The sequence below is a fragment of the Aegilops tauschii genome, chromosome 3 (genome assembly GCF_002575655.3).
Source record: "Aegilops tauschii subsp. strangulata cultivar AL8/78 chromosome 3, Aet v6.0, whole genome shotgun sequence".
NCBI classification, from domain to species: Eukaryota; Viridiplantae; Streptophyta; class Magnoliopsida; order Poales; family Poaceae; genus Aegilops; species Aegilops tauschii.
In genome coordinates, this window is record NC_053037.3 from 19,882,117 (window position 1) to 19,953,476 (window position 71,360).

At 48.8% G+C, this 71,360-nt stretch overlaps 3 protein-coding genes and 4 pseudogenes across 4 annotated transcripts; all 7 read left to right on the forward strand.

Moving 5' to 3' along the window:
- Positions 1-11,786, forward strand: part of LOC109780279 (LEAF RUST 10 DISEASE-RESISTANCE LOCUS RECEPTOR-LIKE PROTEIN KINASE-like 2.1) — an 82,990-nt pseudogene extending 71,204 nt beyond the window's left edge.
- A 6,253-nt stretch (positions 11,787-18,039) lies between these two features.
- On the forward strand, positions 18,040-25,575 carry LOC109768895 (LEAF RUST 10 DISEASE-RESISTANCE LOCUS RECEPTOR-LIKE PROTEIN KINASE-like 2.5; annotated as a pseudogene).
- On the forward strand, positions 18,233-19,110 carry LOC141042624 (uncharacterized). Its single transcript, XM_073511472.1, has 2 exons — positions 18,233-18,875; positions 19,064-19,110. Exons 1-2 carry the CDS (start codon positions 18,233-18,235, stop codon positions 19,108-19,110), a joined length of 690 nt encoding a protein of 229 aa, XP_073367573.1.
- LOC123493463 (LEAF RUST 10 DISEASE-RESISTANCE LOCUS RECEPTOR-LIKE PROTEIN KINASE-like 1.2) lies at positions 21,043-23,463 on the forward strand (annotated as a pseudogene).
- A 6,513-nt stretch (positions 25,576-32,088) lies between the features above and the next one.
- LOC141042625 (uncharacterized) lies at positions 32,089-32,520 on the forward strand. The gene has a single exon (XM_073511473.1). The coding sequence runs from the start codon at positions 32,089-32,091 to the stop codon at positions 32,518-32,520; it is 432 nt and encodes a 143-aa protein (XP_073367574.1).
- Positions 32,521-41,544: 9,024 nt separating this feature from the next.
- LOC109768900 (LEAF RUST 10 DISEASE-RESISTANCE LOCUS RECEPTOR-LIKE PROTEIN KINASE-like 2.1) lies at positions 41,545-57,935 on the forward strand. Of its 2 annotated transcripts, none has more exons than XM_020327633.3 (4): positions 41,545-43,046; positions 55,437-55,472; positions 55,795-56,860; positions 56,954-57,935. In XM_020327633.3, the coding sequence occupies exons 1-4, from the start codon at positions 42,338-42,340 to the stop codon at positions 57,057-57,059; spliced, it is 1,917 nt and encodes a 638-aa protein (XP_020183222.1). In that variant the 5' UTR covers positions 41,545-42,337; the 3' UTR covers positions 57,060-57,935. The 2 variants fall into 2 exon arrangements, with proteins under 2 accessions (XP_020183222.1, XP_040259212.1); XM_040403278.3 differs by lacking the exon at positions 41,545-43,046 and adding an exon at positions 45,675-47,250.
- On the forward strand, positions 48,100-49,452 carry LOC123497796 (LEAF RUST 10 DISEASE-RESISTANCE LOCUS RECEPTOR-LIKE PROTEIN KINASE-like 1.2; annotated as a pseudogene).
- Positions 57,936-71,360: the final 13,425 nt, after the last annotated feature.

Consider the following 71,360-nt stretch of genomic DNA (forward strand, 5'->3'; position numbering starts at 1 on the left):
ACCCGTCGGGCGCTACGGTTCTAGCTATACTAGCGATGCTATATGTATGATAGTATTCGAGGTGTATTAGTGATAATATTCGACGATGTACGGACGCATGGAGATGATGTAGTTTTGCCTATAATTGAATGCATCCTAATTTGAATACTACTTTATTTTGTGATTTGATTTTGCTTATTGAATGCTCAAAGTGGAAAACTACTCCTACTTTGAATGCTAAAATTGGAGAGCACTATGCAAGGCGTATGCATATGATTAGTTGATAGCTTATAGGGTTTTTGTTTTCGCAGAAATCTAGGAGCCCCCGCCCCCTCCATCATACCCGCCGTCGTCCCCGTCACCGCCCCCTCCGACATCGAGGTGAGACCAGCCAAATCCTCTCTTAGAAAGATAATTAAACGATATTTCGGGTTGCCTTTAAGTTTGTCGAGTCTCCACCATATATGAGAGGACGAAGAATCCCGACTGTTGTCGGGGGGGTAGCTTCTCCTTCGTTCCCGTGTGCTAGACAATTTGGTGTAATGCACTCGAGAACGAAAGGAGGAGCTACCATCACCGACGGTCGCAAATGTCAAAGAGGAATCAGTGAGGGAGAGTTCCACCATATATATATGAGAGGACGAAGAATCCCGACTGTTGTCGTGGGGGTCGCTTCTCCTTTGTTCCCGTGTGCTAGACATTTTGGTGTAATGCACCCGGGGACAAATGGAGGAGCGACCATCACCAACGGTCGAATGTATACACCATGTGAGCTGAGAGCTTTCAAGAAAAGACTCGACAAACGATAGTCAACCCGTGATGAATAATATTTGAATTGTAGACGTTTAATATTTGAATTGTGAACATAGGAAATGTCGTACATATATTTAATTGTAGACGTTTAATATTTGAATTGTGAACATAGGAAATGTCGTTTTCGGATGAAAGTCTCCTGGGGGAGTGCGACTGGTGCCACGCCGTCCGAGGTCAGTGCGACAGGCCTCACCTGGACGAAGATCGGCGCTTCAGTATTAAGCTGGAGGAGACCTTCGATGTTGAAACGGTACGCAACGACGACAAGTGTTATTTTTTCGTAATTAAGCACGACTTCAACTATTTCAACATATACTTTTCATCTTTTACAATTCGACTAGCTTATCCCATGCCATGCAAGACGCTACGTCTTGGAGAGGATGGGTTTTGAAGACCATGAAAGTATGGAAACAAAGAAAATTCACCTAAGGACCCATCATGATATAGATTTTGAAGTAAATCTGTATAATTCTGAGAGCGTAACCCTTTTTGGTTGCAAAAATTGGGAAGCATTTTGCAAGATGTATGGTTTTGATGAGGGTATGCTTGTCACCATGGATCTTGGTGATCCTGACATCGAGCAAGACAATATGGACATTTGGGTCCTTGTTGATACGCCTCCAATTATACCGCTATGTGAGTTTCTCAAACATAGTTATTAGCTAATTTATATTGTTCATTTCAAAATAGTTGACAGCTTATTTTCATTGACAGCTTATTTTGATTGTTGAAACAATGTGCGGAACATGGTAGACAGAACCTACTACACCGATGGCTCTGAGTTAACTTATAAGGAGAAAACTCATCTGGTCGGATTTTGTACTGATCTTGAGAATTACAATATCTATTGTAAAACTCCTCCACATTATGGTCAATACGTGCCACTAGTGCACGTGTTGAACTACGGTAACTACTATGGAGATACCCTAGTAAGATTTCTTACTATTACGACATGCGTGCATCTTTTGCATACTCCTAAAACTAGTACATCATTGCTAACTATGAAGTTATTACTATGTTTTTCAACAGATAATCCCATAGGATTGTGTGACTCATTTGATGTATCAGAATGGTAGGCTTGATGTTTTGAACATACAACCAGGTTATCCTACGAATCTCAACTGTCCATACCGGATTTCTAAAAGAAGTGGAGACATGCAAATCAAGGAATGGAAAAAATGTATGGACAGTCGTAAGGAGGTTCTTGGAAGCAAAAGGAAGCGAAGCGCAAGAATTGGAGACAGGATAATCTCCATTCTCCATAATGGAGAGTCAGGGTCTATATTGTTTTATGCTATTTTACCTTAAAGAGGGTATTAAGTAGGGTTGGTTCGATGACTATGAGGATGATGATCGTATGACTTGTCATTAATAACGAGTAGAAGTTGTACGATGATGATTAGTAGGACTTGTTATTATATGTGATGATGCATGATGCGCGCATGAAAAGTTATTATATATCAGCGGGTGAAATGAACATGGATTGGCTTGAAGTGAAGGCAACATGCATGTGGTGCATGTCGAAAGTAGTACAATCCAAACTTGATCAAGTTAGGAGTAGTATTACTTTCCTCGTAAGTCAATAGTGAATTTGGTTGCATCCAAGGCGGATAAATTCAATAATGAGGGCCGCCCGCAGATGATAGCAATTCGTCTTCACTAAGAGCTAACGACTAGAAATCTAGCAAATAGGACGCTTGGTCAATTGAATTAGTAAGTTATCCTGGTCTAGAGGGTGTTCTTCCTCCCCACTCTAGAGGCTAAACCAGTTAGAAAAGCGTCCCCCTGGAGTTTCGCAGAAAGCGGTAATCAATCGCCGCGTGGTGGAACGCTTGTTGGAGAAGGGTAAGCGCCTCCATATCGTAGGGGTGGGTAGGCCAATAGAAGACTAGGGAACTTAGCCTAGCCACTCAGTTCTGCCCAGAGCCAAGTCTATTTAGTGTCAGCGAACACATACCACTATCTATATATAGGTTTTTCTTTTTTGTAGAGGTTGTCGCTTAGGTCCTTTGTCCTTCCTAACGCTAGTCTAGTCTCCGATTAAAGGATTGATACGGGCGTGCTTCCTTGCAGAGGGTTGTTTTAGACACCTACCCACCAGAAACTTCGCTTTGCCACCCAGGTATAACCAAAGCCTTGGCTTAAATTGCCAAATCGCGAGACCAGACCCCATGAAGCTTCTAAGTCTAATGTTGATTTGCAAGAATCAAATTTACCAAAGGGAAGAACGCTGAGAAATCTACTTCAAAGAGAGGGAAAGAGTGCTAGTCCGAAAGAACAAGCAAGGGATGAGCGCACGGGAGCGAAATCCATTGCGCCCACGCGCATACCTAATTCATGATGAGCCCACCAACTTCCTGGCGAGATGCCTACGGTTAAAAACAACCAACATGTCAAGATCCAAATTCGAATTGGTTCCTGGTCCTGGTCAGAGACCACCGTGTTCGCGCCGGCTCGGTCATTGATAGGCCGGCCTTCTCCTTATTCATTGGATAGGGCACGGGGGAAAGTCAAGTCAAGCACTAGTTAGTTGGGGTGGGACCCAATGAAAAATTCCATTCAAAGGAATGTTGTAGAGTTTTTTCCACTATATTGGCGCATCTAACCGTCAGTCTGAACTCCCAGGATCAGTCCATCAGTAAGAAAAAGCTTCCGTTTCCGAGGTAAAAATTCCATGGATTGATCTCATCACTCACATCCAACAACTAGTGAAAGATGTAATGATGAAGCTATAGGAGAAGAAAAAGCGTTGGTTTTGATTGTTAATCTTGAGTTGTCATCTTTTGAAAGAGAGTAACTTGCTGGATGGAGAGCAGCTAGGAGAATAAACCCCTTAGCGCCCCGGGACGGGGGTGGGGGACGGCCCTACGCAGACAGCAGCAGCACGGGCTCTACGAAGTCCGAATCGAATCTTTCGGTTGGCTTTCCCGTGAATAAGAATTGTTGGGCGCGGCGAAGCGAGCGCTTCTAGCTGTTTCGCTTGCTTCTTTCTTATTGTGGCGGCTATTATGGCCGATGGAAAAGTCAGATGAAAGGCTAGGAGTGTAAACCACGTATGAGCGTGGCGCAGAAAGCGAAATGTTTTGCAGCGAGTCAAGCGTAATACGATCAAAAGGAAATGGGGTCGATGCTAAAACTCAAACAGTTCCCCAGAGGGGGCCCCGGGTTGAAAGAGCGAGCTACATTCTTTCATAGAAGACAGAAAATAAGAGCACTGATGCTTTCTTACTTCATCTTAATATAGGGATTATAGCATTGGAATTATGGAATTTGAATGGATTCAGAGATCTGGTAACCTCCGACATTTTTGACAACACGCTTCCCGAGGAAAATCAAAGAAGAAGAAAGCCCTGGTATTCTCTACTTGAATTCAGGAAGATTCAGATACCGAAAGCAATAGGAATGGGAAAGCGGAGCGGGCGTAAGCATCTGGATAATCTGGAATGCGACGTGGCATACCCGAAAGCCCTAAGAAATGCATGGGAAAGAAGGAGGATTGATAGGTTTAAGCATTCAGGGCTGGTCGCTCTTATGGATACCTGTGAGCTAGAGTCGGGAATCGAAAAGGAGACAACGGAAGCCGTACAGATCTAGTTGGGAATGCTGTTCATGCAGTGGAGAGCGTAAATGACCGGCCATATTCTAGGAGCCCAAGTTATGCTATTGAAAATTCATTCCTCAAGGATAAGGGTAAAGGTGACGTTTTAGCTCTTCGTTCCGCTCTTGGTTTACAGGCTTTGTTAACCGGACCGGAAAAGGGGGCATTTTCTGGGGATTTGTGATCTTTTAATAGAAAGAAAAAGCCTTCTCTCAGACTTAAAGGTAAATGAAAGCGGGATTTTTTTTCTCTCCTCTAAGCTAGCAGCAAGTCAATAGATAGGCCCGTCCCTTCTTGGGCAACCCTGAAAGTATCTTCTTGTACGGACTGAAACAAGACATTATTGGCCCACCATTAATTAGAAGATTTAGCTTGTATGAATCGCTATTGGTTTGATACGAATAATGACAATCGTTTCAGTATGTTAAGGATACAGATGTATCCACAATTCATTTAGAGTTACTTAATAGTCTATTTCTTATACCATATCTCTATCCCGTGAAATTCTCGAGCCAGCCCGGAATGTCCGTTCGGAATAGGAAGCAAGCCCAACCACGGACTTGGGCCTCTCGGGGAGGACCGAGTCAGTTGTTGGTTTGTCAGCTAGATCCGACTTGATCTAAAAATTCTTTTTTAGGATTTCCTTTGTAAAAAGAGTTTATTAAATCCAAATTCTGAAAAAAAAAACCCAAAAAACCCAACTCTGCCTTACGTAAAGTTGCCAGAGTACGATTAACCAAATTCGGGATGGATTGGTGTGGTTCCTCTACGCCTAGGACACCAGAATATCGAACCATGAACGAGGAAAGGCATGAGATAAATATTGGCTAGAGCAGTTTCTTTTCTCGTCCCCTCGCCCCGGCATAGCGCTTCGCTTCCGTCGAAAGATTTCATCCCTCGCTCGGTCGTTAAGGTGGGGTGAAAACTGCAATTAATGCTCTATCTCCGTCATAGAATATGGGATACTCACTTTCAATGGCCTCGCATCCCCAAAGCCTCAGACTGGCCTGCCCTTCCAATCGGGGTTATAACGGGTCCGGTATCAGCAACACCGGCCAATCGAACCCCACCTTCATGGTTGTATTCTAATTAGCTGGAAATGTATGACCTAAGCTTCTCAACAGGCATTCACTCAACAGAGCACTTAATGAGTTTTCTAATGGCTTGAAAGACTACTATGTTTCTTTTAAGCTTAGTTGCAAAAGAAAAGCAAAGGGGAATGCGGGTCCAGGAAATCGCAGTCCAAAATCCCTATATATGATATACGATAGATTCCTTCAAGAGAATTTCTTCATCTTCCAAAGTATGTGAGTGAGGTAAAAAATCCATGGGGCCAGGCCGCCCTCTTTTCTTTTCCGCACCAAGCCTTCTTGTAAAATCGGGTGTATAGCTCAGTTGGTAGAGCATTGGGCTTTTAACCTAATGGTCTAAACCTGAGAGCTTCCTTCTCTTCTCCCAAAGCCAACTCCGGATTTTCCTCCTTCCGGCAAAGTCAGAGTGATGCTATCTCTCCTCTCCCCGGCCCTCCGGGATGAAGAATGTCCAACCATAGAAATCCCACCATCGCTGGAAAAAAGTGGGCTGGATAGCCGTCCGGGCCAGGGGCCTTTCAGGGTACATCTTAACCTCTTTACTTTTTGGTTTTTATTCGGCTGTTTCAGCATAGGTTGCATTTCAAAACAAAAGAAAAGAGCAAGTTCCCACAGGCGAAGAGCTGCTTCTCTACCGCTGAGTTATATCCCTTCCCCGTCCCATCGAGAAAGAGAATTAACGAATCCTAAGGCAAAGGGGCGAGAAACTCAAGGCCACTCTTCCTTCGGGCTTTCTTTCCGCACTATTATGGATAGTCAAATAATGGGAAAAATTGGCCTTTATTTTCGTATTGAACTCCGCTAGGAAGAAAAAGTTAGACCATAGCCTTGTCGCGGTTAGGATCCCAAGAACCAGGAGCGCCAGCACCGGTTCCTTGATCTTCCTACTAGAGGCATGGTCATGGCTTTCATTCATTCATTTCATTCTTTGTTCTGTTGTGGAACGGGTCTAATTATCGCTGGCTCACAGGCTCCTTCGAAGCAAACATTCGCTGCGCCCCTCGCATTCAAGCTCTTGCTTTGTCCTGCGGCCTGCCCTCTAAGCAAAAGCAAGATCAAGACAAGAGTGAAAAGCAGTCAGAATATTAATAATCTAAAAAGGCCTTCCTTGGTTGTGCCATTTCTTCCTGCCGCACCCCAATTCTTTCCCCGCAGTTGAAAATTGATATGAGATCTTGAACCCAGGGGGCTCCTATGTTCTGGGCAGAGGCATTGATGCGGGCTATTAGAATAAGGTGGTAAGGTCCAGGCATCTTCAAACCCCAGTGGTTGCCGCAAGGAATGACGTCATAGCTCCTGCAAAAGTAATAACAATCAAAGCCGTAGGTGACTTCTTTCTAAGCCTCACATAATTTGAATTTCTCTGACATTCCATGTTTCCGAAACGGATCCTATAAAATATTTCACGGGATGAATGACTAGCGCTCAAGAACAAGCAAGGGATGAGCGCACGGGAGCGGCGTTGCTTGTTGCTTTATTATCACATTAGAGAAGCGGAACCTCCAAGCTCAGACATCTCGAACTCAGGGTTCAACAATGCACACTAACGGGATTAAAATCTACGCCCAGCGGGGCAGCTGTCCTTGTCCTCGGTTCCATAACGGCAGTAGTGGAAATACCTGTTTCGGTTCCGGGAATCAGATCGGTTCCTTCCTCTGCTAAGGCTTTGGTTTCATCGTATTGACTACGAAAGGTATGGTGTAGGTTCCCACTTCGACTAGACCCCGCTACTACCTCGTATCCAAATACCTGCGATCTAGCTCATTCTTTTTTAAGCCCTGCAAGCCTAATAGAACCTTGTTTCCTGGGCCAAGTCAGCCTACGCCAAGCACCCAATCACGGGATCGGAATCACACTCTAGATCATACCTTTCACGAAAGAAAAGGACAGGCAGCCGCTGCTAAACCAAGATCTCCACCTCTTGACTCCGTCAATCAATCTTACCTTATAGGGCACAAATAGTGACGTGGGTCTTGAATGCCGTTTTGTATTCGTCTGCTTCATGTAATCTTATCTGATGGTAACCAGCTCTCAGATCCAGCTTAGTAAACCAAACAGCACAAGATAACTCATCCAACAATTCTTCAACTACAGGCATTGGGTATTTTATTAGACGAATCCATCTTATTTCCTTATTTCTCTGTTTTGGTAGCAGGAGAAGTAGTTTGTTCAGCCCGGACTTCAAAGTAGTCTCCCCCGTTGACCTTCTTTTTTAGATAGAATCCTCAATGAGTGGAAAGGACTCCCAAACTTGCTCCATGGCTGGTCGAGTGGATGATTAGACACAGGCGGAGTATTCAAGTTGTCCCTACTTCAAGTTGTCCCTACTAACTAACGGGTCTAATAATCGCTGGCTCACAGGCTCCTTCGAAGCAAACATTCGCTGCGCCCCTCGCATTCAAGCTCTTGCTTTGTCCTGCGGCCTGCCCTCTAAGCAAAAGCGCCTTTCCTTTTGACGGCTCATATCCCTAGACACCGGCCCCCGATACCAATACTAGAGATTTGACTAAAAGATCAGTTACAAGAGCACAATGCTTTTTGTGGCTTCCTGCTCGGCAGAGAAGCCTTTGGATTTAGCGGGTAGCGATTTGGCTGCTCTCCTCTAATTAAACCAAGGAATTCCCTATTACTCCTAATGGAAACTCAGGGGAAATCTTGCATACTCAATCTACGCAATTCTCTGTCTTCGTTCGTGATCATCTTAGGCGAAAGGATAGGTATAAATTTTGTGGAGGGGCGGCTGTGAAAGGGCGATTCCCCCTTTTCCATTGAAGTAGGGAAGGGGGTGATTGATCTTTTTTTGAATCAGGGATTCGAACCCTCGGTAAACAAAAGTCTACATAGCAGTTCCAATGCTACGCCTTGAACCGCTCGGCCATCTACAACCCAAATGGAAACCAAGCCTTTCGTGGTTCAAAAACGCGGAATCTTGTCTCAATCATCATTTGTCAGGACTTTTCGGGGTAAGTTCTTTGGCTTGGACAGACGGCCTACTTATAGCCCTATTTATACCCTTTCTCGGGGACTTCAACGGGCCTTACAAGCTCAATAAATTGCAATTCTTCACCTTTTCCTCAGATAGTGGGAATGCATTTTCTTACTTGATTGACATTGACAGATATGTGTACCACACCGTTGCCCTCTCAAATAGGGGCCTACTTTATTTTTTGTGGAACGCGTTTAAAGGAAGATTCCTTTAAGAAAACAGGCCTTGTTACTCAATCAAGAAACAAGATCGGACGGATTCCGGTTCGTCTCCATTTTAGTGACTCTCTTCCTCAAGCAAGGCAGCCGATAAGTCATCGAAGGGTTTGTTTGAATAATGGCCATAAAATTGGACGGAAAACTACTAAAAAGATCACAAGAAACCCAGCTCAAAGTGAATGGAGAGAGAACCCCTGCGCCTTGGAAGACTCATATAGAAATACAGGTTTTGCTTCCGCATAAGAAAGGTCGCTACAAAGCTGGCTCACAACAGTTCTCTCCTCTAGAGTGTAAAATCATGGATGGAGCTTGATGCAGCAGCCACTAGATTCCTACCTTTAGTGCTTGCCACCGCAGCCTATCCGTGGTCGGGAAGGCAGGGGTATTAAAAGTGAAACTTGGCTTGCGTGTGCGCGCACACAAAGGAGACCCGAACTGTTCGGCAGATTCCCACGCGTTACGCACCCGTTCGCCACTTTGTTCTCAACTATTCCGATTCCAGCAAACGGAGGCCGTTAGGTCAAAGCCGTAGCGCGCGCCCTGTAGTTTTGAAGCAGGGCGAGACAACTTTAGCTAGGAGCCTCTTGTCCTTCTGCCCAGCTCCCCGAAAACGCAAATAAAGAAGAGCTTTTTGTTTCCAAGCGGAACTCGAATGGGCTGCTAGCAGATTTGTCGGGGATGGCAAGTTAACACCGTGGGTAGGCTTGCCTTTCACTCGCTCTGGCACATTTTGGCGGAACGTCAACGTTATATATAGTGGAATTCTAGAGGTAAGTTAATGTTTTCAAAAATCCAAATGGAAAAGGATTTGCAAAAATATGCAGATTAGAAGCTAGCATTCCGGTGCCACCTTTGTTCAATCGAGTCCATGTTCTCTATTTCCCAAAACCCATTCGTTCACCGACCCGTGGACCAGAGGTTTAAAGCTTGGGGTTCCGCCAATTTATCACTACTGTAGTTTAGTGTCACTTGCTCTTGTTTGCTGCAGACCTCTATTTTCTTTCCATCAATTAAGAAGCTAAATGAACAGGGTGCTCGAGCCTTTGTTTCGGGCAAGCCCAATTACAAACAAAAGAGAAGGTCGGTCCCGTACTCAAACCAAATCAGAAGGGCGGTACTCACTCGGATGGAAGAATCCCAGGTCGGTCCCATACCCGAACAAAGGCTAGACCGAAGGTCCCGTCCCACGGGTTAGGTGCTTAGCTGAAGGTGGAAGGCGAAGCCAAGGCATGAGCAAGGGTTGAAAGACAATATAGAAGAATTCCATCTCCCCTATTTGTTCCATTCTCCATGAACAATCCTTTGTGGGATTGGATTAGTTTGCTCGTTGAAATTCCATAAAGCGCGAACCAACATCCGTGATACGAAAACCAAAATAAGAATGAGGGGCAGCACTATGGAAGAATGAAGTATTTGCATCTCCCTCAAGTAACCACTGACAAACTGACTGACAATGTGGACTGCATGAGCAATGTCAGGCCGAGTCACAGTGAGGTACACAAGGCTGCCTACAAGATGATGATAGCGAGTGGTATCCCTCAAGAGGAGTACCATCACTAGGGCGCAATTGGAGATGGAGCTCCATGAAAAACTCTATTTCGCTATGGGCCAAAACTAGTGTTTTTTCGGATTTCTAGTCTAGTTTAAGTGCAGGGCTAGAGAGTTCTCTTTCAGTATTCTTAGCTGACTGTCCGCTTGCTTGACTCAAACAAATAGCTTTTGTTTCCACAAGGCAGATCCCATTCCTCGAATGCAAAGGACAAGAAAGACATGCACCACATGTTGCCTTCACTTCAATCTAAGCCATGTTTAGGCATAGCAGTACGTAGCGTTGGTAAACCAAGCACGGAGATATAAGAGAGGACACTTCTCTCTAATAGCTACCTAATAACAACCTAAATTAACCCCCAAAACCCCTAAATCAGCCCCTTTCAAAAAAACCCTCAGCTCCAGCTAGATACTGACGCGTGGATGCCTATTGGTCCCGGTTGGTGTCACCAACCGGGACCAAAGGCCCCCCTGCCTGGGCTGGCCGCAGCGGCCACGTGGAGGCCCATCTGTCCCGGTTCGTGTAAGAACCGGGACTAAAGGGTTAGGGCATTAGTAACGACTCTTTAGGCCGCAGCGGCCACGTGGAGGCCCATCTGTCCCGGTTCATGTAAGAACCGGGACTAAAGGGTTAGGGCATTAGTAACGACTCTTTAGTCCCGGTTCAAAAACCGGGACAAAAGGCCCTTACCAACCGGGACAATAGGCCCTTTTTCTACTAGTGTTAATTGGCTTGTGGTGCATACAGATATTACCTGCATATCGCCCTACTATAACCAAGGTTCTAGAAATGTTTGAGAAAAGTTCAGATGACATGGACATGCCACCAAAGCAAAACTTCTCTGGGTTGATGTAAGATATTTATCCATGCATCTTTGTTTCATTAATTTTCATTCAAGTTACTATATCGGATGATTTATTTCAGTAACTTGACATACGTGATTATCTCTCTTTTTCAGTGAAAATTCAGCTCACAATTATAATGTACAAAGTGCAAGTTCTACCAGATGTGAGGAGATTTCATTGTAAATTCAAAAATACTACAACGATTGCCAACTCTTTGAGAACGCGACCTGTACCAAAGATAAACAAGCGCAGTGGAGTTCGGCATTGTATCATAAAACACACATAATTGCTAATGCATAATTGCTTCGAAATTCCTTGGTTTCAGTCAACCATCTCAGACTTCAAATTTGCTTTCGGATACCACCACTTTCCTTCTTTTGCTTATAGAAGTTAGAGAGAAGGGCAATATGGTGGGGATCTAAGGTGGAAATTACAATTTAAGTAGCCTGTGCAACAGACCCTTATTCCAGGCATGCGTAAACTAGAGTAAGTTAGCACTATCTGGAACAATGTGTAGCTTGCTATTCTGGTTATAAACAGAACTTGGATAAATGTATTACTGAAGTTCATTATTAAATAACTTGACCTACAAGTTCACGTGTTGTTCCAGTGAAGATTCGGCACACAACATGAGCGTGCAAGGTGCATGTTCTACCATTTCAGAAGATTTGAGCCTTATGAATTCAAAATTTGTTCAATGGACTTGATTCAGAAATTAAACAAAGCAACATCATATTCAAGTTGTATCATAAAACATATTTCATATATGTACATATGGGTGGCTCTACCTTGAACAAACTGAGTCGGATAGATGTTTCCAGAGTTTCCATTAAATCAAACATGCTGCCCAAGTTAGAAAAACATTACTTCGTCATATGATGTTATACCCGTGTTCATCATAGATAGGAGTAGTGATGGCCAACTTGCATTGCTGATTCTCTTGCACATACTGGTTAGTTCTGTCAAAGAATTAATATTAGCTTCCTTTCAGAAGTATAGTATGGCACTGAGCAGAAGAGAAACATAAATAGGGGGAAATAGGTGATAGTACTAAATGATGTTACGACTTCCGAAAATTAGCCATGGTTCTAACACTGGTCACCCCATTACCAGTTCACATTGGTGTTAGCCAGGACCTTTCCAGATTACTGTATTTTATACGAATCAAAAATTCAAAACAGGTGTTTGAGGAATTGGGTGCTCAAGTTTCAACTGCAAGGAAACCTATTATTTTATCTTTTGGGAACAACGAGGCTTCCAGATTGCTGATTTCCTCCAAAATTCAGTAAGTTGCCATTCAGGCTAGAGAAGAACTAGCTAAAATTCAGATCCCCGAAGTGTCCTTGCCAGTGTACCCACTAAATATTACCTATAACCTATTCAATTCAGCAGATCCGCACCAAGAAGAAGTCCATAGTAATAATCGTAGCAGTTGAAGGGGCATGCTTACTTGGTACTAGGAGCTGCTCTTCACCACCACCGTCATTTCCTCGTCACTGCCTCGTTGGCCACAACTCAAGCCATGTCGCGATTGCTCTTTGATTTCCTTGTTGGCGGCGGCACTCTCCATGGGATCACGCGGCGGGAGACTATCGCGGAGATTCTAGAAGACTGGTGACTCTTGGTTGTGCGGGTCACGATGGCGACAGCAGTACGCAGCGGCGCTGGCACGGGAGCGGCCACGGGAGATGGCGCCGGTGAAAGGAAGCATACCAGCCGCCGGTGGCGTAATGTTGGCTGGATTGGGCTCTGGGCTTTATCGCTCACTCGCGGGCACAAACAGCTTGATGCTCCAACCTGGGCCGTAATGCAGTACCCCGAGATGCGGAAGATGAGAAAAAAAAAACAAATTGAACCTCAGGAGATGAGAAATGATCTCACCCCGCTGGAGCCGTGGTGGTATGTACCTGCCCGATCGCTCACGGCATCTCAGACAGAGACTATTCACCGTCCTTCTGAAAAGTCCTATGGAAAGTGAGCATTTTATGAGGAATTTTTTAGCTTGATGTGCACACCCACTCATAATTTTCTCCCCTTGCCCCGTCAAATGGTGTAGTCAGCGAACTCGTATGCATAGACGTGCGACGACCGCCAAAGGGCTCCGTTGCCTCATATACTCTCATGCAACCATTCTTAGCCATAGTTTGTCTTCCGTATCTCCTCCACAGCCCATGATCATCTACTTCAGTTTGCTTCCCATCTACTATATCATCTATTCAGTTTGCTAGCAATAGATATCAAAGCTAATTCTCCGATGGCTAGTACTAGCTGTTGGTTCTTGTTCTTCGCCTCGGTTTGGTGGCTGCCACCGATGCTGGCCGGAGCTGAGGAGCAGCAAGGCGAAGGCTGCTCAGCCAAGAGGTGCGGCAACATCACCATCTCCGACCCATTCTGGCTCGCTGACCAGGAGGCGGCAAGATCGTGTGGTTCCCAGGACTACGAGGTCACTTGCCATAACAACAGATTTCCAGGTCTACGGAGCTCTGTACCTGGGAGCTCCGGCTTTGCAATCATCGACATCTCTTACGAGGAGAAGAGTTTGCGCGTGGTTGATCGAGGCCATCTGGAATTACTGCAAGCTTCCGAGGGCTGCCAAGGGATGATATTAAACACCTCCGTCAAACTGGCCGAACCTTTTAGGATCGACCCTGGCAACCTGAACCTCATCTTGTACAACTGCACGGAGGAGGCAGCGGTGGCGGCTGCGGCACGCCGGGACAGAGAGCTGATGCAGACGAGCCTGAGGTGTGGGAACAAGAGCAAGATGTTTGTCCGCACGGGAGTGCGTTACGACGTGACCGGGAACTACGGCCGCTACGCTTTGGAGGGCTGCGACGCTGTGGTCACTCCGGTGCTTGGCTCATCGTCGGGCCAGACGAACGCGTCCGACTACGAGCAGCTCATCAACGATGGCTTTCTCTTGTCATGGGATCCGCTCCCTCTCGCAGCACCTGCACGTAAGTTCTCACGCCAAAATCAGTCATCTTCCTTCTCTCCTCATCGCCCCTTATTATTTGCTTTCAGGTGTTGAACTAATTATCCATGATTAATTACTGGAACTCATGATTTGCATTACTTGAGGAACTTATTATGTCAAGAAAGCTCAAATGCGGAATCCTGAAACAGAAATTTCGTACCATGGCATTGCTGCATGCAGAGCACACTATCCTTGGGTCCATGTCGCTGCTGTCTTTACAGCTGCCGAGCACACTTTGCACACAGTTGGCGGTCACATGGCACCGCACCATCTCATTAGTCAAGACTTATCCCACGGGTTCTGTAGAACTAATTATTTTCTTTTGAAAAATCATCGCTCAGCCAGTCAATTCCTTCGGACTCTGGCTGTCCCCCACCTCCATCTATTTGAGGAGTCAATTGCAAGAAACTACCACATTTGCGGCTAGGTTTGCAGAAAACCACCAAGTCACTAATGTGTTGCAAAAAATACCGTAAAATCTCTAATCTTATTGTAAAAAGCACTGATCGGGTGATTTGGTCCCTTTGATCGCTTTCTGACAAGTGAGGCCCGGCTGTCAAGAGCTGACTTGGCAAACTAATGTCATACACACCCCTGGATTTAAAAGTAAAAAGCAATCAACCCCCTTGCTCTCAATCCCCCTGCTCTCGATCCCGCTGGCTACCGTCACCGCCGCCGTGCCTTGCTCCAACCTGACGATGTCGCCGTCGATGTCCTGAGCCGCCGTGCCCAGATATGGCTTCGTCTGCGCGCAGCCGCCGCGGCGACATCCTCAGTAGAGAAGGATAGCAGCGGCACCCTCAGCTCCATGGCGGCGGGAGTGCTCGGCCCCGCGGCTGCTCGACGCCGTGCAAGCAGCGGCAGCAGCTCGACACCGCTCCTCCCTGGCTCGACGCCGTGCCCGAAGCAGCAGCTCAGAGCAGTTGGGGACGTCGTGCGGTGCACCACCATCAGGGGCTGGGCGACGGGGCTCCATGACGACATCCTCCTCCTCCTCGTGGCGTCCCCTCCCGTGCCCACCGAGGCGTCCCCGCTCCTTTCCCCCGCCATGGCCCCCTCCTCCGCGCACTCGTCGGCGCCGTCTCGTCCCTGCACTCCGCCACCGCGCCTGCCCCCGCCCCTGCCGCCGACAAGGAAAGAGACAACGACGATGTTGATTACAGCAGGAAGAAGGGCTAGGCCCTAGCAGGTTAGGGCAGCACCGACGGGTTAGGTGAGGTGGCCGGAGCCGGAGTCGGCGCCGGAGGAAGGTCAGTCGCGCAGGGGAGATGTGAGATGGGTCACGAGCTCAAGGGAGGGGGGGATGGGTGGGGGGTCTGATTGCTTTTTTATTTTTGATCCAGGGATGTGTATGTTATTTTTTTTGCCATGTCAGCACCTTACAATTGGGCCCCAGTTGTCAGAAAGCGATCAAAGGGACCAAATCACCCGATCAGTGCTTTTTGCAATAAGATTAGAGATTTTACGGTGTTTTTTGCAACGGATTAGTGACTTGGTGGTTTTCTGCAAACCTAGCCGTAAATGTGGTAGTTTCTTGCAATTGACTCTCTATTTGAGATTTTTTACGCTACATCATACTGCCGAATTTAAGGGGTAGTATTAAGCAGATCCAACGGTTAATATGGTTCAACGCTGAATTCAGATTGAGGGCAGCTTGGTAATTTCATATTAGGCTGCCCCACGACCTCGCCGCCTCCTATTTCACGGTCGTCGCTAGCCCCCACTGCGTCTCCTCGGCTCTGCCCCCGCCCTGCCCCCAAGCTCATGTTCATCGAGTTTGATGTTCAGGTCTACACACATGCAGCCGTTGCATCCACTCACGATTCAGCAGGAGAGATTAGTATTCCCAGACGGACGGGCCTCTGTAGCCAGGTGGGGTGAGAACACCGAGCTGGTCTACTTACACGTCGGCGCTGGCGCTTGACTGGTGGGAGTCGCGGCTCGACGTCGTCTTGGTCGACCCGCCTTGCTCCTGCGACGCGGCGCCACCCGACGGCATGGCAGAAATGTGACGGAAAACATCAAGTGCCCATCTTGGATCCTGCCCTCGCGGAGCTCTGCTCACCGCTACCGGCCAGCTTGTAATCACACTGTGAGTTGATGCAATAAAGAAAATCACAGGGACGATATGTGCTTGTGACCATCAACAAACGTCTCGCGTGCGTTTATGTGTTCTTGTTGCATACGATGCGTGATGTCATTGTGTATCCGGCCGGCGGCGAGTTTGCGAGCGAGGTTAGCTTTTTTACATCGATGTGCCGGGGCACATTCCAGCTTGGGGAACGAATCTAAGGCCGCCAGCTTCCTTTGTCCATAAGCATTGAAGAACCCAAAATGCCCTTAATCAGTAAATATACTACCCAAAACCAGGTGTAGTATTGATTCATTTGGACCCTTCAAACCATAGAAATGAACGGCCCAAATTGACTTGATGTACTGTAAAAGGTCTAATCTATTTCTCATTGCATATATATCAACCACCCAATTCATCACCAAATCTCCAACGTTTCCAGATGTACCCAACCAGTGGCGGAGACAAGCCTAGGGCAACTAGGGCTATAGCCCTAGGCTTAGTACCAAGATCCCCTGTAATTTCTTTCTACAAAGTTCTCAAAATTTCAAGAAATTGTCGTCCAAGCTTGCTCACCCCTAGGCGTAACTGGCTGCTAGTTTCGCCACTGTACCCAACCAGCTTGTTGCTGCTCCTATCTGTATGTTTGGCTTGCATCGCAGACATTAGTTCAGGCGTGCAAGCACAAGCAGCCTGCCAGCCTGAGCGATGCCGCAACCTGACCGTCTCATCCCCGTTCGGCATCGTCTCGGGGTTGGAGGAGAACAGGTGCGCCCAACTTGGGTTCCAGGTCCACTACATCGACGGTGTCCCATACCTCGGGTACTAAGAGGCTGAGTTCGGGTTCCAGATCCTCGACATCTTCTACAACAACGGTTCCTTGCTCGTCTGGGACGTCCACAAGCTCAGGGACTTCAATCTCTCTGGCGAGACAGGGTGTCATGTCCCGAAGGCCAACACGGCCACCAAAATTGGGCATCCGTTCTCAGTAAGCAACTTGAATCAGAACCCCATCTTCTACAACTGCACCAGGGCGCCGGCGGCCTGAGCGGGGCTGGTGGACACGGTGTGACGGAACAACACGTTTGTCCATGCGGGAGGGCGTTATAACGCGTCGGGCGTGATAGACGGCAGCTACGCTTTGGAGGGATGCAGCACCAACGCCGTGCCGGTGCTGGGGGGTGTCTGGAGAGGCGAACCCCAGCGACTACGAGGAGCTCATCAGCGATGGCTTCCTCCTGACATGGCAGCCGCCAAACTACCGTAGTGGTAAGCTCGCTCACCCTCGTTAGTCGTCAAATACTTCTCGGGAGCAACTAGGCGACGGGCAGTAGATAAGTTCCAAGGATTGGACGCATCGACGCGACTATTTTGCACACTTAGATGATCAAAATCGCCTGCCGTTGGCGTAGAATCCCCAGTTTCAAACAAGCTGGAGCACAGTATAAGATTTAATTAGAAATGACAATACATTTAAAATGAGATATGGATTCGCCCAACGAAAAGGTGAGAGATGTGAGACTTGTGACCGTCTGTGCACCGTCCTGGATTGGGCGGGCACTACCTGCGTCTCTAGCATTAGCCAGTCCTGCAGCGGAGTTCACGTGCCTCTGCACTGCAGTTCGCGTGCCTCTGCTAGTCTCAACCAAGCTGGAAACGATTAGTGATAAATGGATCCCTCCAAAGAAGAAAAGTGAGAGATGCCAGACCTGTCACCGTCTGTCATTGCTAGTGGCAAAATGGCACGATCCTTCCGATCTGTGAACTCCACACAAAAATATTTGACCAATGAAGATTTTCAAATCATGAGAAAGTAAAAGACAATGATACTTTGACCGTGGACGGTTGCGGCAATTGTTAGGCCGCGTGGGACTAGTATTTTTTTGTCTCAAGTCTTCCCTTGCCCCGTCAATTGGGATACTCAGAGAATACGCATGTTGGACGTACTATGACTGGCAAGGACTCCACTAAGCCAGTATATACTACTGTATATAGTATCACTCATTCTAAAGCACAGTATTCTCTCTTGTATCGTATTGTATCTCGCCACAACCCCCCTTCTTTTTTTTTGCTGCACCAAATTTCAAGCTTATTCTCTGATGGCTATGGCCTGCTGGCTCTTAGTTTTCGTCTGGGTTTGGTGGTTGCCATTCATGTTCGCCCGGGCTAAGGAGCTGCAATGGGAAGGCTGCTCGGCCAAGAGGTGCGGCAACCTCACCATCTCCGACCCATCCTGGCTCACTGACCTGGAGACAGGAAGATCGTGTGGTTCCTTGGATTTCGAGGTCAATTGCAATAACAGTATGCCAGTTCTCCAGAGCTCTGGATCCACTGGATTAAGTGGCTTCGCAATCAAGGACATCTTGTACGAAGAACGCAGTTTGCGTGTCGTTGATCTGTACAAAGAGGAAGACTTTGACGTCTCTAACGGCTGCAATCTCCCGAGATGGAACACCTCCCGCAAACTAGGACACCCGTTTAAGGTCAATCCCATCAACTTGAACCTCATCTTCTACAACTGCACGAAGACGGTGGCGCTTGTGGAGGCGAGATGCGTGAACACGAGCAACGCGTTTGTCCGCGCAGGAGTGCGCTCCGACATGACGGGGGGCTATGCCGGCTACGCTTTGGACGGCTGTGATGCTATTGTCGTGCCGGTTCCAGGCTCGTCGGGTGAAGGGAAGGCAAGTAACTACAAGCGTGTCATCAGCGATGGCTTCCTCCTGACATGGGATCCACCCCCTGCACGTAAGTTCTTCAGCCACCAAATCATCTTTTTTATGAAGTTCGTAACTAAGCTACTAGGACGCACAGTGCTAATTAATTTGCTGGATTTGCCGCATAATGGAACAAATCAATCAACCATGTTATTACTAATACTACTCACTAACCGAGGATAAGGCTGAAGTTGATCACGTGGCGGATGTTTGCCGCAGCCGGCCAGCCGTGGCGGATGTTGGCTCTTCTCGTTCTCTCGCGCTGATATTTATTTAGGCGGCTAGATGCATTCACCGTTGCAGATTTTTACAGTGAAAAGTTAAAACACACTTTATACTGTCGAAGATGTACCACGAAGGAAGTTTACCAGTCTGCTTTCTGTTCGAGGCCGATTCACGCGTGTACGGACTACACACACTGTTACCAGTCAAGTAGACCCAACTAACTCAACCATGGTCAACAAGTGCGTGCACCAGCTAGCAGTGATGGACACGATGAGCCTGATCGAGACGGGGCACAGAGGATGGAATTAGCGTGTGTGTTGACGATCGTTGCCCAGCCACAAAGCAGTCAAATGTTCCTGCAAACACAACTCGCTCACTGACTTGCCCTCTCCTCATATACATGTGCAGTTTCATGGACTCGGTGCCAAAAAATTGTTGACCAAAGTCCTGCTGGATGTTCCCATGGCTTGGGCCTCGCCTCTTCCTATCCTTTGTCATCATCTCCACGATGCCGACACTATTGCTTGCCGCAGATTGCGAACCCAAGCGATGCGGCAACGTGAGCATCTCAGCCCCGTTCGGGGTCGTCTCGGGTTCTGAGGAGAACAGGTGCGCCCAGCTCGGGTTCCAGGTCCACTGCTCCGACGGAGTCCCCTACCTCGGCTACTACGAGGCCGAGCACGGGCTACAGATCCTGGACATCTTCTACATCAACGGTTCCTTGCTAGTCTCTGACGTCCACAAACTCAGAGGCTTCAACCTCTCTGACAAGAATGGCTGCCATGTCCCGAAGGCAAACACGGCCGCCAAAATCGGGCATCCGTTCTCAATAAGCCCAGAATCAGAACCTCGTCTTCTACAACTGCACCAGGGCGCCGGTGGCTCGAGCAGGGCTGGTGGACACGGTGTGCCAGAACAACACGTTTGTCCGCGCGGGAGGGCGTTATAACGTGTCGGGCATGATAGACGGAGGCTACGCTTTGGAGGGATGCAGCGCCACCGTTGTGCCTGTGTTGGGGGCGTCTATGGAGATGAACGCCAGCGACTACGAGGAACTCATCAGCGATGGCTTCCTCCTGACATGGCAGCCGCCGAGTGCCGGTAGCGGTAAGCTCACTCACCCTCGCCACTCGTCAAATACTTCTTAGCAGCAAATAGGCGCCGGACAGTACTACCTCCGTACCAGTGCATAAGTCAGGTTACGAAAACCAAATAATCTTAAAACAATTAGGCGCGGTGCATTAACTTCCATCTCGTTTCTTGTTTCCTCACATGAATAAAGGAATCAACCAACAAAAAACGTGTGGCGTATATGTTTTTAATGACTTGAGACTACTCCCTCCGTCTTTAAAAGAATGTACTTCCCTTTGTTGGAAAGTCAAATTTTTTATGGTTGACCATATTTATGCAATAATTGACCAACATTTATGCCATCAAATTAGTATCATTAGATTCATGATAAAATATATTATGATCATATACATATTTGGTGTCACAAGCATTGATATATTTTTGCACGAACTCGGTCAAACTTTAGATAGTTTGACCCTCCAACAAAGTTAAAAGTACACTCTTTCAAGGACGGAGGGAGTATCTATAGCATGACGTGCAGTGGTCAGTTCATTGCATGCAATGATATTAATTAGCAAATAAATATAAAGTTCTCTCGTTTTTCCCTGCCTTGGTCCCGATGCATAACATAAGATAAGGTAGTACATAAATGCCCACGATTGGATGCTTCGACTCGACAATTTTGACCACTTATTAGATGATCAAAATAGTCTACAATAGGCGTATAGTCCCGAGTTTCAAACAAAGCTAGAGCAGAGCTGAAGATTTGATTAGGAATGACAATTACATTAAAAATGACTAGTGAGATATGGATTCCTCTAACGAAAAGATGAGAGATGTGAGACCTATCACCGTGTGTCATTGCGAGTGGCAATATGGCTCCGTATGTGCACCGTCCTGGATTGGGCAGGCACTGGCAATGGGGACTGCCCCACCTGCGTCTCTAGCAGCAGCCAGTGCCGGTACAGCAACGCGACCTTGGAGTTCACGTGCCTCTACCCCGATGGCATGCTGCGGTCACATATGCCGGTATGCCTCCAAATTAATTTCCATTATCCTAATAGATTCCACGACATCGAAATATAATGAAAAATGTGATAGTTATCTTCAAAGATCAATAGTACACCTGGTCAATCTTTAGTCCACGGGAGCAGTCACATCGCGTCTAACCCCCTGTGGCTGAGAGACTCTTATACCTCATTTTCGTTCGGCTGGACAATTTACTCTTTTGAAAACTCCATCTGCTGCTGAATAATCAACCTGCTGATTTACACAAAAAATTTGCTCACTTAGATGATCGAAATCCCCTGGCGCTCAAGTCCCTAGTTTCAACCAAGCTGGTGTATCACTTGAAAACATGGTTTGAAATGATATGCATTTAAAATGATAAGCGATAAATGAATTCACTTGGCTGCATGCATTTTTCCGATGCAGAGGCCAGGGGCAAGCTTCCTTTTCCAAAAATAAAATAAAAAATGGATTCCTGCAAAGAAGAGAAGTGAGAGATGCCAGATCTGTCGCCGTCTGTCATTGCTAGTGGCAAAATGGCACGATCCTTCCGACTGTGCACTCCACACACAAATATTCGACCAATCAAGATTTTGAAGTCATGAGAAAGTAAAAGATAATGATACTTTGACCGTGGAAGGTCTAGCAATTGCTAGGCCGTGTTTGACGGTGGAAGGTCCAGAAATTGTTGACCGACTCCTTATTACCTTCTCACAACTCATTTAATTTGCAAGAGCAAGCACCCTGCAAAAAAAAAAAGGGTTGCAAGAGCAAGCAGATGGATCAGTTTCATGTCTCTGCAGCTGCCTGTTCTGCTCAGCCATGCTTCTGCTCACTCCTCTCTGGCGCCACCATAAGCTCCCAAAAGACCACAACACCCTCGTTAGCCTCAACATCCTGCAAGCCGGCGGCGTGCGGTGGCCTCCGCATCGCGTACCCGTTATTGCTGGGCGGCACGCACCCGCCGCAGTGCGCCTACCGGGCCTTTCGGGTCACCTGCGACACCACTGGTAAGGCCTTCCTCGAGAACTAAGTACCGGATCCTGGACATCTCCTACGAGGAAAGATCGTTCCGAGTCACCAACGACGTCGAGCTCTCAAACGGCACCTGCGACATCGAGCTCCGAGTGAATGGCTCCTCCGACCTTGGCCTCGTGCCATTCAACATCAGCCCCACCAACCAGGAGCTCTTCTTCCTCCACGACTGCACCGACCTGCAGGCGCGGCCGCCGCTGCCTATGTGGGCGACAGTGAACTGGACGAATGATGGAACCAATGTGTCAACCACATTTAACTCATTTGCGTAGCTCGCCGGAGGGTTTAAGCCCGACAACGAATGGGCACTGGGGCAGGGAACTGCACGGTGTCGCTGATGTTAGTGCTGGGGTACCCGGGGGCGGCCGGGGCAAACTACCAGCGGCTGATGAAGGGTGGGTTTCTTCTTAATTACACGGCCGGCGACTGTGCAGCGTGCGAGGAGAGCGGTGGCGTTGCCGGATTAACACCGACTACGATATCTTCGAGTGCCACTTTGCCAATGTGGTGTCGAAGATCAGCTGTGGTGAGCTTCACACGTATCGTAGTCGTTACTCGTATCATAGTGGTTTGTAGCAAAAGAGAACACATCATGTGTCTAACTGCTATTTACTTCCTCCGTCCCAAAATAACTGACGTGGTTTTAGTTCAAATACACTATGAAAACTGTTTTGTACGATTTCAACAGAATGCATGGCACTGGTTTAGTTTTGTACCCTAAGTACTCTTCTGTTTTGGTGCAGTGAGGATCATGCTCGTATGACGGACATTTGCAGAAAATAATAATAAAGCACTCACACGTTCCTGCTTGAATGTTGCAATGTTCTTTTAATATTGAATATTGATATGTAATGATTATCTCTTCTTTCCGAAAAAAGACCAATGTAGTACTATTGGGTGACACCGTTTTTACTCATAAATGTTAGGTTATATTCCAGGTAGCAAGAAGCGATGGCACAAGATTATGCTAATAGGTATGCTAATTTTTGGCCATTTATGTATCAGTAGCTCTCTAATAGTGATTATCTATAATAAATAGGAACTTGTAAAGTTATCTGTCTTTAGTCATTGAAAATTGATTGGAAAATAAAAATTTGAAACAAGCAGCTCTAAGCTTGTGCATAATAACGAGGCCGATCAATTTATGGTATTTAGCTTGTTGGTAGTTTCGCCACCATGTACTCTTGCATAAAGAGAAATTTAAACTATTAATAGCCTGGAAATCATTATGACTGTATTATAACTTCTGGTTTACAGAAAGAAAATAACATATGCTTCCATCTCAGGTATGACATCAGCAGCTGCAACCTTTCTCTTTGCATGTCTTTATGTACTGATGTGGTGTAGAAAGGGGAAGAGGTTATGGTTTCTCCTTTTCGAGAAGACTAGCAGCAACACTGAAAAGAATTACGAGGCCATGATAGCGTCATATGGATCCCTAGCTCCGAAAAGATACATGTACTCAGAGATAATGAAGATAACGTCTTCTCACAATGACCAGCTTGGAAAAGGAGGTTATGGTGTCGTTTTCAAAGGAAGACTACATGATGGTCGTCTGGTTGCTGTGAAATTCTTGCATGACTGCAAAGGAAACGGGGATGAGTTTGTGAATGAAGTTATGAGCATTGGAAGGACCTCTCATGTTAATGTTGTTAGTCTATTTGGGTTTTGTTTGGAGGGATCAAAACGTGCTCTCATATATGAGTACATGCCCAACGGTTCCTTGGATAAGTACATTTATTCAGAGAAGCCCAAAGAAATTTTAGGATGGGAGAGGCTCTATGCAATAGCAATCGGGATTGCTCGTGGCCTCGAATACTTGCACCATAGTTGTAATACACGTATCGTCCATTTCGATATCAAGCCCCAAAATATCCTTCTAGACAAAGATTTTAGCCCGAAGATTGCTGATTTTGGTCTAGCTAAATTGTGTCATACAAAGGAGAGCAAGCTTTCAATGACTGGAGCTAGAGGAACAATTGGATTTATCGCTCCAGAAGTTCACTATCGAACCTTCGGGGTGGTTTCGACAAAGTCGGATGTTTATAGTTATGGAATGATGCTGCTGGAGATGGTTGGAGGTAGGAGAAACGTAAAATCAATTGTTGCAAAATCCAGTGAAAAGTATTTTCCAGATTGGATTTATGACCACTTTGCGCAAGATGAGGGATTACAAGCATGTGAAGTTACAAGAGAAATTGAGGAGATCGCGAGAAAGATGATCATAATAGGCTTGTGGTGCATACAAGTGTTACCTATCTATCGACCTACTATAACAAAAGTTCTAGAAATGTTTGAGAGAAGGTTAGATGATCTGGACATGCCGCCGAAGCAGAACTTCTATGAACTACTGTAAGATATTTCTCCCATATCTTTATTCCTTTGTTTTCCTATGTGATTAGTTTGTGCAATCATAACTTGACTACCCGCTTATCTCTCATTACAGTGAAAGCTCAGCTCAGAATTTGGATGTAAAAAGTTCAAGTTCTACCAAACCTGAAGAGATCAGTCTTGTGAATTAAAAAATCCTGCAACAATCGCCAACTCTTTGAGCAGATAGGCCTTGTGAATCAAAGAACCTACATTCATTGCCAACACTGTGAGAAGGTGGCCTGTACTACTGTACATTCAGAAACTGAATTCGGCATTGTACTTGTAGTAGAATATACTAGATGAAACCCCGTGCGTTGCTGCGGGACATTTCGAATTTGCCCTAAAGTCAACATTGGGTCGTGATTGCAATAAAGTAGACAACATGCTCCTATATTAGTGGAAGCATGGGAGACATAAGAACTCAAACAACATATGTATGAAATCTCACACATGAATTGTTTTCGTGTGGAAATTTTTATATCCAACAAATGACTCGGAGGGAAACACTAATTAGGTCGTCGGTCTAACCCATACCTCCAGAGAAACTACTCAAGGATCATTTGACTTACCTCAAGATAACTCAACAGTTTCATTTTGTATGTTGGATTGCACATTGTGAATACTTGTGAACTTTATTTCCTACAACATAATAGTAATTTTCTGCAAAACAATGTTGACAGAACGATGCAAGGAGTGAATACCTTATATTGCAACTTAGGTTATCCTCCATATCAAAAGTAAGATTCAATCTAAGAGAGGCTGGAAAGAAACATAATTGCTCAAGTGAAACATCATTGGATATTACTGGACACTCGAAATAAAACTTACAACATAATTGAAGATGATCTCTCAAAACAATTTAAATAACGTAAGCCCGGGCATCTCAGATCTCATGTGCATTCAGTGCAACACTGCCACCATAATAATTTCTCCCATTTAAAATGTTGATCTTTCCAAATGGTGATGCTTTGTTGCACAAAGTGATAAAAAAAAAAGTTCAGCTAGGGGTGAAAATTCCATACCAGAGTAACAATGGACTTAGAAACCCAATATCTTGGCCTCAGTTAACTGAGATATCTCGAACTGGTGCAGAGCATGAGAACTTCCATCTTCACTTATAACCTTGAATAAATAATGAAAAAACAGAGGCTATTTTGATGCATACAAAATATCCATGGAGATGCATTTTCCTATTTGACCTTCCATCTTAGCAGGCATGAAAGAATCACACCATTTTTTTTTGTAATTAATGAACCACAACTCGAAACAGTTACACAAAGCAGAAAGAAATTACGATGCAAAAACAAATGTGTGAACTCTAGAGTAGACACACATCACGGCGCATGTAACGCAGCAGGTCATGCGCATGCGGTGAACATCGACAACAGCAGGGCACGGCGCCACGGGCAGCACGGCCAGCAGCAACAACAGGGCATGACCGGGAGCAGCAGCGCACGGCCACCACAACCACATGCTCGTACATGGCCAAGCAGCAGTAGGAAACGGCCAGCCACGTCCGCATGCACGGCCAGCACCAGCAGTAGGGCACGCCCATCTCGTCGTCGGCGCCCGCGCAAGCCGCCCAGCTCGTCGCAACATCCGCGCCGCTGGCGCTCGCGCATGTCGTCCACCTTGCCGCTGGCGCTCGCGCATGTCGCGGGCGGTAATGGTTGGCCCGGTCCTCTCGGTCGTCTAAAATCCATTTACCGGCGGACATGACCAACGGTAATGGTTGGCCCGGTCCTCTCGGTCGTCTAAAATCCATTTACCGGCGGACATGACCGACGGTAATGGTTGGCCCGGTCCTCTCGGTCGTCTAAAATCCATTTACCGGCGGACATGACCGACGGTAATGGTTGGCCCGGTCCTCTCGGTCGTCTAAAATCCATTTACCGGCGGACATGACCGACGGTAATGGTTGGCCCGGTCCTCTGGGTCGTCTAAAATCCATTTACCGGCGGACATGACCGACGGTAATGGTTGGCCCGGTCCTCTGGGTCGTCTAAAATCCATTTACCGGCGGACATGACCGACGGTGTCCACCCTAGGCGGAAGAACGGAGCCATGTCGAGGCAGCTACACCCAGCATATACATTGACGACCATGTGGACGGTAACGTCGGACAATTAGATAGCTTTTACCTCCAGAGCCTCGGATAACAGATCCGATGAGGAAATAAGAGAAAAATCTGATTGAAGATCAAATGTACTCTATTGAATAGAACAACATAAATTGTTGGAGAAGCTTACACTTGTATGATGAACCTCGGATGAATGACACGAATACGAATATGCTCCTCCTACTCATAAACCTCGAACATAGAGCATGTGACGGATCTGTTCATTTTCATTCTCAGAGATGTTGAAAAACTGAAAGCAATCAGGCAACAAAATTTCTCTCAGAATTTTGTACGAACATACTGGAATATTTAGGAATGAGCAGAGAGAGGGAGAGAGAAAGAGAGAGGGAGAGAGAAAGAGAGAGGAAGAAGACTCAACATGAGGAAGAAGAGAAGATTGAAGATGACAGGGCAGCCGGAGAAAATGTTTGTTCATGTGCAATGAGGAGATATAATGCGAGGGCTGGCCATGGATGGATATCTGTAGGTAGTGGAAAAGCTGATCTTGTTATGTGGAAAGAGAAAGGTTGTTCGGCTCTTACTGTTGGAAACGGAACCACTAATGGCTGTTACTCTTGGCTGACCCTTGAGGCTGTTCGTTTCTGCTTGCGCATGCATTCAAGGAAGCTGCTGATGTGGCATGTACGCCGAGATGGAGTAGCTGCATGTTGTGATAAATCAATGTAGTGGGGATCATCTACTTTAAATAATGACGTGGCACATCGCTGATGTGGATAGTGCGCATGCTGAGAGAATAGGGGAAAGTGGGAAACAACTTCTTAAGAATGGTAGATTCCATGTATGCATGACCTAGAGTCAAGAGCAACCGCATGATAGCTTCCTCAGTTACCGACCACAGAAGGAATACGATTTATTCTGATGTGTTTTGTGTTTCAACTGCTAAAAGGCATCGGATGTAGACATCTACCAAGACCTTTTTGGCTGTAAATTTTTCCCAAAACTTAATACTCGCGATTTGGGCTCGAACTACAGCCGAGTGAATTGTAGAAAACATCGACATTGAAGCACAGTCTTGCAGAAATCACAAGTCTACAGTTTTGTGCCCAAAAACACTAATTCCCGGGCTAATTTTTTGCAAAAAAACACTAGTCGATGATTTTGGCCATTTTAATGATGAATATGACAGGTGGGCCCCGCATTTGCTTGCATGGCGTAACGGTTCGTGATAGACGACGTTAGACGGGGGATATATAGATATACGAAACGGTCCCTGTAATTTTACCAAGAGGCCCTTCAATAAAAAAATAAAAAAGCAATCAAGTCCGGGATCTTGTCGCCGGCGAGCAGAACAGCAGTACGCCAGCCATGGTCTTGTCGCCGGCGAGGGGAGGAGGGTGGAGCGGGTGCTGTCGGGATCTGGATGGTCGCGGCCCTGCAGGCCACCAGGTCCGACGCAGCGCTTCGGGACAGCCTAGCCCCTTGCGAACTCGGGAGGAGCAGCAGCCGCACCAGCCGTGCATGGGCAGTAGCGGCGCCGGCGCTGGCCCTGTGGGCATCCGGCGGGTCAGCTCCGAGTGATGGAGGCCTACGTGCGTAGGGGCAGCAGCGGCGTCGGCCGCGACGGGCACGAGCAGCAGCCGCGTCGGCCGCGCGGCGGCCCCGGCCATGCGGGCATGCTGCTGGTCAGCCCGGAGCTCGAAGTGGTGGAGGCCGAGGTGCGCACGAGCAGCAACCACGCCGGGCCGGCGCCAGCACGAGCAGCAGACGTGCCGGCCGCGCACGGGCGCGAGCTGCACCGGCGCCGGTCATGCGGGCTTGCGGCGGGTCAGCTCGAAGCTCGGAGCGGTGGAGGGCTTGGGGAGGCGGCTCGGCGAGGGAGGGGCGGCGCCGGCGGGGGGCAGACGGCGCCGGGAGGGAGGGGCAGCTCCAGGAGGACACGGCGGAGGCGGCCCCTGTGCCCAGGGCTGTTTTTTTATTTTTTGAAGAAGGGAGGTAGTTTTTGGTAAAAGAAAATCAGTAACAACGTCCAGCATGAACAGTTATGCCACATCATTATTTGTGGGCCCTACCTGTCATAATCGTCATCAAATGAGCCAAATCCGGCAACTAGTGTTTTTTGTAAAAAATTAGCCTCAGAATTAGTGATTTTTGGCACAAACCAGTAGAAGTGTGGTTCCTACAACCCTAGCCTTCAATGTCGATGTTTTCTGCAATTCACTCATTACAGCCCCTAAATTTCAATATTCCGATGTATATCCATCTAAACATTGTTACAATATATGTCGATTCATATATTCATAGCAAGCAGATTAAACGTTGAAGAGGAAAGCACATACTTACTTGGTCCTCTCCGTAGATTGTAAGTAGCGCCGTGCTTTTTCTTGCAGCGCACACAACCTATCCGGCTACCACCGCCCAACTCGGCGAGCGTATTCCTCTCTCCATCCGCCGGCGAGCTGAGGGTTTGCACCGCTTCTCAAGCAACATCGCTTCAATGGCCCCTAGTTTGCTGTTGTAGCCACCTTTGATGCTGAGTGGGTCAGTGGTGGAGGACTAGGCTAGCGGTTGGTTGGCGATTCGCCCGTTCGCCGTTCACGCAATAGGAGACGTCAGGGTGAAAGGGCAGGCTCTTCACGGCGCGGGTCACGACAGCAGTCGCACGCCGCAGCTGCGCCGACAAGCGGACGAGCACAGTCGGGGATGACGCGAGGATCGATAGGGGGCACATACTGCCGGCCAGTGGCGGCGCAAGTTCCTGCTAGACCAAACAGACTCATCGGATGAAGTAATAAATGGGGAATGATTTCTGACAACGACATGGCAAGTTGCGTACGACTCAGGAAGCAACCTGGTGGCAGTCTGTTTTCGCAGCTCAATTCTGCCTTTTCCTCTATTGTTTTTTGGAAGATCATTTTCCTCTCCAATTTTGATAATTTTTCCTTTCAAAAAGAAAGGTTCAACCGCCAAAACTCTGGTCTGCAGATGCACAAATGCATGCCATAAAACTTGATGCAAAGTAACGATAGTAGAATCATGAGATGGATAACGATACTAGAATCATGTCAAGATATGAAATAAACACCTACAACTATATATGTTGCCCTCTATAAGCCTCCTTCAAAATAGATAATAGTGGTTTTATTATCTTGTCCAGCTTGAGACGACGGGATACCAATTTCATCCGTGACAACGAGGTCCAACCAATGGACGTTGGGACAACTGTACAAAGACAACTCGTCCAATGAGTTAAGAATGCAAGTTTACCGCTACATGTCTGGCTAGAAAAAACAAGATCACAAATTTGTCACCCCCGCCATGAAGTGGTGTTCTAGTTACCATATTTGCGATGTGTCTTCCAAAGGCGAGTCACCTTGTACTCTAACAACTCAAGCCTAGATCAAAGATCAGACTCAATTGGTAATCCTCCACTTCACGAGAGAAGCCTCCACTCATCAATAGAAGGAAAGGGGCCGTGATCCACTGATCCAGATGTTATTATGGGCAGACCATTGACATGACTATAGACAAGAGTGCTTGAGCCTCGTCGACGCATCAGCACTACACGACCACTCATGTCTGATCGAGCCAACTAGTTGACCGCTTCACAAGGAGGGAATGGTGCCACAAGAAGTTATGATGGGTTGTCTCCCGCCTTAAACCGCCGCCACGTCGTCAGGAAGATCATCATGCCACACATCTACTAGTTGTCTCCAAAAGAGCTTGAGTCAGACATGCCTAGGCCACACAACAAAATTGCATTATAACACACCACAGTGCGTGCATGTCGAGTCGGGCAATGCGATCCAGCATCGAGGTAGAGGTTGCCGCCACACCTCCCTGCCCGGGGCCTCGTCAGCCTGCAGCGCCAGTTGCCCGTGTGTGGGAGTCCGCTGTGACTATCCAGACACCAAGGCCTCCATCGCTGTCATAACAAGGAAGCTATGCCTTTCAGTGCTAACAAGAGGAGGAGGCAACTGGCTGCGGCATGGATCGCCACCCGACTCGCCCTAGAGCAATGCGGCCATTCAAGGCCGGCCGTTAGGTGGTGTTTAATTAGATGGGATGCGTGACAAAACAAATGTTACCGAACCTCTCCAATTTTGATTGAAGTCAATCGTAACGACCCACCTACAATTGCAATTCTCGATCTCCGGGCAAAGCTTCCTGCTGCACCCCGGGACGGCGGCGGCGGTGCCAGCCGTGGTGACCTGCGCGCCCAAGGCGTGCACGTCACCATCGACTAGTTCGGCGGCCTAGCAAGAGCCAGACCGTACTTCGTGGTGACGGGAGCATACATGCATCTGCCCGGCAGTTCACGGCACTAAGACTGAGACTATTCAAGACCATTCCACAATATCGACATGTCTGAAATGTCCTGCACCCACTAACTAATAATTTTGTCCAGTGCCTTTCCTCGCCCCGTCAATTGGTAATCAAGAAATTCGAATGCATGGACGTATGACGACTGCCAATGACTCCATTGCTCCGTCCATATAGTACCATTCATTCTTGACTGCCAATGAAGATCACCAATTCCGTCTGACCCTTTGTTTGTTGCTGCAACAAATTTACAAGGCTTATTCTCCTATGGCTACGGGCTGCTGGTTCTTGGCCTTCTTCTGGGTCTGGTCGCTGCTACTGGTGCTTATTCTGGCGGCTGAGGAGCAGCAAGTGGATGGCTGCTCGGCGAACAGCTGCGGCAATCTCACCATCTCCTACCCATTCTGGCTCCCCGACATGGAGACTACAAGATCGTGTGGTCCCTTGGATTTTGAACTCAGTTGCATCGACGGCAGTGCTCTAGTTCTACGGAGCTCTGGATTCAACGGCTTTACAATTCAAGATGGCAATGGGGCCCCGAAACCCGTGTCCCCGCGGGTTTTTACCCTATTAGGGGACGGGGATGGGCGTCTTTTCATCCCCGCGGGGCTGTTGTTGGGCACATTATACAACCCGACACGTTTCGTGGGTTTGCACCCGTTTCGGTAGTCCCCGAACCCGAAACCCGGCAAACCCGGCAAAATACATTTTTTTACCAAGCACTGATCCGGTGCGGCCCAACCCAAAGCTACCGAGCCTGAGCGACCGGGTCCCCCACCCCCAATGTCGAAGGCCAAATCATCTTTGTTGCTGAAATGTGGTATCATGCTGCTCAAATACACTCTATATAGCTGTTGAACCATCTACTATTGTTTTTTGTTGAAATTTGCTCAAGTTATGCTGCTGAAATGTGCTTGTGTTTGTTGCTGAAATGTTATTCTTTGTCGCCACTATGTTTGTTTAAATATTTTCATTTTCTCATGGGTTCCCCGATGGGTTTAGGGACGGGTGGAAAACTAGCCCCTCACACGGTGATGGGGATGGGGACGGGTTTACGATTTTCTCGTGGGGATGGGTTTGGGAAGGCAAACTCCGATGGGTTTCGTCCCCGTTGCCATCTTGATTTACAATCATGGACATCTCCTACGAGGAACGCAGTATGCATGTCGTTGATGTACAGATAGAAGAAGACTTGAACGTCTCGAAGAGCTGCCATTTCCCGAGATGGAACACCTCCGCAAAACTGGCACCTCCGTTTAAGGTCAACCCAGCCAACCTGAACCTCATCTTCTATAACTGCACCAAGACGATGGCGCATCAGGGCCGGGCGCTGGCGGAGATGAGATGTGTGAACACAAGTAACACGTTTGTTCGCTCGGGAGTGCCTTACGATGCAATCGGGGACTACACCGGCTATGCTTTGGAGGGCTGTGATGCTATCGTCATGCCCGTGATGGGCTCGTCTGGTGAGGCGAACGGGAGCGACTACGAGTGGCTCATCAGCGATGGCTTCATCTTGACATGGGATCTCCTTCCTCTCCCCTACTCCTGCACCTGCACGTAAGTTCACCTGCCAAATTATCTTTAAACAATGCTTTGCAGTAAAGTTCAATCGTCAAAAAATCCTCTTGACATGGGAGAGTAGAGGACACCTGCTGGTGGTAATATCACTCGTCAAATTGTTTTTCTTTTCTATCAAACTTACTTATCGTTTTGAGAAGAGCGTCTTTAATGAGCAACTTCTATAAGCTTCTTAGCTTTAGGAGTCAAATCATGATCTTCTTTTTCTTCTCCCTCATCCCCTCTCTTTGCTTTCAAGCGTTGAATTGTTGTCCACGGTATAGCTCAATCAGGACTAATTACAGCCCCCCTCGCATGCACTGGGAGTACCTATGTAACTCTGATACTCTTAAAAGAAAGGACACCAATTTAGGTGCCTTTTGTTGTTTCGAGTTTGAGATCAGGAATGCGCTTCCCTCTTGGATCTATCATGTGTCTGCGAGTTTCCAAAGAACATGTTCTAGATTTAATCCACAGCACTATAATGTACCGATGGCCGCTGGGTGTGCTTGTCCTGCCTAAAAGAAGTCATGGCATACAAATAAACTGCCATTGGCAAAATAATAAATTTTTCATGTCCGCGATACATACATACCATCCACGGTCTAAAAAAACTTGAAGTTTTCTCGTGTGGCTAATAAACTAATGGCAAAAAATAGAGAAAAAAACATAGTGCAAGCAGGCATGGCAAAAACAATGGTATGGCAGAAGTTTTGGTACAAAGAAATTTGAAAATATTAATGTGACATTGAACAAATCACATGACATATTCAATGACATGATGGTGAAAAAAATATGGACCAGTAGTTTAGCATGGCAACAAACTTCCAAAAATGCCATCGCAAAACACTTGGCATTACACTTTTTAAAGTTCATGATAATTATACTTTTATTGGAAGCAATACGGATTCTACATGCCAAAAAATATGTTATATTCATGGCAAATTCTAGTTTTTGTGGATACTATGCCAAAATTGCCATGATCCATTATAAAAATTCCATGGTAGATAGAATGGAATAAAAATTGCCATGCTACAATAACTAAATTTCCATGATGTGTGAAGTAGATTTGCCATGATGTGAGAACAAAAATAGTCATGAGAGAATAAATATTTTTAAACAATTTGAATTTTTTTTTTGAAAGATGCCATATAGTCATGAAGGCCATGCCGCCGGAGGCCACCAACATGGGGTAGAAGAAGATAAGATGAGGGGAACGAGTATGTGGGTGACAGGATGAGGGGAGGCGTTCAGGAGGAATCGTGAAAGATCCAAAAGCTGACGAGGCAAAAAACATGCTCCGTGATTCGTGCAGAGATCTAACGTCCCAAAAAGCATTCGGGCCGATATCTTGAAAAACTGGTCGTTCGGGTGTTATCGTTTCCGAAAAAATAACTATGGGCGGTCACATCATTGGTCCCCTGGATATCTTAGAAATGTTGATTACTCGACCAGTCAAAGTCTTTTGAAGAACAGTCAAAGTCTTTTCGTCCTCCCACGACGTGTGGATTTACTAGCACTGCCCATATAGGCTACCATTCATTCTCTGACTAGTGTTCTCTCTTAGATCAATCTCCCCACAGCCTTACACCTACAGATTCCAATTCCTACGCCGCTATGCATGGCTGGTTCATGATCTTTGTCTGGGCCTGGTGTCTACCGCTGATGCTTGCGGTAACGGCGGCTGACGAGCAGCAAGGGAGTGGCTGCTCGGTCAGGTGCGGCAACGTCGCCGTCTCCGACCCATTTTGGCTCACTGATTAGGAGACGGGAAGATCATGTGGTTCGCCTGGACCCCCGGACTTCGAGCTGACATGCTTGAACAATGGTTATCCTGTTCTACGGAGCTTTGTGCCCTTCATGCCCGGCTTTTCAATCTCCAACATCTCGTACGGAGAACGCAGCTTACACGTCGTTGATTTGGAACACATGCCTGCCGATCTGGAACTATTGCACGACGCCTCCAACATATGCCTGCCGATCTGGAACACATGCCTGTCGTACGTTTCGGATTGACCCCATCAACCAGAACGTCATCTTCTATAACTGCACGGAGGAGGCCGCGGCGGCGGCTACGGCACGCCGGGAAAAAGAGCTGGTGCATGAGACGAATATGAGGTGCGTGAATGCGAGCAATGCGTTTGTTCGCGCGGGGGTGCGTTAGAGCATCTCTAATAGGCGCACAAAAATTTTGCGCCCTAAATAATTTTAGCGCGCCACTGTAGCACAAATTTGCAGTCTTTGATAGCGTTTTTCAATGCGCGTCCAACCCTTTTTTGTGCGCGCACTGTTTTACAGCTTCTGTTGGAGCTGTCCGGCACCCAAAAACTCAGATTTTTGCACGCGTCCCAGTTTTTGAGCGCCTGTTGAAGATGCTCTTACGACACCATCGGGAACTACTCTGGCTATGCTTTGGAGGGCTGCAATTCTATCGTCGTGCCGATGCATGGCTCGTCCGCAGGCGAGACATTCACAAATCCGACCGACTACGAGCAGCTCATCAAAGATGGCTTCCTCTTGACATGGGATCCGCCACAACCTCTCACGACGCATGTACCTGCAGGTAAGTTCACCCACCGAATCATCTCTTAATCTAAGTTGGTAGCTAAGCTAGGACGTGTGGTGCCTTTATTTGGATAGCTCGTACCGAACCAAGCAAACCAATCATGTCACTCCCTTGTTACTGGTAATAGCTAAAACCAACAGGTGCACATGATTTGCATTAGTAGTACTAACAAGCTATCATGTCAAGAAACTTGAATTACCAATTCTTAGACCTAAAACGCTGAAAGAGAAATATAGGACAGGAACCTACCACAGCGCTGCTGTCTGCGAGCACACACGTTCAGATCCTTGGGTGGTGTTTGGTTCTCTAGTCCTAAGACTTTTTCTAGTCCTAGGATTTTTTGAAAAAGACTCTCAAGAAGGTGCTTCTAAGGACTTTTAGCAAAAATCCTAAAAAAGTCCCACCCTGTTTGGTTTGTTAGGGACTTTTTTTAGTCCCAACATAAAAAAGTCCCTGGAACCAAACACCCCCTTAGTCCACGGTCCGCAACTACATCACCTCCTTGGTCAAGCCTGCCCCTTTGGGTTCTGCTGAACTGGTTTATTTTCCTTTGAAAAATCGTTGCTGAACCAGTCGATTCCTTTGGACTTCGTCTCCAACGGTCTGACCGTCGTGGTTTGGTGGCTGCCGCTGATGCTCGTGGCGGCTGAGAGCAGCAAGGAGAAGGCGGCATGGGCTCTCCCAAGACATGCGGGAACCTGACCACCTTCGTCCCATTATGGCTCGCTGACACGGAGACGGGAAGACCATGTGGTTCCTCAGACCTTGAGGTCGCTGACTCTAGCAACACTCCAGTTCTATGCAGCTCTATAACCTCGGGTTTTGGCTTTGCTATCATCGATATCTCTTACGAGGAACTCAGCTTGCGAGTCGTTGATAGAGGCAAGCTGAACTTACTCTAGGCCTCCAAAAACTGCTGCTCATGATTTGCATTAGTAAAATTATTATCAGAAAAATCTCTTTAATGAAATGATATTTAGAAATTATTTTGAGATCGTAAAAAATGTTTCATATAATTTCTAAAATTGTTGGTATGGTTTGGGGAGGTTTGTTGTGTATAGCTAAAAATGGTTGATACAATCACAGAAATAGTTTTTGATGGCTTCCACCTGACATGGCAACTGCTATCTGTTAGTGGTAAGCGCACTCGTCAGATTGCTTTCTCTAATCAAACTTACTTATGGCTTGATAAGAGCATCTTCAATGGGCAACTTCTATAAGCTAGTTCTAAAAATCAGCACCTTCTTTCTCACCCCTTCTCTTTGCTTTGAAGTGTTGACCTAATTATCCACGGTAATAGCTCAACTACGACTAACTAAATGTCTACTGGCACTCGTGATTCGAAAAGCTTTACTACTAACAAGTTAGCATGCAAGAAACTAGAAATACCAATTCTTAAAAGCAAAATGCTGAGAGAAATATAGAACAGGGAAGTACCATGGCACCGCTCTGCAAGCACAGATAGTCCATCTTTAGTCCACAATCGGCAGTCACATCGCATCACCCTCAATGGTCTAAGACTTGTCCCTTGGGTTCCACTGAACTGTTATTCTTCTTATGAAAAATCATTTCTTAACCAGTCAATTCCGTCAGACTCTACTTGCCCTCCCTCCACTGTATTTGTCTTTGCATACATCGCCCAAACAATTCAGTCACCATATCTTATCTCCTACCATTCCGATGTACATCGTCCACGCAATTCAGTCACCATATCTATATTGTACCGTTCCAATGTCCCAATTAGCTTGCCGTTGCCGCTGTTCCAAATTTGTTGCCTTACAGTTCACATACTTTAGTTTTGTAGGCCGATAAAGATCCTAGAGGAAGATGTAAATTCCCAGCCCCAAAATATACAGCAAAGAGCCCGTCGAGGGGTGAACGGAATTGACTGGTTTATATATGTTGTGGAAAAAAAGAATGAAAAACTATAGAAAGACCGACATGAGTTATATTCCACACAAAACGACAAAGTTTTCAACAAGTAATGAATTCCCTTTTTCCACTGTCAAGCTTTAGTCTACTGGCCGCAGTTACATCGCATCGCACTCCCTTTGGCTGAGAGACTCCTCTTATACCTCCCTTTCACTCTGCTAGCTGGACGACTTGTTTTCTCTTCTCAAAGTTCCATCTTCCGCTGAATAATCAAAATCCCTCAAAGTCCTTTGTTTCCCCTCCTCGCGTCCATTTACGAAACTACTCCTTTCCCGATATTTATGCCCGCTCTGTGCACGACGTGCAAATCCAGCGGCTAGTGCCCTTCTACATGCATGTCTGGCTGGATTCAATCTCCGTCTGTGAATTGTGCAAAAAAAAATCAAGTGTACAGCATGATTCCTCCGTTTATTCGTATTGGTATATCATCTACGCAATTCATCGCCAGATCTCAGATGTCTCCAACCAGTTTGTTGCTACCTCTATGTGTATGTTTCGTTTGCATCGCAGCAATTAGACCAGGCATGCAAGCACAAGCATACTGCGAGCCTAAGCAATGTGGCAACCTGACTGTCTCATCCCCGTTTGGCATCTCCTCGGGGTCGCATGAGAGCAGGTGCCAAGAGCTTGATTTCTAGGTCCACTGCACCGATGGCATCCCATACCTCAGGTACTACGAGCCTGGGTTAAGGCTTCAAATCCTCAATCAGGGTTAAAAATTTCAACGAAATTTCAGTGAAATTTCACATATTTCAGTGGGGTCGGAAATATGTTTGACCCCGAACCCAGTGCGATTTTGGGGATCCAATTGTGGTCCTAAATTTTCAGAATCGAGATGCATAAAGTGTATACCCATCTAAAAATGGTGATGATATTTGCCAATTTGTAGCACCCAGATTGATTAACAATCGAAAAGAGAGGCGCATAGAGGATACTTACTTGGTCCTCTCAAGCAAATAGCGCCCCGCTTTGGCTTCACGCACGAACAAACCTCGCCGGTGACCACCGCTATTCCAATTTTGACTCTCCTCTGGCGAACCGAGGGCTTCTCGGGCAACATCACTTTCGCCAAGGGCGCATGCTAGTGACTCTTTTCTGCGTGGGTCAGGACGGCAGTCGCACGCTGCTGGGAATCGGGGTCATTGCCGGTCGGATGTTGGGCTAGTCTTCCCCAAGGCCCGAGTCCTCTAAAGCCTAGTAGAAAAACTCAAGCCCATCATCGAAGGCCGCAAGTAACATGGCCTGCAGCGTGCGACCCAGGAGGCATCAACCATTGCCTCAGAAAAAAGGAGGCATCAACCATGTAGCCCAGTTTGTTTTGACAGCCCAGTCCTACCCATCACTTTCCTTTCCCTGTTTTCTCTGGTTGGAAGATCCTTTTCCTCACCCATTTTGATTGAAGCCGCGCACTCACCTTCAGTCCTCGAATCATATGGAAGAACTGGGCACCACCGAAGGTCAAATTTTTTTTGCTTGGTTGGACCTTCAAGATAGAATTTGTACTGCCGACAAACTTGCCAAACAAGGATGGGGAAATTGTGATTTATGCCAGCTTTGCAAACGAGAGCCCAAGCCAGGCCACATATCTTCTGGAAGTGTCGGTACACCATTAGACTATGAGCATGGTGGTTGCGAAACTTGGTCCCGTACATGTGGATAAATCTTCATGGCACTTGGCGGGATCCGTTGAAGAGTGGTGGGATAGTACAACCAGCATGGATATTCCATCACGCAAGGCCATGGCCTCTCTCATCATGCTTGTCTTTTGGGCAATTTGAAATGAAAGGAATGCCCATGTCTTCCGACACAAGATTGCGCCGCCCCGATCATCCTCAACATCATATTTGCGGAGGCGAGGCTGTGGGTTGCCGGGATGCAAAGAAACTATGGGAAATTATATTGTCGTGCGGTGTTGTATGGGAGGTTTGTAAGATTCTATTCTCCTCTTAATTAATATATGAGGCAAATCTTATGCCTCCACTTAAGAAGAGAGCCGGGGGGGGGGGGGGGGGGGGGGGGGAGGGGGGGAGGGTAATGCACGCACGCACGAACGAAATCAAATCAGCTCAATCTAGGATGATCATGCTCCAATAATAATACCCAAATAATGACTCGAAGCAATGACGTTTTTTACAGCTTAGAGCATCTCCAGCCGTTGGCCCCCCAGAGGGCGCCTAAAATCGCCGCCTGGGGGTGAGCCGGCGTAAAAAGTGGGCCTGGTGGCGAGTTGGTCCTCAGCTGCCGGCCCCAGGGCCGCCCCCAGGCGCGTTCAAAAAATAAAAGTATATATCAAATTTTGGCAAAGTTCGGCGAAGTTCGGCTAAACACAACAAATTTCGGCCAACTTGGGCATGTATTTCGACAAAATTCGCAGATTTTCATTACATAGCAAATATATAAACTAATCTAAAAAAGAAACTGGCTGAACGCCGAGTAGTCGCCGTCGTCGCCGCCATCCTCACCGCCGTCGCCATCGTCGGCCTTCTCCTCCTTGACGCGGGCGCCCCTGCTGGACCCGGCGTCGCCATGGCGGACTGGTGGCGGCGGCGGCGCGTCGTCGTCGTCGCTGTCGTCGATGACGACGACTCCTCCTTCGTCGCGGCCCTGTCAGCGCTCCGCGAAGCGCCACTGGGCGGCGCACTGGCGCTCCCTCGCCATCTTCAGGGAGTCCTGGCGTGCCCATTCAAGGGTCGCGTCGTCGTCGAGCTCGACCTCGCCGTGCTCCGTCTTCATGGCGGGGAGAACCGGCTCCGCCTTCAACGGCATGAGCCCCGGCTCCGTCTTTGGCTTGACGAAGAAGCGCGGAGGAGGAGTCGACGAGGAGGCGCGCCGGCCGCCCTCGTTGATGACGATGCCGGCGCGGCGAGTGCGCCGGCCGAGCGGCATCTCCGTCGCGGGCTCGGCCTTGACGCCGAGCAGGGCCGGAGTGCCGGAGGAGTGCGAGGAAGAGCGCGAGGAGGGGGAAGAAGAGGAGGAGCCGAACCTCCTTGGCGCCCCCCAGCCTTGCCATTGATTCCCCGCGGGAACCATGGCGTTGGGGGAAGACGAGGCGCGGTGTCGCTGACGCGGCTGGCCCGCGGCTTTTCGCGCCAAAACCGCTCACCCCGGCGCCCCCGGGCGCCCCCAACGCGCCGGGTTCGGCCTGGGTCCGCCGGCGCTGATTTACCGAAAAAGGGTTTCCCCCCGCTTTGTATTCCAAAGCAACCAACACCGATACAAGGATCGCTGGGGCGAACAGCACAGCAAGCCCAAAAGAAAAGGAAGAAGAAACAAATGCCAACAACGGCAGCTCGACAAAGAGCGGATGACCCGCCACCGCTACGCCCTCCAGAAGCAAACCACCACAATCCGAGGCTCCGAACCGCCGCGTACCAAGCAGCACCTTCAAGAAGGAATGCGACGCCGACGACGCTGCTGCCCGGACATGTCCTAGAGTTTCCCCCGGCACGCGGAGGGAGGTGGGGGATGGATATCACCGACACCCTCCAGGGAGGAATGGCGTGGCACCCGCAGGTGTCACCGCATCGGAGCCGAAGAATCGGCAAGGATTTCTCCCGCACTCCATCCCCACCGCCCAACAGACCGGCGCCGACCAGCCAGACCACCGCTCACCACCATGCGTCATCGCGGTTGCGCCGCCACCCACGCCGCCTCACTGCGGACACCAACACGAGGCCAAGAGGACCGTAGAGAAGCGCCCTGCGGAGGGAGAAGCAACATCGAAGCCGAACGGGAGGAACCACCTCCACCGTCATCGTGCGGGAGGCCAGAACCTCCGGCACCGTCGCGGTAGCCGTCCGGAGTAAGCCCTGGCCCGGCCAGGCCAGAACCTCCACCGTCATCGTACCCCTGGCCCGGCCAGGCCCGAAACGGGCCCGCTAAGCCCCGCCGCCACGCTGCAGCAAGCCGGCGATGGCGCCGCCAGCACCCTGTCGTTCTTCGCCTCTCCCCCGTCTCCTGGAGGACGCGCCGCAGCCACACCCCACCGCCAGCCCGCCCAGGCCCAGATCTAGGCCGAGCGGGCGCCGCCAGATCGCGCCGCCGCGCTACCCCACCGCCAACGGCGACGCCACCGCCCAGCCATCCGCCCCGCGCAGCGCCAGGACCCCGCCGCCTAGGGACACCCCCCAGCCCGCTCCGTCCCGCGCCAGAGGAGAGCCGAGAGGGGAATTGCGCGGGGGGAGGGGGGCCGCCGTCGCCAGCGGCGCCCGGGCCAGGCCCGGGAGCGAGCGCCGACAACGGCAGCAGGGAGGGAAGGAGGGGGGAGGGGGCTGGAGAAGAGGGTCATGGCGCGGCCGGTCGCCCGTGGGGGCGACGCGGTCGCGAGAGCCCGTGGGGGGGAGTCCGCCGGTGCTGATTTCGGCCCAGGCCGGCGAAAATCGGGCTCCTGGGGGCGCGACTGGGCCGTTTTTTCGGCACCGGCGCGAAAAAATAGCCTGAGGAGGCCTTCCTGGGGTGCGGCTGGAGATGCTCTTAAGTTGCCATCTGAAAAGAAAAAACGAAATCAAAAAAACTGTAACATGACTGTTAAACTTCCAAAATTACATAACACACAGCTAGTTGATAACATTTTTTTGTGTTATTGGCTAGCTGAAAAAACTGAATACATCTAATAGACAAGAAACAAGCAATGCTCCACTTGCTTCAAAAATCGTATGGGACTGTACCGCCACTGATAACGCTCTGTGCCTCCGATACTGTTGTAGTTGGGCAGAAGGTGGCAGGTACAAAAAAATCCGGGAGTTCTAATTAACCCTGAAATTAAAATATGTTTTATAGAAAGAATTCTAAAGACTAAAATCCTTTGTACGGCCACTTATAACGCTCTGTGCAACTGAAGATTAGAGGGGGGGGGGTGTCCTTTTTGTTTGTTGCGTATAGTTTTTTTTGTGTGTGTTCGAGTTGAATACTGTTATTTATTCTGGACAAAGTGTGCAGGTTGTACCAAGATTAGAATCTAGCTAGATAGCAGACAGGACCACAAAGCAGCCGGAACCGAAATAATGAGGATAAGCATCCTGGCAGGTCATGGCCATGGACCCCGCCAAAGTCGTTGCACGGAAATTTCCGAGGCCACTGGATTACCAGTCCAATAGGCCAACTGGGAAACTTCGTGGAAGATGATCGCTTGCCCAAATTTCCGGTGAAATGTTGCAGCCAATGGCAGTAGTCCGCTCGCTTGCCGTCCACATATATTATGGTTCGTGCTTAGACAACGGTATTATCTCTTACATGCAGTCCCTACCTTCCCATAGCCCATGACCACCGAATCCAGCTACCTCGCCTTGTTCTTCACCACAATTTCTCCAAATCATCCGCTCCCATGTCTCTCAGCTGCTGCTGGTTCGTGGTCTTCGTGGGGGTGTGGTGGCTGCCGCTGATGCTCGTGGTGGCCGAGGACCAGCAGGGTGGAGACTGCTCGGCCCAGAAGTGCGGCAACGTCAGCATCTTCGATCCGTTCTGGCTCACTGACAAAGTTACGGGAAGATCATGCGGTTCTCAACCATACCAGGACTTCGATGTCTCTTGTCTTAACAACAGTTATCCAGCTCTACGCGCTATACCTTTCAACTTGGGCTTCAAAATCCTCAACATCTCTTACGAGCAACGCAGCTTGTATGCAATTGATCTCGGCAAGCTGGACGCGTTGCAGGCCGGCAACAGCTGCCAAGCACTGCTCTATAACACCTCAGTCAAGCTGAATCGCCCGTTCAGGATCGCCCCCGTCAATCTGAACCTCATTCTGTACAACTGCACGGAGAAGGACGGAGCAGCGGCAGCGGCACGTCGGGACATACACCTGGAGCTGACGAGCGTGAGGTGCGGGAACCAGTGGGAGGTGCTTGCCCGGGCGGGAGTGCCTCACGATGCCACCGGGAACTACAGCAATTACGCTCTGAAGGGCTGCGCCGCCGTCGTGGTGCCGGTGCCGGGCTCGTCGGCCGGGGCGAGCGCGAGCGACTACAAGCAGCTCTTCAACGATGGGTTCCTCTTGACATGGGATCCCCCGCTTCGTCCCTCTATCCTTCCACGTAAGTTCACTCGTCAAATCATCTTTAAATTAGTTTGTAGGTGAGCTAGGGAGCACAGTGCCTATTTTGCTTGGATTTGCCGTATCGAACAAGCAATCAATCAAATTGTAACATGCTTGTTTTAGTTGGATATTTTACGGATCACCCCCTTTCTTTGCTTTGAAGTGGTTAACTAATGCTCAACCACAAATAATTACTGAAGCTCATGATTTGCATTACTTTAATAACTTCAGTACGTATGTCAAGAAAGCTGAAATACCGATTCTTAAAAGTGAAATGCTGAGAGAGAAATTTCGTACAATGGCATTGCTGCGTGCACAGCACACAATCCTTGGCCGTCCATGTCGCTACTGTCAGTAGAGCTGCAGAGCAGACTCAGTCCTTGAGTCCATCTTTACTCCACAGTTGGCGGTCACATCGCATCACACCATCTCATTAGTCCATCACATATTATTTTCTTTTGAAAAATCATCGCTCAGCCAATCGATTCCTTCGGATTTTGGCTGTCCCCCACCTCCATCTCATTGCTATATATTGACCACCCAATTCATCACCAGATCTCCAACCTTTCCAGATGTACCCGACCAGCTTGTTGCTGCTCCTGTCTGTATGTTTGGCTTGCATCGCAGACATTAATTAGTTCAGGCGTGCAAGCACAAGCAGCCTGCGAGCCTGAGCGATGCGGCAACCTGACCGTCTCTTCCCCATTTGGCATCGCCTTGGGATCGGAGGAGAACAGGTGCGCCCAACTTGGGTTCCAGGTCCACTGCATCGACGGTGTCCCATACCTCGGGTACTACGAGGCTGGGTTCGGGCTCCAGATCCTCGAACCAAGATTGGACGCTTCGACATGACAATTTTGCCCACTTAGATGATCAAAATTGCCTGCCGTTGGCGTAGAATCCCCAGTTTCAAACAAGCTGGAGCACAGTAGAAGATTTGATTAGAAATGACAAAACATTTAAAATGAGTAGTGTGATATGGATTGCCCCAACAAAAAGGTGAGAGATGCAAGACCTGCGACCGTCTGTCATTGCTAGTAGCAATATGGCACCGTCTGGATTGGGCGGGCACTACGTGCGTCTCTAGCATCAGCCAGTCCCGCCACGGAGTTCGCGTGCCTCTGCCCCTATGGCATGCTGCGGTCGACATGTGCCGGTAAGCCTCCGAATTAATATTCATCATCATCCTAAAATTTAAATTCCATAACATGGTAATAAACTAGTGAAAAATGTGGTAGTTATATTCAATGATCAATACAGTTGGTCAAGCTTTAGTCCACGGGCGGCAGTCACATCGCGTCCCATCCCTTGTGGACAATTTCCTCTTTTGAAAATCCCATCTGCTGTTGAATAATCAACGCGTTGATTTACGCAAGATTTTTGCCTGACGCTGGCCTCAAGTCCCCAGTCTCAACCAAGCTAGAGTATTACTTCAAAACATGGTTTGAAATGATATACATTTAAAGTCATAAGTGATAAATGGATTCCCCCAAAGAAGAGAAGTGAGAGATGCCAGACCTTCACCGTCGGTCAATGCTAGTGGGAAAATGGCACGGTCTTTCCAATCTGTGCACTCCACACAAAAAATATTAGACCAATCAAGGTTTTGGAGTCATCAAAAGTAAAAGACAATTATACTTTGACCGTGGAGGGGTACATAGGCCGTGTGAAACTAGTATCATAGATTCTGAGTGGGTTTTCTACGTTCGCGTTCCGTATGCAGCGCCAATTCGAGCCGGCCATCACGCATGCTGTCCAATCAGTTATGCCCACCGTTGTGTCATCCATGCACCAGCCACAGGCTAGTAGATTCGTTTCTCTAGCTAGGTCCTATGCATGCTCTGTGCACTTTTCCCTCCCATGCTCCTGTTTAGTGGCAGACCAACCTCATAATTATATCTGGCGTGGATAATTAACGTCGCTAGTTACTTTTTTCGCAGGATAATGTCACTTGTTACTGTGGGATTATTACAAGTTAACCCACAGCCTCAATTAAAAATCACGTGCGTGCAATTTCTATGAAGGCTTTGTCAGACTTTATGAAGGATGTGCCTGAACTTTGCCATGAAAAGCAGAAGGACTTTTGAAAAACCAATAAAAATGAAAAGTGCTTTGAGTTTTGGCGACAAAGTTCCAAAAATACGGTTAAAACGTTCTCTACCTATTTTTCAAAAATTGCAAGCTATGCTAGAGTTTTCCAAAAGTTCTTCTATTTGTCATGGCAAAGTTCAGATACCAGTTTAACAAAGTTTGGTTCTATTTTTTTTGCGGGATAAAGTTTGTTTCAACTTAAAACTATTTAAAGAACATTCTTTGAGAACAATTTCAATAACAGGATATTTTAATTTTGTGATGTTTAAACTATTTCCAACAACATAGGCTAGGGAGATAATCACAGAGATTAATTCCACAGCCGGAGGGGTAAAGCGAATCTAGCAACAGCGTCACCTACTACTGGACAAGACTAGCCTGGGTCCTAGCGGGGCCCTTCTCAGCTTTCTCACCCGCATCATGGGTAGATTTGGGTGGTGGAGATACACGCTGTGAAACGGAACGCGAATGTAATGCCTTTTCCCCTCCTTGTCCGCACGCTTGTAATACTCCGCTACTGGCACGTGCAAGAGCAAGACGATGGATCCGTTCCACGTCTCTGTAGCTGCCATGTTCTGCAAAGCACACTCAGTCCTCCGGTCCATCTTTAGTCCACAGTCAACGCATCGCACCATATTGCTCAAGACTTGTCCCTTGGGTTCTGCTTAAGTATTTATTTTGTTTTGAAAAAATCATCATCCACGCAATTCTGACTCTAGCTGTCTTCCACCTCCATTTATTTGTCTTTTGAAAACCTATCGCCCGCGCAAGTCGCAAATTGATGGCAGGTCTTTCTCGAACCGTTGCGATGTCCACAACCAACTTGTGGTTGTTGCTCTTCCAAATTTCTTGGCCCCAAAGTCACATGTCTATTGAACACACAGAATTAGACAACATGCTGCTAGTTGAAAACCTGAAGTGCATCTACTAGACCCGACACGAGCAGTGGTGGCGCTACGAGTTAGATGTCGTGATGTCAAAACTAGAAATTTAGCTTATACGTGCACAAACTATACCCAAAACTATTGAAGCCGCCCGTGGACTCGAGCAGTGCTCCACTTGCTTACAAAATGTGTATTGGGACTACAAGAACATAACTACACATTCTATGGTGGGAATACGTTCGCGATAAAACTGTGGAACACTGCACCAACTAAATATGGGTCAAGACATGTGGATGTTGACTCTCTCTAGTGGGTGTGGAAAAGTAAATGCGTCCACAGAACCAGTCAAAGGAGTTGGCTAATACGGCTTGTATTACCTTCTCCCTCATCTTTGTCCTTCCATATCATCTGTCGAGTTTGCGCCATCCTTCCCTGTTACCAAATCAGGCTCCTCCATTCAGACTGCTGCCATGCATCCAACCTCACTGCTCTTCACCTTGGCCTCACTGTTCCTCTTCCATCAACGGGTACATGCCGAGTGTGAGCCGATGGCGTGCGGGAACTTCACCATCAAGTACCCGTTCTGGCTCGGCGCGCCTAGCCGCCCCGCGCCGGAGCCCTCCTGCGGCCACCCAGCCTTCGAGCTCTGGTGCAGCGGCAGCAACACCTCCGCTTCCATGCGTGGCTCCGCCATCCAGGTCCTCAGCATCGACTATGGCGCCAGCTCCTTCGTCGCCTCCCATAGCAGATTCTCCGGGAGCGAGGACGGTGTGTGCCGCGCCGATTTCAACATGTCCTCCAGCCTAGCTCTTAGTTCGTTCAAGCTCAGCCCCAGCAATATGGCCCTGTGCCTCCTCTTCAATTGCAACGGCACAGAGCCACGGGGACCCGCCTACGTGAACGCCACCCGCAGCTGCGGCATTCCCATCTATGCGTACCTGGGCGGGCGCTACGACTGGGTCACGCCGCCGGCGATTCCCACAGGGAGCTGCACGTACACTTACCTCCCAGTGCTCGCGTCAGAGGCGGCCATCTCGACGGCGGCCAACTACAGCCGGCTGCTGAAGGACGGGTTCATCCTGGATTGGGCAGGCACCGGCAGCGGAGACTGCCACGCCTGCGTCGCTAGCGGCGGCGAGTGCCGGTACAGCAGCTCCACCGCAGAATTCGCATGCCTCTGCCGGTCTGCCCCGGCCGGTGGCATGCTGCATGGGCCAACATGTGCCGGTAAGCCTCCAAATCAATTTGTATCATCGTTCTGAATTTAAATTCTAGAATATGGAAATAAACTACATAGTAAAAGTGTGATAGTTGTCTTATTATCAATCCTACCGGTTCTGTGTGGAGTGGGGTAGTCAAGCTTTAGTCCACGGGCAGCAGTCACTTCGCGTCCCAGGCCCTGTCGCTGAGAGACTCTTATAACTCATATCAGTTCCGCTGGATGATTTATAATCTTTTGAAAACCCTATCTGCTGCTGAATAATAAACCTGTTGGTTTATTCAAGAATTGTGCTCACTTAGATGATCGAAATCGTCCGCCGCTGGCCTCTCAACTTCGCAGTTTGAACCAAGCTGGAGCATACTTCAAAACTTGATTGCATTTGAAATAATTAGTGAGATATGGATTGGTCAAAAAACAAGAGAGGTGAAAGATGCGAGACCTGTCACTATTGGTCATTGGTAGTGGCAAAATGGCACGGTCCTTCCGATCTGTGCGCTCCATAAAAAAAAATTGACCAATAATATTTTGTAGAAAATTAACTAGTGGTGTCCTCTTTTTATCTTAAATATTTACATGCAGCCATCCTGTATAGTTCGGAAAAACAAAATCTGGAAACCAACTCTGCACACTGAATTTCATCCCTAGTCAATTCCTACTCCGCTGAACATGCGAAGCAAACAATGGTAATCGTATGAAATAAATTTGAAGTGCCGAAATGTTGGTATATAGGACTCCTCTATTAAGCTCCAAATTCACATACCTGTAGAACTCAAAATTAGGTGCCCCACTTACACTTCAAAAATTAGGTGACCAACAATGACGACACTCCGAGCCTCAGTTCCCTTGCTCCAAACATAACAATGCATTTTATGGTGGGAATGCGTTCGTGATTGAACTGTGGAAGACTGTACCAACTAAATATAGATCGAGACATTTGGATGTTGACTCTCTATAGTGGGTATGAAGAAGTAAATGCGTCCACATAACCAGTCAAACTCGTTGGCTAACAAACACCACTATTTCTATCTTCTCCCTTTTCTTCATCCTTCAATATTATCTCTTGAGCTTGACCCATTCTTTCGCTACCAAATTAAACAGCTGGCCACAGGCATGTATCCAACCTCACTGCTATCCATCTTGGTCTCACTGTTCCTCTTCTATCATCGCGTTCATGCCGTATACTCGATCGGTAAAGCTTTAGTCCACCGGCAGCAGTTACACCGTGTCCCCTTTGGTGGACACGGTCATTCCGATTCCTGCACCATAAAAAAATATAGACAAATCAAGATTTTGAAGTCACCGGAAATTGGCAAGTGCATGACAGTGATACTTTGACAAACTCCTGATTGGTTTCCTTCTCGTCTCTCATCTAGTTTGCATACCTTTTGTGGTGAGGAAAAGGAATTTTTTTCCTATGGTTTGCACACTTTTAATACATGCTACACAGTTCAAGATGGATCCGTTTCACATCTGCCATGTTCTCCTCAGCCATGCTTCTGCTCACCCTCCTATCTAGCACCACCAACGATGCTTCGGTGTCGTTCTGCGAGCCAGCCACATGTAGTGGCCTCCGCGTCGCGTACCCGGCGGCACAACTCCGCCTGAGTGTGGCTACCGGACCTTCCATGTCACCTGTGACGACACCCGGAAGGCTTTCCTCAAGAACTCATTCTGGAACAACCAGATGATCCTGGATATCTCTTACAAAGACAGTTCGTTCCTGCCTTCCCGGACACCAACATCGAGCTCTACGACGGCACCTGCAATCGAGCTCCAAGTAAAAGTCTATTCCGACCTCGGCCTCGCGCCCTTTGGCATCAGCCCCGCCAACAAGGAGCTCTTCTTCCTCTTCAACTGCACCGGCCTGCACATACAGCCGCTGCTGCCTGCATGGGCACCCATGAACTGCACGAATGGATCCAGCGTGCCAACGTTCAACTCATGGCAAATTTTACGTGCCTCACCGGTGGGTACAAGCCCGATGAAAAATGGAGTCCGGTGCCTAGGAGCTGCATGGCGTCGATGATGCCGGTGCTGGGTACGAGGGCACAATAGGGATACTACAACATGTTGATGAAGGGTGGGTTTCTTCTTACTATACGCCGGGTGATTGCACGGTGTCTGCGAGGAAAGTGGAGGGCTTTGCCGGGTTAATAGTACCTACAATATCTTAAAGTGCCACTGCTCTGACTCCGACTGCATGTGTCTCCGTCCACACCATCTGCGGTGAGCTTCGCACACGTATAATAGTGACAGTGAGTTTGACCTATGCAAAATGAGGACGGTTTTTTTTTTGAATTTTCAAAACGGGGGGGGGGGGGGGGGGGGGATCCCTTCCACCACCTGTATATATTGCGTAAATGGGGCAAAAGCCACGAGAGAATTCAGTCATTATAAGAGGGGCGAGAGCTGAGTGCAACTCTCAGGATCCGCAAGCCTCACAGGCTCATCTAAGAACAGACAACCAAACGTCGATGTGGGACTGATCGTCGGTCTTCATCTGGCCACGCCAAAGCACTGCATCATCCCAACAGGCTTTTAGTGTAGCAGCAAGGGACATCGTGTCACCCTGAAAAACAATGGCGTTTCGACGCTTCCATAGCCGCCAGCAGCAGAGAAGGACGAAGCCCGCAGGAGAGTTGGCGCCGACGGCCGGGGACGCGTCGAAGCAATGAAGCGCACGAACCGAACCTGCAGCAGGGGGCAGCCCGATCCTACGCCAAAACTGCACCGCGAATGGGCACCCGAAGATGAGGTGGTCGGCCGTCTCAAGCTCCGCCTCGCAGCAGGGGCACCCGGCCTCTGCCGCAGTGAGGATGGTCTTGCGTAGCAGCACGTCCCGTGTATGCACACGAGACTGAGCGAGCAGCCACCCGAAGAACTTGACTCGCGATGGGGCACGGGAAGACCAAAGGAAGGAAGCCGCAGGCGCGCCCACACCGCCGTAGTGGTAGAGGGCGTAGGCGCCCCGTGAAGAGAACCCACCACCAGGCCCCGCACAGAGCGCGACAGACCGGGCGTCGGGCTCGCCCAGGGGGGGCACGCCGCAACCAGCAGCTGAACCGCATCAAGTTCCTGGGCCGCCCGCGGGGTGAGCCGGGGCACCAGCAGCGCGCGCACCACGCGGCGGCGCGCCTCCCAGACCGTGACCTCGGAGCAGGTGGCATGCGTGAACAAGGCAGGAAAGGTCGTCCGGAGCATCCCACAGGGGAGCCAGCGGTCATGCCAGAAGGAGGTCGCACGCCCATCCCCGGCCTCCACCTTGGTGAGAGCTCTGTACACCGGAAGCAGCCGCAGGAGGGCCGACTAGTGCTCACCCTCAAGGGGGGAGCGGGCGGCTCCAAGGAGGGACCGCCCCGCCAACTGGTCCCAGACCCAAGAAGCCCATCTGGACGGCGTGTGGGAGTGGAGGCGGTGCAGCAGTTTAAGGAGGAGGCAGTCATTTTGCACACCCAGGGCCCGAACACCGACGCCGCCCTCCGCCTTCGACCGGCAGACCCGATCCCAAGCAACCAGGCACTGGGCGCCTGATGCTCTGTCCGCAACATTCCAAAGGAACGCGCGTCGTAGCCCATCGAGCTTATGCAGGACCGCAGGGGGCAGCCGCATGGCGGCCATGGCATAGGTGGGGAGCGAGTCGAGGACCGCGTTGATGAGCACCAGGCGCCCCGCAGGCGACAACAGGTGGTGGAAGGGATCCCCCGGGGGGGATCCCTTCCACCACCTGTATATATTGCGTAAATGGGGCAAAAGCCACGAGAGAATTCAGTCATTATAAGAGGGGCGAGAGCTGAGTGCAACTCTCAGAATCCGCAAGCCTCACAGGCTCATCTAAGAACAGACAACCAAACGTCGATGTGGGACTGATCGTCGGTCTTCATCTGGCCACGCCAAAGCACTGCATCATCCCAACAGGCTTTGAGTGTAGCAAGCAAGGGACATCGTGTCACCCTGAAAAACAATGGCGTTTCGACGCTTCCATAGCCGCCAGCAGCAGAGAAGGACGAAGCCCGCAGGAGAGTTGGCGCCGACGGCCGGGGACGCGTCGAAGCGATGAAGCGCACGAACCGAACCTGCAGCAGGGGGCAGCCCGATCCTACGCCAAAACTGCACCGCGAATGGGCACCCGAAGATGAGGTGGTCGGCCGTCTCAAGCTCCGCCTCGCAGCAGGGGCACCCGGCCTCTGCCGCAGTGAGGATGGTCTTGCGTAGCAGCACGTCCCGTGTATGCACACGAGACTGAGTGAGCAGCCACCCGAAGAACTTGACTCGCGATGGGGCACGGGAAGACCAAAGGAAGGAAGCCGCAGGCGCGCCCACACCGCCGTAGTGGTAGAGGGCGTAGGCGCCCCGTGAAGAGAACCCACCACCAGGCCCCGCACAGAGCACGACAGACCGGGCGTCGGGCTCGCCCAGGGGGGGCACGCCGCAACCAGCAGCTGAACCGCATCAAGTTCCTGGGCCGCTCGCGGGGTGAGCCGGGGCACCAGCAGCGCGCGCACCACGCGGCGGCGCGCCTCCCAGACCGTGACCTCGGAGCAGGTGGCATGCGTGAACAAGGCAGGAAAGGTCGTCCGGAGCATCCCACAGGGGAGCCAGCGGTCATGCCAGAAGGAGGTCGCACGCCCATCCCCGGCCTCCACCTTGGTTGGAGCTCTGTACACCGGAAGCAGCCGCAGGGGGGAGCGGGCGGCTCCAAGGAGGGACCGCCCCGCCAACTGGTCCCAGACCCAGGAAGCCCATCTGGACGGCGTGTGGGAGTGGAGGCGGTGCAGCAGTTTGAGGAGGAGGCAGTCATTTTGCACACCCAGGGCCCGAACACCGAGGCCGCCCTCCGCCTTCGAAGAGGCGGCACGCGTCTCCGGGGTGTGGCCCCCCTCACGGACGGCGATGACACAGTAGTAGACGTTCTGCGGTAACGGTGCGGCGTGAATATTATTAAATATTCGGATCGCGATAAAATCATGAGTTTTTACAAGACGTGGGAACATGTGCTATAGGAACGATGGTAATTTTTCATAATTTTTGGTGATGGAGAAGTATCCGAACAATTCCCTCTACCCGGATTGCCCTTTATATTTGGAAAAAATGTGGTGCAGTCTGGTCAAACTGTGGTCAAACTGTGGTCAAACTAATTATTCTAGAATATTAGTGTTACTAAATAATTATTTCAGTTTTTTTGAATTTTTGTCAACTGTGGTCAAACAGTGGTCAAACTATGGTCAAACTGATTATTCAAGAAATATTAGTGTTACTAAATAATTATTGCTTTTTAAAACAATAACTCAAACAGTGAAATGTGTCACTTCATGCTCAAGCTAAATTCCTGAGGGTTAATACGATTGACGTCTTACTATTGTCAGGAAAACAACAAGTGCAGACTTGGAAACGAGGGAGAATAGAACCCGGAAGTTAAGCGTGCTCAGGCTGGGGGAGTGGGAGGATGGGTGACCGTTCGGGAAGTTAGATGATTTGGAATGATGAGGGTGATTTAGAGATTAGAGGATAAATTGAGCAGTGATGAGGTGTGGTGATTAGAGATTAGAGGTTAAAATAATTCAGAAATTTGAAAATAAAAAAAATTCAAAAAAAATTTCAAAAAAAAATCTATGCCGACGGCTTTGCTGTAGGCATAGCTCTGCCGCTAGGAGGCACCAGGGGACGACACGTGGCACGGCTATGCCTACGGCAAAGCCGTCGGCATAGACTGCCGCCAGGAGACACCAGGGGACGACACGTGGCACGGCTATGCCTACGGCAAAGCTGCCGGCATAGGTTTCATCTATGCCTACGGCAAAGCCGTAGGCATAGCCCTGCCACCAGGAGGCACCAGGGAGTGCCACGTGGCAGAGGTATGCCGACGGCTTGGCCGTCGGCATACCTCTGCCACGTGGCATTCCGTGAATCGTTAGCGCTTTTGACGGCGCCGTCCGTTGCCGTCAGGCGAAAAACACGGCCGACGGCTAAACTATGCCGACGGCTGACGCCCGGCCGTCGGCATAGTCCCCTATGCCGACGGCTATACTACGCCGACGGTCTGACAAGACTACGCTGACGTGATCTACGCCGACGGGGATATGCCGACGGCAGCCGTAGGCATAGATCTATGCCGACGGCAAAGGACCTATGCCGACGGCCCTGGGGTGTAGGCATAGTGCCCGAGTCCGGTAGTGCGAGCCACCGAGTGGGCAAGGGCCAGGCGGGCATCGCCTCGCAGCGCAAGCTCAGCGACCGAGAGCCGGGCGGTGCTCCTCTAGGAAGTCAAACAGATCCACCAAAAATTTGCAGTTGTTATAAAAAAGGGGAATGTATTTGTGGTGTCGTTTCCATACCTTGGCAGCGGACCTGATACCTTTCTTTTGACGGGCAAGACGGGACGCGGCACATGGGGACCGGGGCACACGCGACCAAGCAGGTAAGACCGCGGGGAGAAAGCTAGGATCCAGTAACCACGAGTTTTCGAAGAAGAAACGCCCCGCCTGAGGGAGGCGAGTGGAGACAGAAGCGACGAGGGGAAAGTGATCCGAGGTGGTACGGGGACGCGAGGCTTGAGAAGAATCAGGAAAGAGCACATCCCAAAGCGAGTTGAAGAAAACTCGGTCAAGCCTAGCGAGCGTGGGGGGATCCCGTTTATTCGACCAGGTGAACAACCTGTCGGAGAGGGGCAGCTCGTGCCACCCCATTGTGTTGATCAACGAGTTAAAAGTGGACACACGACGCACGTCAAAGCGATTATTGTTCTTTTCGTGCGCCCAACGAATGAGGTTGAAATCCCCAACCACCAACCATGCCCCCTGGACGGAGGGCGCGAGGGCAAGCATGTCGTCTACGAAAGCCGCGGTGAGGGATGAGAACGGTTTTTTCTAGCTGGGGCTACACGGTACCCCTTATCTCAGCCTTTCAATCGTGCCCATGTTTCATCGAGACATGTGCACACAGCAGTTGGTGTCAGACGCTTAATCCTTAATCATCTGTATGTGAGGGAATTGTTCATGACATGACGTCGCATGTGCCTCTGACTCTCTCGTTCTTCCCATGCATGCAACTCTTCTCTCTCTTTCTTTATGCTCTCTTTCATGCTACTCTCTTCTCTTACATTTTTTTAAACTCATGTCATGAACAGTACAACATCCATACCCTGGCAGTCACACCTTTTCATGAGAGAGAGTTGTGAGAGAGGGACGCTGAGGAGAGAGAGTATGCTTGTGCATGCATGTCAGACACCATGAGAGAGATAGAGCTTCTCTTGTGCATGCGCATGCAAAAATATTTTATGAGAGGGAGGGAGAGAGATATGTCCAGCAGCATGTGCATGCATATTATTTTATAAGAGGATGAGACATGACATGAGGAGAGAAAGCAATGTCCATCAAAAATTACTGTTCATGCTGAGAGGGTGAGGCAGCTACAGTCTGCTAATTGTCTGACCCTGCCGCTGAGCATTGCACATATCTCGAAGTGAACTGACGCTGGAGATAGTGGGTACCATGTAGCTCGGGCTAGGAAGGAACTTTCCGATGCAAAATATGTGCACCGGTTTAGTTCTATAGACTAAGTACTCTTCGGTTTTGGCAAACTGAGTAAGTTCTACGAGCTATATAGGAGATTTACGGGAAAAATGAACGCAACATAGTATGCAAAAACGTCTTACATAATGAGACGGAGGGAGTACATTATGCCACGAAAATGTACTGCTTAGCAATTTCAATAGAGCACATGCTCATTCGCAAAAAAAAAACAAAAAAAAAAAACAGAGCGCATGCTACTGGTCTAGGTCTGTACCCTATAGTACTCTTCGGTTTTGGTGCACTGTTGATCATGCTGGTACGACGGACATTTGCACAAACAAATAACAGAGCACCCATGTTCCTGCTAATTGCTATGCGGACTGAGATGTACGTTCCTTCTAATATACAGTTTATGCAATCTGTTATATTGGCTATCAAATCTACACAGGCCTATGATAAATATATTTTTGTCAAACCGATATTTGAGCGACATAGTTGCTCAATCAAAAGAAAGTCATCTCTATTGCTCTTCCTTATCTTGCAATGTTCTTTTTCTGGTATACTTTGCAGAGAATATTGAATATTCATTTACGATGCTTGTCTCTTTCTTTTGGAAAGACAGTGAACGTGTAGTACTATTGGGTGATATTGTTTTTACTCATAAATGGCATGTTACATTCCAGGTGGCGAGAAGAGAGGGAAGAAGATTATGCTAATAGGTATGCTAATGTTTTTGCCATCTTTTTCATATGTAATGATTTAAATATCATTAGCTCACTAATAGTGATTTTCTATGATAAAATTGGAACTTCAAATTTATCATGTCCATAATAATTGAAAATACATTGTAAAGTAAAATCTGAAACAAGTAACTCTAAGTTTGTGCATAATAACAAGACTGATCAATTTATGGCATTCAGCATCTTGCTACTTTTACCACCGTGCACAAGAGAACTCTAAACTACAGATGGTCTGGAAATAATAATGACGGTATTATAACTTCTGCTTTACAAAAGGAAATAACATCTCCTTCCATCTCAGGTATGACATCAGCAGCTGCAACCTTTCTCTTTGCAAGTCTTTATGTGCTAATAATGCATAGAAAGGGAAAGAGACTATGGTTTCTCCTTTGCAAGAAGACTAGCAGCAACACTGAAAAAAATTATGAGGCCATGATAGTATCATATGGATCCCTAGCTCCAAAAAGATTCATGTATTCAGAGGTAATGAAGATAACGTCTTCACGCAACAATCAGCTTGGAAAAGGTGGTTATGGTGTGGTTTTCAAAGGAAGACTACACGATGGTCGTCTTGTTGCTGTAAAATTCTTGCATGACTGCAAAGGAAATGGGGACGAGTTTGTGAATGAGGTTATGAGTATTGGCAGGACCTCTCATGTTAATGTAGTTAGCTTATTTGGGTTTTGCTTGGAGGGATCAAAACGAGCTCTTATATATGAGTACATGCCCAACGGTTCCTTGGATATGTACATTTATTCAGAGAACCCCAAAGAAATTTTAGGATGGGAGAGGCTTTATGCGATAGCAATCGGGATTGCTCGTGGCCTCGAATACTTGCACCATAGCTGTAATACACGTATCGTCCATTTCGATATCAAGCCCCAAAATATCCTTCTAGACAAAGATTTTAACCCAAAGATTGCTGATTTTGGTCTAGCTAAATTGTGCCATACAAAGGAGAGCAATCTTTCAATGACTGGAGCTAGAGGAACAATTGGGTTCATCGCTCCAGAAGTTCACTCTCGAACCTTCGGGGTGGTTTCAACAAAGTCAGATGTTTATAGTTATGGAATGATGCTATTGGAAATGGTTGGAGGCAGGAGAAATGTAAAATCAATTGTTGCAAAATCCAGCGAAAAGTATTTTCCAGACTGGATTTATGACCACTTTGCGCAAGATGATGGATTACAAGCATGTGAAGTCACAGGAGAAACTGAGGAAATCGCAAGAAAGATGACATTAATTGGCTTGTGGTGCGTACAAATATTGCCTGCATATCGCCCTACCATAACCAAAGTTCTAGAAATGTTCGAGAGAAGCTCAAATGACATGGACATGCCACCGAAGCAAAACTTCTCTGGATTGCTGTAAGATATTCTCCCATATTTTTTGTTCCTTTGTTTTTCTGTGCAATTATGATAATGTAATAAATTGACCTGCACGCTTATCTCTGATTCCAGTGAAAGTTCAGCTCACAATATGGATGTACAAAGTTCAAGTTCTACCAGATCTGAGGAGATCAGCCTTGTGAATTCAAAAATCCTACAAAAATCGCCAACTCTTTGAGCAGATAGCTAGGCCTTGTGAATCAAGACTGAGAAGGTGGCCTGTACTAGAGTACATTCAGAAATTGAACAAGCGCAGCGAAATTCAGCATTGTAGTTGAACATATTCCATGTATGCATGACCTAGAGTCAAGAGCATCCACAGGCCAGCGTCCTAAGGTACCGACTACAGAAGGAATATACAATTTAATTTGATGAGTTTTGTGCTCCAACTGCTACAATTTAATTTACTCTCCCTCCGCTGGCGAGCCGAGGGTTTGCGCCGCTTCTCAAGCAACATCGCTTCCGCGGCCCCTCATTCGCCGCTGTAGCCGCCGCCAATGCCGAGCGGGTCCACAGCGGTTGGTCGGAGATCCACGCGCCTGAAGACGCCGCGGCGAGAGGCCTCGGCAAGGTAGCGACCACGGTGGGAGATGGTGCGGCGAATTGGGGTCACACACCGGCCAGCCAGCGGCAGTGCAACGCGCAACTGCGTTTGAGGTTTTGGGCTATAGGCCTTCTCGAAGAAGAACCTGAGCTACGCAATTATCTCTCATTCCAGTGAAAGTTCAGGTCACAATATGGATGTACAAAGTGGAAGTTCTACAAGATCGGAGGAGACAAGCCTCGTGAATTCAAAAATCCTACAACGACTGCCAACTCTTTGAGCATATAAGCCTTTTGATTTAAAAAAAAACCTACATTGACTCCCAACACTGTGAGAAGGTGGCATGTAGTACAGTACATTCAGAAATTAAACAAGGGCGACGAAATTCGGCTTTGTAGTAGAACATATTCCATGTATTCATGACCTAGTGTCAATAGCATCCGCATGCCAGCGTCCTAAGTTACCCACCACGGAAGGAATAAAATTGGTCTGACGAGTTTTGTGTTCCAAGTTCCAACTGCTAGAAGGCATCGGATCTTATGCGAGAGGCAGACAGCTACCAAGACCTTGTTCGCTGCAAATTTCCTCCGAAAACTCAATAAACACAATCTAGGTTGCAAGCAGAATTTCAGAGTTTGCAGCAATTGTAGGTGTGTGTACAAAGAAATAAACTCAATAAATGCGATCTGAGCATTGTATCTAGGCTGTAACTGCAGCCCCTAAAATCTGAGAATCCATCTAAGCATCGTGACGCATAGGTGCCAATTAGTAGCAAGCAAATTAATTGTGTATACGGGAGGAGGATGGAGCATACTTACTTGCTCTCAGGCAACACGGCCACCGCCGATGGCGAGCCGCGGCCCTTCTCGGCCTCTCAAGCAACACGGCCACCGCCGATGCCGAGCGGGTCCTTGGGGTTGGACCAGGCTAGCGGTCGGGCGGGGGGAGACGCCACGGCGAGAGGCTAGTCTCTTCTCTGCTGGGATCACCGGTCTGGACGGCAGCCGCACGTTGTAGCTGTGCGGCAAGGGGATGCGCGGGGAATCGGGGCCACTACCGGACAGCCAGCGGCGCTACCCCAATACCACCACACTGATCAACGTTGGGCCATAGGCCTTCTCGTTGCCCGAGTCTACCCAGAGTGGCAGGCCGGGTGCGACCATTTTCTTTGTTTCATCGTCGATCGATTGGGAAGAAGATGCGCGCTCACCCCGTTGCCACTCCAAACTCCAAAGTCCCAATTGTCCGATGCCATCACATAAAGCATGACCCTGACGAGGACGCACGCACGAAATAACTCAATTTCTTTTTTGCAGAAAATTTCTGATCAATTTGTCTTCAAACATGGCAGTACAACGAATACTAGAAATAACAGAAATTACATCCAGACCCGTAGACCACCTAGCGACGATTCCCAGCATTGAAGCGAGTCGAAGGCGCGCCGCCGTCATCGCCCTCCAACGCCGGAGTCGGGCACAACTTGTTGTAGTAGACAGTCGGAAAGTCGTCGTGCTAAGGCCCCGTAGGACTAGCGCACCAGCATCAGAACAACAACCGCCGTAGCCGAAGAATAACGTAGATCAGAAAGATCCAATCCGAAGAGACACAAACATAGACGAACAATGACGAGATCCGAGCAAATCCACCAAAGATAGATCCGCTGGAGACACACCTCCACACGCCCACCAACGATGCTAGACGCACCGCCAGAACGGGGGCTAGCCGGGGAGACCTTTATTCCATCTTCACTGAGCCGCCGCCGTCTTGTCTTTCTGTGTAGAACACAAACCCTAGCAAAACTGAAAGAAACTACTAAAAACGGAGCCCTCCCACCGACCCTTGCCGAGATCCACCACGCCCCCATGGCCCTAGGGCCACTGGAGAGGAGGCGGACCTGCGCGGCGTCGGTGGGAGACAGAAACCCTAGCTTTTTTTTGGCAGCGTGACACCATCTTAGTGTAAGAAGAAGTACTAGCCCCACTCTTATTATGATAAAAAAATCTTGTGAAAACCGGCATGTCAAATTTGAATTTAAACTCAAATTCATTCAGAAAAAACAGAGCATGAGGCATCCTAGCTATGCAGAGGTTGGGTGTGTGCTCATTGTATTTATATCCAATTGATGCTTCATTGTGAGTTAATGAATTCCATCCTTTATCGAAAAACAACCTAGCCTCTCTCCTGATGTTATCAAATACAATCATAGCAAAGATGTCAAATTGCAAAAACTGTAGCATTTCTCTCGTTCCAAATCTCCCAAAACACAAGCATAAGAAGTGAAACGAAGGCCTTGTTTGGTCGCATATTGGGGTTGACCAATTCAGCCCGCCCAGTGTGGCGAATTGGGGCCATTACGGGTTGGCTCAACGCCTATCGATGCCATCAACGTCCGCAGGCTTTGGCCGAAGGCCTCACCAAGCCCCCCGCAAGCCCAGACTGATTTTGTAGGCGACAGAACGAGCCAAATGAGAGCAACATGATAGTCCCGATTTATTTCTCCATACACACAAACACGCAGACGTGGTGCGTGTGTTCTTCCGGCTTCCGCGCAACACCACGGCCACCAGCCACACACTGATCGACCTTATTCGTGCGTCGCGAATCGTGATGTATACCCTGTCGGTACACGAACCATTCCGTCCTAGCAACAACAGGCTTATTCGTGCTGCTAGCCGTGGTGAACTCTGCCCAAGTGGTGCAGGAACGTCAGTATGTCACCCTCTATTACCCGTTCGGTCTCGGCGGCCTACAGAAACATTGTACCCGTGCCCGACAGCTTAAGGCATCCGAGACTGAGACAATTCATGATCTTGTCTTGCAATAATTTCGACATATCTGAAAAGTCCTGCACCGGTTCGATCTGCAGCCACTCGTAGATTTGTCCAATGTCTTTCCTTGCCCCGTCAATTGGTACTCGGGAATTCGTATCCGTATGTGTGGACGTGCGATGACTGCCAAAGACTCCATTGCTCCATTTATGGTTCACTCTGCGGAACAATACCGTCTATTACTTGTGTATATCTCCCCACCGCCCCTGATAGTCTTATACTCTGGTGGCTCCGGCCTGCTGGTTCTTAGTCTTCTTCGGGGTTTGTTGGCTGCCACTGATGCTAGTGGCGGCTGAGGAGAAGCAACAAGAGGGTTACTCAAGCTCGGCCAATACATGCGGCAACCTGACCATCTCCGACCCATTCTGGCTCACTAACATGGAGACGGGAAGACCATGTGGTTCCTCAGACTTTGAGGTCACTTGCTCTGGCAACATTCCAGTTCTACATAGCTCTACACCCTTGGGCCTCGGCTTTGAAGTACTCAACATCTCTTACAAGGAACGCAGCTTGCGAGTTGCTGATAGAGGCAAGGAAGAGGCCGTCATGCCTGTTAGAAATTCGTTCTCATGATCGATCACATCAGAATAACACGAGCACACACGCACAAAAACTGATAGCCGAAGGCCCTTCTCGTGCTCTCCTTTACTTCCTCTTTATTGCTTTTCTTGTTTTCTCCAGGGTCTTACAATCTCACGCAACCGTGGTGCATATATATATGCAGCCTCCAGGATCAAAGCCTAACCGATCCAAACTAGACACAAACCTACACGGCCCTGACACGGCTAACCAAACTTAGCAGGACTAGACTCACGCACACACACGGACACGGCAAGACTAACCTATCCTACCACGCTATTACCTCGAACACCATAACTTTCCTTAACTAATCAACCGGCAATGTTGATCATCCTAGTACTAATCCTAATCGAACAGACTAGAACCTCACACACGTATAACTTGTACTTGTCAAATTTTGCACTTGCCTAATTAACTATCATAGTGTTTGGATTATTCCAACAATGCCACTGCACGTCCTCCGGTGAGCCGAACGCAAGCGACTATGAGCAGCTCATCAACGATGGCTTCCTCTTGACATGGAGTTCACGCGTCAGATCATCTTTTATTCAAGTACGTAGTTAGGATTTCACTAATCAAAACAATCAATTAATCATATTACTCAGTAACCGAGGATAAGACCGGGCGGCGTTGCAGTTCCTTCTTCCTGCTGTAGACATTCTTGTCTTTAGAAATATAACAAGACTTTATATTATGAAGTAAAAACATTAGCAGAGATCGGTTTAATGAAATGATATTCTGAGGTAAAAACTGTTTCATATAATTCAAAATTTTGTTGGTACGGTTTGGGGAGATTTATGGTAGCAGCTGTCTGTTAGTGGTAAGGTCACTCATCAGATTGTTTTCTCTCATCAAACTAATTTATGGCTTGATAACAGCATCTTCAATGGGCAACTTCTGTAAGCTAGTTCTAACAATCAGCATCTTCTTTCTGACCCCTTCTCTTTGCTTTGAAGTGTATTGACCTAATTAATTATCCATGGTAATAGCTCAACCACGACTAAGTAACTGTATACTGGCATTCATGATTAGTAAAGCATTACTTTTAACAATTTAGCATGCAAGAACCTAGAAATACCAATTCTTAGAAGTAAAATGCTGAGAGAAATATAGAACAGGAACGTACAATGGCACTGCTCTGCAAGCACAGATAGTCCCTCTTTAGTCCACTGTCGGCACTCACATGGCATCACCCTCAAATGTCTAAGACTTGTCCGGTGGGTTTCACTGAACTGTTGTTTTTCTTTTCTGAAAAATCATTTCTCAAGCAGTCAATTCCGTCAGACTCTACTTGCCCTACCTCCTCCACAGTATCTGCCTTTGCGTACAATCGTCCATGCGACTGAATCACCATATCTATCTCCTAGAGTTCCGATGTCCCAACTAGCATTGCCGCCCTCCATCTTCTGGTGCGAGCGAGCACACGCACGCAGTGCGTGCGTTCTTCCACGTCGTCATGCATCCTCGGTTGTGAGTTGTGACGAGCCTTCCTCTCCGTCCTAGCCACATGCATGCTCGGTGCTGCTGCACCACGCGACGACGCTGGACAGCGACCTGAGTGGCGGCCGGCGTGCGGGAACGTCAGTACGTACGCCACTTCTATCTTGAGTACCGGTTCTGGTTCAGCGGCCTAGGGCCACTGTACTTCATGGAGACGTACGGGGAACGTTCTCACCCACTAGAACCGTGGAAGTATACATGCATCTGCCCCGCTGCTCACGGCACTGAGATTGAGACTATTCAAGATGATTTCATAATATCAAGACATGTCTGAAAGTTCCTGCACCCACTTGATCTGCAGCCACTCATACTTTTGTTCTAGGTCTTCGCGTGCCCCGTCAGTTGGGATAGACGTACGACGACTTGCCAAAGGACTTCATTGCTGATTGCTCCATATATATGTCATCCATTCTTTAACCACACTATCCTCTCTCTCGTATCTCCCCACAGCTCATGCATCATCACCGATTCAGTTTGCTCCCCTTCTGTTTGTTGCCGACACAAATTTCAAGGCTCATCGTCCCATGGCGATGGCCGGCTGGTTCTTAGTCTTCGTCGGGATGTGGTGGCTTCCACCGATGCTCGTGGTGGGCCAGGACCAGCAGGGGGGAGACTGCTCGGCCATGAAGTGCGGCAACGTCAGCATCTTTAATCCGTTCTGGCTCACCGACAGAGAGACGGGAAGATCATGCGGTTCTGATCCCTACCCGGACTTCGATGTCGCTTGTATCAACAACAGAAGCCCAATGCTACGGAGTTCGATACCCCTGGACCAAGGCTTTGCAATCTTCAACATCTCCTACGAGGAACGGAGCTTCTATGCAGTCGATCTGGACAAGCTGTTCATGTTGCAAGCCACCAACAACTGCGGTGCGGTGTCCTATAACACCTCAGTCATGCTGAACAGTCCCTTCGGGATCGCCCCCGTCAACCAGCACATCATCTTGTACAACTGCACGGAGGAGGACGGAGCAGCGGCCGCGGCACGTCGGGACACAGAGCTGGTGGAGACGAGAGTGAGGTGCGAGAATGAGTGGGCGGTGCTTGTTCGTGCTGGAGTGCAGTACGACCCCACCGGGAACTACAGCAGCTACGCTTTGGAGGGCTGCCACGCCGTCATCGTGCCGGTGCTGGGCTCGTCGGCGGGGGTGGAGGCGAGCTACTATGAGCAGCTCATCAACGATGGGTTCCTCTTGACATGGGATGTCCCGCTTCTTCCCTCTATCCTTCCAGGTAAGTTCACTGGTCAAATCATCTTTTAATTAGTTCGTAGGTGAGCTAGGGCGCGCAGTGCATAATTTTCTTGGATTTCCCATATCGAACAAGCAATCAATCCAATTGTAACATGTTTGTTTTAGTTAGATATATTTTACGGATCACCCCTTCTCTTTGCTTTGAAGTTTTTTTTTTGGAAAAGGAGGTTAAGACCCCGGCTTCTGCATCAATCGATGCATACGACCATCTTTATTTATTATTCAACACTAGCAAACATGCCCGTGCGTTGCAACGGGAGATGATTTCATCGCACTCCGACACTCTTAATTCAGCCAATGGTTTCTCTTAAAAAGAAAATTAATTGTTCTTTCAAGCAGGCCAAGCTCTTTGCGAAAAGACACATGTATGCATAGTAGAGTATTTGACAAAAAACTACCACATTAGGGGGTTACCGTCCCACAGAACTACCACTTTTAAAGAAGTGATTGATAACTACCAAAATTTTCTAATTTTGTGACTAAAAACTACCATTTTTGAAAAATGGCCAGTTTAGACGATTTAAACACGTTTATGACATGCGGGGCCCACTCGTCAGATCTGATGTGGCGGCAAAGTCAACTCCGTTTATTTTGACCGTTACGTTGACTGTTATTACAAGTGGGGCCCACCTGTCAGCATCAATCTTCTTGTTCCTCCTCCTCCTCCTCTCTCTCCCACCGCTCCTTCCCGGCGCCCACCCACGCCTGGACCGGCAGCATTTGGGTGCGCACCGGCTGAGCGGCCGCCGCCAGGGCCGGGCAGCTCCGCTGCGCCACGGGCGACTGCGGCGGGCGGCTCCAGTGCAGGGGCCTCGACGGCGCGGCGCCCGCCACGCTGGCGCAGGTCTCCCTCCACCACGGCGGCGACGAGCAGTCGTCCTATGGGGTGAGCGTGGTGGACGGCTTCAACGTGGGCCTGTCGGTGACCCCGCACGAGGGTCGCGGCAACTGCCCCGTCCTCGCCTGCCGCAAGGACCTGACGCAGACCTGCCCCGGCGAGCTGCAGGTGCGCGCGGCGGCGGGCGGTGGCGTCGCCACGTGCAAGAGCGGCTGCCTGGCGTTCCGCACCGATGAGCTGTGCTGCCGCAACGTGTACAACAGCCCGGCCGCCTGCCGCCCCTCCAAGTACTCAGACTTCTTCAAGAGCGAGTGCCCGCAGGCCTTCACCTACGCCCACGACAGCCCCTCCCTCACCCACCAGTGCTCCGCGCCGCGCGAGCTCAAGGTCATCTTCTGCCACTAGAGTTGAGTCCAGCGGCGCTCGAGCCGGCGGGACGCGCGCCAGCGCCGCCGTCCGTCGTCAGTGGGTGCACACAAGGTGTTTGAGGAAATGGCAAAGAGAGAAAGGAGAAGGAGGAAGAAGAAGAGTGATGCTGACAGGTGGGCCCCATTTGTAATAACGGTCAAAATAAACTGAATTGATTTTGCTGCCATGTTAGCCCTGATGGATGGGTCCCGCATGTCATAAACGTGTTTAAATCGTCTAAATTGGTCATTTTTCAAAAGTGATAGTTTTTTGTCACAAAATTAGAAATTTTTGGTAGTTATCGGTCACTTTTTTGAAAGTGGTAGTTTTGTGGGACGGTAACCCTTAATGTGGTAGTTTTTTGTCAAATACTCATGCATAGTGCATTTTGCCATCCATGCTTTGGCTACGGAGTAAACACCTGAATCTGGGCTAGCCGGCTACATTCCAATTCAATACGTGTAGAACTGTAGAGGTTATCAAGATAAACATCATTACTTTTGTATCTCAATTTGCTAAAGCAACCCATGTTGAAAGTAGCCCGAAACCACATCAGTGGCAAGGAAGGGATTGATTCACCAACGATGGAGAGGATGTTCAAGGGCGGGTTGATGACTACGACACCATCGGACCAGACCTTCAGCACCGTCTTCTCATTTGCCATCGGTCGCCCTCTACTTTTGGTTGCTTCCTCGGATCTCCCTCTATACCCCCTCTACATTCGCTCAGGAGATCGTCCCGGGGACTCACATGAAACTGCAACTTATACAGACCCCGCACGCACCTGCGATGGCACATACACCCTAATTTGGTGCTAAATCCTGGTTGGTGCACGTACCAGCGCAATATGGTGGGTATTGTCAAAGGGGACCTCCACCTCTAGGTCTAAAAGAGAGAGACATATATGTATAGAATTCACATCTTGCGTCAAAGTATCAACATATTTCATGCCTCCACCAAATCATATGCATACCCAAATCTAAAGCACACACCGAGTAATTATCAAACCTACTTGATATGACCAACTTACCTTTTCCCACATCTGGATGCACGATACAACTGGAATGTATAGTACTTGCCGTCGGCACCTAGCATGAACCTCCTAATCACTTCACCTCATCGGGCACAATACGCTCATGAATGCTCTGGCTCGGCTACTGCAATGCATTATTCTGCAACCGATATGGAGGCTGTTTGTCCTTAAATAAAGTAATATAAGGATGCATACCTTGCTCTCCACATCCTATTACCCGAAGTCCATCAACATAAGCCATGAAAAACATGATTAATTACACAATTATTCCACTACTAATCACTTATCGAACTCTTGCCATAAGTTATGTAGACATCGAACTACTGTAATTGTTGAAATTACTTGGATCGTATAGATCACATAGAACTTCAGGCATCTAGATATCGGTTAATAAAAATATCCACTAAAAAGTAGGGCAACAACGTTGCGAGAGGGAGAGAGAGATGTGGACAAGGCTGCACAGAGATGTCACCGAGACGGAAGTTGGCTGTCCGGCATAGGCACAAAAGGCAGTGTTGCAGAAGGTGGCGGCAAGGCAGAGGGCACGGAGGCATCACCGAAGGAGAAGGCGGCTGACCAGTATCAACACAAATAGCGAAGTCGTAGGAGGTGCCGGCTGTAGGGTAAAAAAGAATTAGCAGCAGAGCTGCGTGCGAGCGACACCAAAGTTTAGTGGTATCCTCGCCGTCGTCAGAGGTCGCCAAACTGTCTTGTAGAAAATAAGGTATCGATCAAGCTAATTAACCATTGCATATACAAGCAAGTTCCATGGATTACACAAGAAATTAATTATTCTGTTGGGTCATCGTCTACCCACATCAGCATGCATGCACACGAAACCAACCAGCAATCATCCTCCAAATCCGAACCCAAGCCGTAGTTGTCTTCTAGAACCTGAATATGAAGTGTGCCCGCCTGTACCTACAAAACAGCTCGACAAACACACATCATAGGTCAGTGAAAAACCGTCCGCCATATCGATCCTTGCTTCGTAACTTCAGACTACAACTGTCTATGATGGTCGTACTTGGTGCCTGCCTACTGCATGTACGCATGCCGGCCGTATATCTACGCCGCCCAGACCTCATCCAACTGCACCCAAGAAGGGGCACGAGGCCGTATGCTGAAGGATGGCCGGCCTGTATCTTGGTCCTCCACAAACGCATGCTCGCCGGCCGCCAACCCAGGTTCGATTCCGGCAGCCTTCTCCGTGCATTGTCGTAGAAGGATAGGTTATATGCTGGCAGCCAGTTCGATGTGTCGGTGTGGCTTGTTCTGGCCGGGTTCAGTTAGATGGCGATAGCCTTTTCACGTTCTCGTCCCCGTGTCGGTCGCTCTCCCCTGCGTCGCAGCGTTCACCTTGCATGGCATGGACGCCCTCACAGCAGCGTCCATGATGGTGCGGTGCTTCCATCCGCCGGCGTTGGCCATGGCCTGGACGGCCCCACAACCTGGTCGTGCCATACTACCGTTGAAGCCGATGAAGCCGTCAGAGCCCAGGAAATTTTTCATCTAGCCCACCGGCATGGAGAGCGACGGAATCATTACAGGCGCGGAAAGGATTTGATCAAAAAGTGGAAGGATTCGATCAAAGAATAGGAAGAAGATCGGTTTGAATCAAAGAAGAGGAAGGAGACCAGGACTGCTGGGGTAGCTCATCGAGCTACTGTGTTTATTTTTATTTTTGGAGAGGGCGTGCTCGTGGTTGAGAGGAAGAAGGAGATCAATGAAAGAAGAGTACAGAGACCGTATGTGCTCGTGGTTGAGAGGAAGAGATCGATGAAAGAAGAGGAAGGAGACCGGATATGGTGCGGCAAGGCATCATACTCTTTTTTAAGGGGAAGAAAGGCCCAGCCCAATTACATATTACGTAAGAACGTAACGCAAGCAAAACAACCAATAAACGTATGAAGAACTATGAAAGCCTCCGTCTTTTATTATTAGGTAAAGATAAGTCTAACGAGAACATACATCAAGCCATCCGAAACCACCACACACACCTACAATATGGAGTGCTCTCACACCCCATATCTAAAACCGGTGTCGTCGGCGATCCATCCACATAACGTATCGGAACCCACAGCCAGTGCAGCGGACCTAAAGCATACACCACATGCACACATTTTACATGCCGCAATCTTCATCGCCCCGCTCGAGAAAAGCATATCTACCATGCATGGGATATCCCGTGCATGCTACAACCGTTCATCTAGTTGGAGATTTGGTTACATGCACATGCAACCCCACTTCCTCCATCAATGCTGAAAACTTTTCCAATAGCTAGCTTTGTGGCAGAGATTAATTACCCAGTACCCACCCATGTCTTTTCATATGGTTTCCAAGTTTGCATCCATTTTATCTTTCCAACTTTTCCAATAGTCTAGTTTATAAATGTTTTGAATATTTGTGTAAAAATCTATGTAACAAAGTGATGTATCTAGAACACGAAGAAACCTACTATAACTTGATAAGAACACATGTTAAGTATAAACTCGTAATATTATGTTTGAAAAAAAATTTACCAAGTGCTACCAAGTTGCCTGTGCATCAATTTGAAACCTACTATAACTTGATAAGAACACATGTTAAGTATAAACTCGTAATATTATGTTTGAAAAAAATTTACCAAGTGCTACCAAGTTGCCTGTGCATCAATTTGAAATCTCTAGGTATTTCAATACATTATGTACAATCTGCTAGGCAAATGTCTATGATTTTTGGTTGTTTCATTAAGTTAAATCATGTTTGAAAATTCAAATTTTATTATAATATATTCGACATTGGTCTCGTTTCATAGCTCTCATTCCTAGGAACACAAATATACAAAGAGATCGGAAAACGTACTTTTGAATCAAAGAAATACGAACATGAAAATCAAATGAAAAAGAATGGAGTGGATAAGTAGAAACAGAGAGAAGCCGAATTGATTGTATTGTGCATAGTACACAACCACAGTGCATGTGTCAGCATGCATGCACAGGATATCCCGTGCATGGTAGAAAATCCGTTCGCTCGCCCCGCTGACCCATCTTCAGAAGAGAGATCTGCATCATCCTTGCCAGTCCGTCCATCCGTCGACGCCACCACGGCGCCCAACAGCGCCACCACCCCGCGCTCGTCTGTCCCAACACGGAGATTCTGGAAGATCTGTCGTGCATAGTACCTGCCGACCAGGCATGACATAGCGTAACACCTATCGCCCAGGCATGACTTGACATCTCTACCGAAAGCTCCGTGCAAGACGAAGCCGCTCCGCCTCGTGCCTCTGTCTTCCAGCTCTGCTCCACAAACAATGCTTCCAATAAAGAACACCGCAGTACCGCCATCATCCGGCCTGGAAGATAAGATCCTAGGGTTTCCCCTGGAGAAACACGAGTGGGTCGACATTAGTTACACGATGATGCCTTCATCAAAGTAACAAGGCAGAACACCGCCATCGCCTGCCATCGGCTCGGTTTTTACCGGCAACTATGTCTTCCCGACTCGCAGCCGGAACTAGATGGTGGATCTCGAGATCTGACCATCCAGCCTCAGGCCAACCACCCCCGACGGAGGAGATGCCCACCACCGCCAGCGGCATAGGCCAGGTCAGATCTGCCGGAGGCGCCGCCGACCAGTCAACCATGGCGACATCCCCTCCTGATCCGCCCTCCCCACGAAGCCGCCGGAGCAGCGCCGAACCGCCGAGATAGACAAAGACCGTAGGGTGATCTCGCGCTGCCGATCCCTGCAGACCGCGGGGCTGCAGCCTAGATCCCCACCGTCCCTTGCTTTAATGTGGTTAACTAATGCTCAACCAAGATTAATTACTGGAACTCATGATTTGCATTACTTTAACAACTTATTATGTCAAGAAAGCTGAAATACCGATTTTTAAAAGTGAAATGCTGAGAGAGGGAACCTGGAAGCCCGGCTCCCTCCCTCTCTCTCCCGCTAGGGTTCCGCCGCCGCGGCCAGGCCGCCAGCTCGCGCGCCCCGGCCCTCCCCGCCCCCCTCTTCCCCCTCCCCCTCCCGTTCCTACCCCTGCGCCGCCTCCCGGGAGGTGGCCGGGGCGGCGCGCCCCTCCCCTTCCCTCTGCCCCCACCTCCGTGAGATCTCCCCCGCCGCCGCCGGCGGGTGCCTCGGCGCTGGCCCGGGTGCTGCCGGCGGCGGCGGGCCCTTCTGTACCCGCGTGTTCGTCTTTTTCCCGGGGCTGGTGACGGCGGCGGTGATGCTCGGCTGGGCGGCGGCCCGGCGATCCGGCAGCGGTCGCCGGTGGTAGGCGCGGTGGCGGTGCTGCCCTTGGCAGCAGGGTGGCGTGGTGGCATGCGGTGGCCAACGACGCGTCCTCGGCCCAGATCTGGGCCCTCCCGGCCCCATCTGGGTCCTAGAGGGCCGGTCCCCGGCGTGGCTTCGTCGTCGTTTGTGTGGTGAGGAGGAGGAGCAACTCGGACGGGGGCCGGCGATGCCGACGGCATGCCTGCTGCAGCACGATGGCGGGAGCTTTATGGGCATGGAGTTCCCGGCCGGGCCTATGGGCCCACGGGCCTGGTATGCTCCTGCTATTGTGTCCGGTCGGCTGCCGTCGTTGACGGTGGAGGTTGTGCCCTCTCGCGTGCCGACGATGCTGCGGCCCCTAGTCCCGGCTCCTATCCCTTGTTGTGCAGACCTCACTTCGTGGTGTCGTGGTGAGACGGCGCGGAGGCTTCTTGACCATGGTGGCGCAAGATGGTGGTCGGTTTGGTGGCAGGCTCTGGAGTACCCAAGGTGAAGGTTGGGATCGGTGGAAACCCCTGTCGGCCTGTCCGACACCGATGCGGCGACGCCGGTGGGTGTCGCCGGACCTTCCTGGAGGGCGTCGGGGGCGACCCTTCCTCTCGCCTCGTCGTGTATCGGGGGAAACCCTTGGCAGCAGCGTCGTCATCGTCGCGGTCCTTCTTGGAGGTGCTGATTGGTACCGGTGCTTCGGAGCCTTGGAGCTTGGTGGAAGATCTTCGGTGGGCGCAGTGGTCGTGAAGCTTCTTCGTTTTCATCGATTCGCCGTTGTCGGCATTTTTTCTCTTGTTGTTTCTCTTTCATTTTTTTGGATGTGATTGTGCTGTTTCCGCCCCAGCACCTATCCTTGGATGTATCGGTCGGTTGCTTTGAAATAGAAAGCAGGGAGCCCTTTTTCTTAAATGCTGAGAGAGAAATTTCGTACCATAGCATCGCTGCGTGTAGAGCACAGAGTCATTGGGTCGTCCATGTTGCTGCTGTTTGTAGGGCTGCAGAGCTCACTCATTCCTTTAGTCCACAGTTGGTGGTCACATCGCATCACACCATCTCATTAGTCAAGACTTGTCTCATGGGTTCCGCAGAACTAATTATTTTATTTTGAAAAATCATCGCTCAGCCAGTCAATTCCTTCGGACTTTAGCTGTCCCCCATCTCCATCTTTTTTTTCGAAAAAGGGACTCTCCGGCGTCTGCATCAGAAAGATGCATACGGCCACATTTATAAAAAATAAATAAGTTCAAC

Bases quoted from the DNA above. Each gene is read 5' to 3' on its own strand.
- LOC141042624 (XM_073511472.1), top strand. From the start codon at position 18,233: ATGGCCTGCTGGCTCTTAGTTTTCGTCTGGGTTTGGTGGTTGCCATTC. The intron at 18,876-19,063 runs GTAAGTTCTTCA...TGTTTGCCGCAG, and splicing joins ATGGGATCCACCCCCTGCAC to CCGGCCAGCCGTGGCGGATG.
- LOC141042625 (XM_073511473.1), top strand. From the start codon at position 32,089: ATGGACATCTCCTACGAGGAACGCAGTATGCATGTCGTTGATGTACAG.
- LOC109768900 (XM_040403278.3), top strand. From the start codon at position 46,494: ATGCATCCAACCTCACTGCTCTTCACCTTGGCCTCACTGTTCCTCTTC. The intron at 55,473-55,794 runs GTATGCTAATGT...CTTCCATCTCAG, and splicing joins GAAGAAGATTATGCTAATAG to GTATGACATCAGCAGCTGCA. The intron at 56,861-56,953 runs GTAAGATATTCT...CTCTGATTCCAG, and splicing joins CAAAACTTCTCTGGATTGCT to TGAAAGTTCAGCTCACAATA.